Below are 72,089 nucleotides of genomic sequence, written 5' to 3' on the forward strand. Positions count from 1 at the left end.
ACCACATGACCAAAAGTATGTAGACACCTGAGTCGCTGCTGGATAGAGTTCAGGTTAGGACATCAAACTGTTTCCCAAAGTGAAAGGTTTTCAGCAGGAGGGTTGAACTCAGACACGACACTCCTGCTGGACGTCCTTGCGCCGCTCTTTGGCTCCATTACACATGCGTCTAATCTTATAGCTTAAGTTCTGCAAATAAACCCCTAAAGTCTGACGACCACATGCTAAAACTGTCCACACTCATGGCTAAGAAGGATCAAGCTTCTGCAGTCTGTCCACACAAATGTGTCACTTTTGCTGCACCTCGCGTCTACGTTTCTCCACCATCTCCAGAGATGGGCTCTGGAAATGCTGCTGAATCTTGGCACACACATCTCCACAGAATCCAGCCAAGGAGGTTCACCTGTCCAGAAGCTGTTGACCCGTTAAGAACTGCTGACCCATTAAGACCTGACATAGATACAATCCCAAACTATGTGCAAGTACAACAAAGACTGTCTTATGCAGTTTTAAAAACACATAACCAATAAAGAAACTCTAACCATTTAAAACAAATCTGAACTTTTAGATTTTCAAGAGCAGGGAGCTTTGATCTTTCATCAGCTGTGGGTAGCTTCCTCTGTAGATGTGATGAGGTGAGGAGCTCATAGTAGAACCCAGAGCTTCTCCACCTCAAGACGAGACAGCTGAGGTGCTTCACCAGGATTGGTCCAACGAAGAGGAGACCTCTTCGTTTGACACAGGACACCCTGGAAAGACTCTCAGCTGACCTGTGACCTCTCTGAGGAGCTGGAGGGGGAAGTGTGGGTGTCTGGGTCTGATTGGACCTCTTCCCTGTGGTCACATCTGGCTCCATTAACATTAAAACTACACAGTGGCCATAGTTTATATACAGTCTTTGCTTTCTCTTTATAACGTTATCACTCGCTATGACGTCAGTGCATGCTGCTGACGCCAAACCAGCTGAAAGCAGACTTGTTGTTGACAGAGTTATGTGCAGAAGTGTCTAACCTGATGGCCACACAGGTGTCCACACAGTTTTGGCCACGTCGCTGAGCGCGTGTGTTGTGATTTTGGTGAGCTGAGCCTTTATCGTAGAAAGTTCCAGGGTTGTTTGGGCTTTTGCAGTGAAGATGAGAAGAGTGAGGAGAGTGGGAGGTGAAGGGTGAGAAGGAGGGCAGGCTGGGGTGAGGTGGGCGATAAAAGAGGCAGAGGGGGAGGAGGGAGGACAGATGAAGCGCTTACAGAACGAAAGCGGTCGCGTTTAAACTCAACAGTTTCTCAGCACACAGCGAGCAGCGCCTCCTCCTCTTCTTTCCCCTCCTTCATCCTCCGTGCATCCATCCTCCTCCTCCTCCTCCTCCGTTCCTCCTCTCCATGCCGGCGGAGGTCTCCGCGGGGCTGCCATGGCGAAGATCCGGGTGTCGTACGAGTACTCCGAGGCCGAGGACAAGAGCATCCGGCTGGGCTTGTTCCTGATCGCCTGCGGGATCCTCAGCCTCTTCATCCTGGGCTTCTGCTGGCTCAGCCCGACCCTGCAGAGCCTCCAGAGCAAGCCGGCCAACTGCACGGTGAGCCCGGCTGCCAGCTCCGAGCTGCCACCGCCGCTGCTGCCGGAGCCGCCGCCGTACAAGGAGGTGTAGTAGATGTAGTAGTAGTAGTCAGGTTAGTGGTAGTATTAGTTAAAATACACACTGAACCCGACTTTTCTTGTCGTTTGTTGTCGGGGTTCACGCTGTGCTGGTTTTCAGAGGTGTGTTTATGTGGAAGTAGTTTTAGTGAGGACTGCTGCTACCACACTTACTGTAGTACTGCTACTGCACTCAGTACACGCTGCAGTTAAATACTTTTGATATCACACAATACATTTCTAGGGCAGGCTTTGACTGTCTATAGTACTTCACTTTAAAATATTATTTTAGCACACAGCCTATTAATAGTTCTTCTATAAAAAGAAAAAAAATAACTTGCAGCCTACTGCAGGATACTGAGAGCTGTTAAGGATTTCAGCATTTCGCAGGAACTGCTGACACAACCAGGACTTTAACTGATTAATTACACACATTAAAAGTACATCAATCACAAGTACTGAAAAATAGTAAACATATGTCTGCTGTAGTGTTGCTATAAGGCTACTAACACTCAGCGGCAGCAGGGTGGCTTTACCTGGAGCCTAAATTAGTGATGTGACTGTGTAAGTGTGTTATTATCAGCTGTGGTATTAGTGGTTGATAAAGAGAGGAGTGCTTCAGTGTTAGTAAAATAATAAGTGAAGTCAGGACCAAAATAAATGCAGTTTTTAACATAATACTGACATTATTTTCTTCATATGTGCACTCGTCTGCTTTCAGCTCAGTGTGGGAGTCTTTTTGCACTTATTTACAGTCTCCTTAGTTTCTCCTCACACACGGAGTGGAGTAGACACATTAAGCCAACTCACCACTGTACGTATGTCACCATGAGTTCAATAAAAGTGAGAAACACCTCCAGGCTGCCAACTCTCTGTTAGGTCTCCCGTTTCTGATGGTGGAGTAAACATTTCCATCGATACTCAATATCCAGATTTTGGAGTCAGGATCGGGACACGTCGGCATGATTGGAGATTTTATAAAGTATTAATGTTGATTCAGACAAAAAAAAGTATTTAAGGGAAAATAATGTTGATTCCTGTGGATCTGGGTCCAGTATTTGCATTTTTTCTGTTTTTAATCATGTGAACTTAATGAATTCACAGCTTTTTGAAATTCTATGCATTAACTGGACAAAGCTGCAGCTTTACTTATAGGTGAAAGGATCCACTTGCCTCTTTTGTTATGCTGCAGTTTTTAGGAAAGTCCAAATTGTTTACTAGAAAGTCACTGACATATTTACTCTAGTATATGTTGCACTGACACACTGACGAGAAGCACCATGTCGAAGAATTCCTGGTGTTGAGATCAATATTGAAGGATTTCTGTGAGTTTGACTCAGATTATCTGTGCTAATCTCCTTCAGCCACTCGAGAAGTGTCCAGTAATAACTGAGGGCAAACTCTAATGCACATCAGTTATCAGACTTTGATGGACAGTGAGGGGGATCCCGCCGGTCTGACCGAGGTGATCTGACACAAACTGTCAGTCGTCTGTCAGTGAACGCGGCCCTCGCTGTTGTTTCTAAATTAAAGTCATTCTGACAGCTGAGTCTAACATCTGTAGTCCAGATTCTATGTTAGTCTGAGGTTTTGCTAACTTTAACCTCACAGGTAACATGCTGTAGTTCTAGTTTAAGCCTCAAATTTGGAAAATGCTAACTGGATACCCAGCAGTCAGACATTTTTTATCCCCCAGAGGATTATTTTTAACTTTCGGTATTTTCTCTTCCATTTCCTGGAAACCATCCTCATAACTCTCTAAAACTACTTGGTATTAGTTGGTATTTAGCTATAAATTACAAGAAGATCACAGAGAAAGTCCTACACATGGGATATTGAGAAAGAATGACATTGTTATATTTGTGTTTTTTACAAAGAAAATACGTATTAATGCATTAGAAAAGCCAAATATTGCACTTAAACTGATCTTTCTTTCTTTTTTTCAAAGGTAACCTTCACAGCTGAAGTTTTACTCCTGCTTTATGCTTGGAAAGTTCCTAATTTGTAGTAGAAGGAGTTCTAGAAAAAACCCTAATATACCACTTGTAAAATCTGCAGTTTTCTCATGCAGTTCATGCAGTGTAGACACAGAAAGAAAAGCATAACTCAACCTTAGTTGAACTTCAATTTCAGTGACTGTCTCTGCAGAATTAGAACATTTTAAGGTGCAACCTACATTTCTAGTAATGTTATGTTGACCTTGTCATTGTGTTGTTTTGATGTCGATGTTTCTAGTGGATCCAACCAGTTACAAACAAAGTTCTGTAAGATTCTTTAATCCTTCCATTGTGGGAATCCATGTTTTTGGATGGACCTTGCAGTGATGATGGTTATTTTTCCTGCCAGATTGATGGACCACGGCCAAAATTAAAGCCTTGTTAAGCTTTTACTCAGAGAAAGAAGGCTGACCTTAACATTTCCCTAAGCTCATCGTCTTTTTCTTGCTGTTAACTATTCAGTTCAGTTCAATTCAATTCAATTTTATTTATATAATGCCAAATCACAAGCTTAAACGCTAGATTGACAAAAGCTTATATTAACAATCATTTAAGAATCTACTTTTATTTCTAGAGAGGAACTTCGTTCCATATGACGTTTCTTGAGATTGTTTATCTTCACCAAACCCATTTCTCAGGGAGTAAGACTTTCAGATGCAGAGGAACTTTTAGAATGGAACTACAGGTTAATCAAACAGATATTCAGTGATTTAAAATTCCGATGTTCTCAAATATTGTCCGGTATTGTTTTTTTCTTTATGACACACAAAACATAAACAGGCTTCTCTGATATTTGTTATGTGTACATATTTATTTAAGTTCCAACACGTGTTATTAGCAGGGAAGTTCCTAAGTGCCCTCTGGTGGACAAAGACAGCGATACGTATAATGTTTTTGAAGGGTGTTTTATTTTCCCTTTTTAAATTTCGGCTGGTAGCCAATAATATCGTCCTGCTTATAAATTGGCCGGGCTCAAGGTGGAACTTGGAGTGCTTTATGCTGTTTTACAGTATTTTGAGCTTCACAGAATATCTTTTGAAAGAAGGGCAAGTTCATATTCTTTTAAGCCTTTATCTAGAGGAAGACACCCAGTAGGAATTTGAAACGACAAGCTTGAATGAGTCAACATTTTGACAAGTTCGTCATCATTTTGTTGCTTTTCTGATGCTTCAACTGACTAATTTACCTGCAGCTGCATCTTGGTAACTTCTAAAGCTATTTTGCATTGTCTTGTTGCTGAATAGGAGGCCACCACTGTGCAATCAGAGGGATGATTGCTGTGAGAAGAAGGCAGTATAATTACTTTGTGAGATATTTTTACTGAAAGGGAGACAAACTTCCGTCTATTACCTTCAGTCTTAACAAACTCCACTGCCATCAGAAACATATTGAGAAAACACAAGCAGCCAATCAGTTTTTCTAGTTTCAGCTTTTTGTTCATGTAGCGAATCCATCTATTATTTTCAGGGGAATCTTTTTTGGTCACAGACGGTGTCTCTGAATCTCCTTCCAGACATCTCAGTTGTTTCATTTTTAAACTTTTTCTTCGATTCATATGCAGCAGGTCGGTCTGGTGTTCTGCTCACTGGCAGCTGTTTCCCCAGTTGGTAAAGCCAATCAGCATTCTCCTGCTTCGGAGCCAGAGAACCAGTGACAGAAAAATGGCAACAAGCCTGAATGAGATCAAGACAGCTGTGCAGGTTTTGTACGTTGAATTTCCCAAATAACAACTCGTAAATCTCAGTGTTTCTTCAGATATCCTGGTCACGGATTCTCCGTCTTTAAAATGGATAAATTAGATTGAATGAATCAATATTTCCATTTAGAGCTCCTGCTGCTCTCAGAATACAAAATTACCCTTTAAATAACTTCTCGTTGGGTTCAAACATTCCTCTTCTTGCTGTACATGGCAGAAGAAAAAAACATGACCATTAGTTTTGACAGAAACTAAAACATATTGTTTGAAATCACAGCTCAAGCAGCCTGAGGCCTTTAATGATTGAGTTAGTCATTTATTTAGATTTTTGTTGTCAGGACCAGTGTTGGTCAAGTTACTTGAAAAAAGTAATCAGTAACTAATTACTGATTACTTCCCCAAAAAAGTAATCCCGTTACTTTACTGATTACTTATTTTCAAAAGTAATTAATTACTTAGTTACTTAGTTACTTTTTAAAAACACGATTTACAACCTGAACAGGTGATAAATATAGATAGATCTTTCAGCCCAATTCTACTTTTTCTACATAATCCATCATACAAAATGTAATCAAATGGAAAAGTCTCTTTTTTTTTTAACTTGTTTTATCAGTTTTAATCTTTTAACTTTATGCATCAAGCAAAAATTTAATTATATGCACCATTCTCTGAGTTGAATAAATGAGTTTAACATTTAAACCTATTTTCTACTCAAAGTAAGGTCAGTACTTCCACGCTGCACGCTCATACTCTCTCCCACAATCGATATGTGATCCATTGTTGATCTGCACACAGCTGTTGTCACTAACGGCGCACTCGCTTACGTCACTGTCGTGAGACATTCTTAGTAACGCAGTAACGCAGCGTTCCTACGGGAAAGTAACGGTAATCTAATTACCGTTTTTGCAATAGTAATCCCTTACTTTACTCGTTACTCGAAAAAAGTAATCAGATTACAGTAACGCGTTACAAGTAACGCGTTACTGCCCATCTCTGGTCAGGACAAAGCGTCCACCTTTAGCTGTTTCGGTTCGCTCGTGCTGCATCACTTTCCGCTCTGGATCGTTAAAAGTGTTTGCACAGCGTTTTGAAGCCATTGGGACTTCTCGTGGTATAAATTACAGGCAGCCACAGCCTGCACTCCCAGCTGTTTACTGTGGATGATGAATTCATACCGGCCTGATTTATTTGGCTTTTAGCTTATTGCATCATTTTGGAATAATGTTCATGCATTATGGAGACTGGAAGTCCAAAGTCATGTGGCAGAGAGCACGTCTGCTCTGTCATTCACTGATCCATTGCTTAATAACACATCAATCACGATGGTTCGACATTATTGCAGCTTTGTGACCTCTTGAGTGATGAAGCGGTCTGACTTTTATCAGATCTGCAAAGACTGACTGATTATTTCTCATGGACATTGATATTTATTTTCATGCCTGAGGTCGTTGTTTGAGTCCAGTAATGAGCCGGTAGACAAGTTTCCGCCATCGCTCATCATTAACATCCAGACATATAAAAGATTTAGACTGTACTCTGTGTCCACACATTTTTAAAAGCTGCATGAACAAAAGTTCCCACAGATATAAGTGTTTACTAAAAACTGATGCTGACTGAGCCTCAAGAGAGCTGCTGCTCCCACTGCAAGGATGTGGACTCCGTCAGAGGCTGTGCAGAAAGCACAGTCTCCTCTCGAGCGTGGAGATGTAGTTGGACACGTTCAGCAGGACAGGACAGGACTTGGATTTGGGACAAGTTGAGCAATGTGGCACAAGTCCATCTCCGATGCTGGGCCAGTGAACCAGCTGGGAAAAACTGAAACATCACAAGCTCAACTGGAAGGATCTCTGGAAAATGGAAGGAAGCAGACTCAGCTTTATAATCAGAGTCACCTACAATATCCTCCCTACAGCCCAAAACGTCCATTAGTGAAGTGGAGACGACCATATGTATGCTCTCTGCCAAACTCCAGCAACTCTCAGGCAAAAAAAGCCTGTCCCAAGGCCACAACACCTAGAAATGTACAACTTCCACAACCAGGTCCTGCAACAAATGGTGATTATCTCATAAGGAAGGAAAACTGACGCCAATGCCCTCGCTCCTACAGTGGTCTGAATACCAAGCCTCATTCCCTTCATGAGAGCAGGAGAACTTCTTGTGAAGTCATCGGCAAGAGTAAGCATAACCCTGGAAGATGCAGGTCAACCCTGATCACACTGGTCTTTCTGATAGGAACAATAACTAATCTCAGGCCAGACCTCATGTTGCGATCAGCTTTGCAGAAGATATTAGACATTCTGGAACTAATGGTACTTTGGGAATCTGGAGTTGAAGAGCCATATGAATGGGAAAGCTTGTCATAATAGCAGCTCAGGCAGAATCTTGCTGTGGAGGTTGAGTGTAGAGGGCTTATTGTCAAGACCAAAACTCCTGAAGAGGATGGGAGTGCGAGGGCACTGAGCGAAGTAGTGACTGGTTGTGGATCAAGAAAAAGGACGCCAGGTGTCATGTTGAGTCCTCTGGAGGTATTGTGGAAATAAAATCAATGAAATACTGAGGATGGAAGATGCCCATCTGATGACCCTAATGAAGCAGTTACTGCTCACCCACTAAGGACCCCAGGCAGGAAGCAGTGCTGATTACTCAAAGGATTGCACCATCAAGTCCTATAAGCTCCACTGAGTCAGAGTTCCTGTATTTGTTTTTAAATCCTTAAATGGTATTTACCCCGAGCTCTCAGGTCATCTAACCAACTGCTGCTACATATACAGAAATCTAAGTGGAAACTCAGAGGGGACAGGATTCTCTATCGCTGCCCAAAGGTTATAGAATAAACTGTCTTTGCATGTTAAACAGTCACCTCAACAGTCCATTTTTAAAACTCATCCTAAACACATTTTTCCTCCCAGGCCTTCAAATCAGCATGATACATTCAAATCATGTTATTTTTACCTTAATCCAACCTTCGGTTAAAAACCCAAACAAAACATTCAAATTTACCTCACAGAAAATTGGACAATTAGCAAATATGTATATTTCAAATAAAATTACCAGTAAAAGATGTTATTTTTCAACGAATCAGCTATCAGAATCGACGCAGTCCACTAACATATCCATCACTAATCGTGTGCTCCCCCTCTTGCAGGTGGTGTCGGTGTTGCATCCGGAAGAGATGTTCGAGTGCGTGTTCACATGTGGAGCAGACTGTAAGGGAACGTCGCTCTACCCCTGCCTGCAGATCTTTGTCAACAACTCCGAGTCCAACTCTGTGGCTCTGCTGCACTTTGACGAGCAGCAGCTGGTCCTCAACCCAAAGGTAACGACACCTCGTTTTACCGTGTGACGTGAAGGCGTGAGCGGCATGTTTTTTATAATGTTTTTCTTTATCAGTTAGGCTCTGATGATGCTGAGCTGCTGTCCTGATAGTCCGAACTACTTTGTATCCGCTGTTTGGTCATTAAAACAGAGACGCTCATCGTGTTTCAGCGCTAAAGAGGATTTTATTGAACCTGTTTATTTCCTTCATTTACTTTTTAAATTAGCTCTCACATCAGATAAGCTGTATTCTCCAGTTTGAAGCATTTAATGTCAGCTAATTGATTCATTGATTAATCCTTTCAGCCCATATGACAGCTCATTCTGTGGATGAAATAGTTTATTAAAAAATCAGCTGTTCCAGCTCTTATATCAGACAAATCAACAGCCAGCCTTTTTGAACGTTTGTGATCAGATTGCCCACACGACCTTTAACATCATCTTCACCTTTGGAAGCATTGCTGCTACTTTCAGATCACTTCCTGTTCACTTACTGTGTGCACTTGGTTGAGGGCTATTGCTAATGTTTAGAACTGGGTCTTCTTCTACAGCCCAGAGACCAAACAGCAGGTTTCAGTCAAAAAGTTGTACAGTTTGCAGTCAGGACAGTTGTTCTTCGGTTTGTTTGTGTTTTTCAGGATTCGTTGGTTTGTCCAGATCTCCAGGCTCAAAGTCTCATATTTGACTGATGCCAGTGCTAGCTTTGTATTAAAGGCTGGCTTTTAAAGGCCAGTTTTACAGCCTTTAAATGAAACTAATAAGCTTTGCACTGTGAATCAGTGTTGCTATTACACATCTGAACTGGGGCAGACCTGAAAACCAAGGCTGTTGGATTCAAAATGTCTGAATGATTATGGACGATAATCATCGTGTCATGAAATAACACGTAAGCTCATACGAGTGCTTAAAATTTGATTTACCAGTCTCTCTTTTCACAGATCATTTATTTTAGTACAATACACCTCACCTCACCGACGGTGTGAGAGATTTCACTACAAGCTTAATTACTGACCCTTCATTTAGCATCACAATGAGTGAAGAGTGAAAAGCTTTAATTCCTGCTGCCAAATGTGGAGATTTACAGCAGCTCAAACTACAAAATATTAACAGTGAGGCTGCCAATTACTCAGAAATGAAGTACTCTGAGTACTCTACAGTGGTATTTGTACTGCACGAACACCCCTAAGTTGTAATATCTTGAGGCAAATGCAATAATCCGGGAAAGCTGATTGTGTTCACTGAGAACGCCGCCTCCGGATGAACACAAACAACTGTCTGAGTTTTAATGGCAGCAACAACATATCAGGCAATCACCATATTAGGGATATCTGCTCTTGGTGACATCATACAGACCCAAGACTGGAAATTTGATGTGAAACTTAACATTTAGCTAATGGGTATAACTGTAGCCACATTATTTAAATCTTTGGCCATGTTTCATATGAACGTCACCACTGAAACAGCAGATTTAGGGCAGATTTAAAGTAAGTAGTTTGAGTACCCTGATAAAAGGTGGTCTATGCCTCAGTGGGTCAGAGGTTAAATGGCTGAAATGAGGAAAAAATGGAAGTGTTGCAGTGATCTTGCCATATTTTGCTGTTTTAGTTCCATCTGAGTGTCAGGAGATTTTCAGTCTGATTGTTTTTGTATCGCAGCATCTAAAGTCAGAGGTGAACCTAAACAGATCCGCTCACTGTGTGAATGAAGGACTCAGAGCGCCATTAACAACCAGCTGATGGTAAACACTGCACAGCTGCGTGACTCCGGGTCTGAGGGCTGGCTGTTTACAGTTTGAACCCCTCCGGGTTTCCACTTTAGCTGTGTGGGTCATGAAAGAAAGCACATCCATGTAGTCAGGTTCAATATCTGGTGAAACCAAAACAGCTGAATCTTTCATAGCAATGATACGCTTGCATAATCTGGATGGGTCCACATAAATTTGGATAAATAGTGCAGAAAACCCCCCACGAGGGGCCAAAAGGACAATATGCAACAAAATAATCAAACAGTAACAGAGATAAACACAGAAGTCTGTGCTGCTGCTGCTTCTTCTTCTTTGGTGCATGCCTGGGTCGTCGCTACAGCAACAGAGTAAATATAGAGGGGAGAGACGGGGCGTCATCGATGCTGCTCAGTCGCCATGGCAACCCATGATGTGGAGATGGAGAAACGGAGAGAGTGCGAGAGAGAGAAGTCACGCTTCATTCAGAAATCCTTTAATGTCGAGAGAGAGAGGCTGAAAATTGGAAAAGGACGGATGTCGCACCGCTCGTCGGCTGGGTGACCTTTACATGTAACTGAAAAAAGGGTGGGCGAGGGTTGGAGGGGAGGGTTCCTCGCTTCAAATATAAAACCTTTATTGCTCCGTCTCCTTCAAGACCAAAACATCGTTAACATGTTGGCAAAAAGACAAAAATGAGCTTGTTGGCGGGTCCTCAGCCTGCCTCACAGCGTCATCAGCTCCTCACAGATTCCTCAATGTAAACATCCAGATTCATAACGGGAATAATAAGCGCGTGTGCATCACACACACACAGGTATACAGCGATCATAAACAGACAGGTGCACCGAATGAAATATGATTTCATTTGGTGCTCACGTCCTCCTCCACGGGTTTGTTTTCAGACTCTCTTACAGCAGCTTTGTATGATTCATAGTTAAAAATAAGCCATATCTTATCCTGGGCCTCAAGCAGCTCCTTCGTCTCAAATAAGCTATAAGACAGCACAGAAGGTGGGCAGGGCTTCTGTGCCCAAGATGACCATCTTAGGGTTATATCTTTGTGTGACATCAGAAAGATCCAAGAGGAAAAAAAAAACATGAAACTGAGTGTTCAGAGACGTGCTACACAGAGTGCTGTTTGAATATAATACCAGTGCTGGGTTCTGGTTGTACGGTCGCCATGTTTCACATGGCTTAACATGGGGCCGGTGATTGGAACAGTGGGGTGGTGGTTTGATCCCGGGCTCCTCCAGTGAACAAGTTTAAGTGTGTGAGTCTGAGTGCAGTAGTTAGAAAGCACTTAAAGAATACAGTGTTTTGTGATTAAAAACCTCTTTGAGTGCTGAGTTTGTGTGGAAAATTTGCAGTTAGACGGTTATGGTTGAAATTTGAATTTTACTCTATGTTCAGCAACAAGGAGAAACCAACAACAGCTCCGTATTTCTGTTCTTGGACTTTAAAACAGCAGCTTTGCTTGATCCACAGTTCAAAATAACCGTTCTTTATCATACACTGGTGCAGGCCCTCAGTCTGAAGTGAGCTGTAAATTTCCTCAGACTGGCTGTCCCTCATAAACAGGAGGCGTATGGAACTCCCATGACTAGATTATTAGAACTTCAAGGAGGTGTTATCAAGCTGTCTTTATGAACATTTTAACATGGTTAAAACCCTGAATGGAAGTTTGATAACATTTGAAGGATTTTTTTTAAGAACTGTAAAAATGTATAAAACGTAGAAATTACAAAATTACAAACATTCAAAAAATTGGAATTTTCACATTTCTAATTTTGTAAAAACACAAGAAAAACAAAAAAACAATCAACCAACACAAAAACACGTATTTAGTTTTTCAGTTCTGTGTCTGTAATTCATGCAGTCGATGGATAGATCCAGCTGACATCAGCTGATAACTTAGCACTCCAGCTTCTTGTTCAAATACGGTCACTTCTGGCTCTTTCTGGTGCTCAAAATGCTAAAGTTTAGGCTTCAAATGGCCAAATGTCCACAGCAGATGGGTGATCAGGGTGCTGGTGTGTCTTTTATATAGAGCATATGGTTTGGGGCAGTGCAGTAATAGATGGTTTGAACCACAGCTGTCTTAAGCAGCTTTCATGTGGTCTCAGACGACAAAGATTGTGAAACTTTGTCGTGATATTTTTCCTCTCTGAAGCTGTTTGGACTTCAGCTCATTGTAAAGGCAGATGAAACGATAAAAGGCTGTGTGCTGCTAGCTCTGCAGGGGTATAAAAAAAGACAGCGCTGGGATTTTAGCCAATCATGATTTTAATAAATGACATATCGGCAGAATGTGTCTTCAGGGCCACAGCAGATCTCAGACGAGCAGGCGAGACGCATCGATATGTCTGTTTGGTAACCTCTCAGAAGGTTATTGTAGACGACACGCACACACCGGCTGCAGATACACAAAGTGATGCACACCTGCTGAACCACTTCATGTTTATTGGGGTCAGGAGTTCATTTCATTTTTGTTGGAGGAGAAATGAACTGTGATGACACGAGCAGAGAAATGAGCTGCAAGAGATTTTATACTCAGCGTGTGTATTTAAGTGTACTCGCCCAGCTATTCTCATGAGGACTCGTGTCATTTTCAGACCTCGTAAGGACCGTGGGGTAAAAGAAAGGTCATTTTGGCCATTTGTGATTTTGGGTTGCTTCTGGTTATGACGTGGTTTGAGAATTGTCACAAAAGCAGAAGTGAAATATGTGTGTTGGGCATGTCTAGCTCTCAGCTTGTGTTTAACCACGAACTGATAAGCTGGTGTTTCTGATCAGATAACGACTCAGACCTGCAGCTTTAATTAAAACCTGACAATCTCTTACGTGTGTGCCTACATTACTGTGTGTGTGTTCGTGCATCACTGCGTAAATCCAAGCGCCGTGTTCACTTGATTCAGCAGGTGTGAAAACAAATATGTGGCTGGATATGCTCTCCGTTTCCTAATTTAAATCTCTGAAGGTGACATGAAAAGTGCAGCAGGAAGGTTGTTGGAGAGCTTGGAGAAGACTGTTGCATTTTAGTCCCATTACATTAAGAATACTGATAAGTACTGATACAGATCAATGGAGCCAGTATTGATAAAATCCTGATGATAGCTATCTGTAATCCTCAGATGTGCAGATATTGATTTGACTTCTGTTTACTGCATTATTCTTAAAGCACCTCAGTTTTCCTGCCTTTGCTTTACATGAACAAATTCAGTTGGCCTGTGCTGCTGTTGATCTTAATGTCATGTCAGTCATTTGGTCCACAGGTGGCTCCATTAAGTAATCCCCCCCCATAGACACAACACCAATTAACTCAGAGTGTCTGTCTTCTTCTTCTTCTTCTTCTATCTCTCTTCAGCTGTTTTACAGCCACAACATCCATTTTAGACACAACTGCAATTAAGGTTCCCAGTCTGTCATTGAAAGGTCATGAAGAAAATGAGCTGAACCAGAGGTGCTTTTAAAGATGGAATTTGTTTAGATGGGTTCCCTGTTGGTTCTGTCTGGATTATATCCAATGCCATGTCAAGTTTTTCGCCTAACTTTCTTTAATTTCTTACAGAAATTTGTGCTGCCAGTCAGATCTATAGCACAATAACATGAAAACCATCCAACGACCAATCAGCTTTCTGCAATCTAACTCTATATAATGTCATCTGCAGGGCAGAGTGTGTGGATATTGACTCTTCCTGTTTTTTCTGGTGATGGTGATACACTTTGGGGTCCACAAGTACTCAGTGGGTTAGCAGAATGTAAAGGTTTCCAATGTTCTACTGACTCAGTAACTGCAGATCTCCAAACCTCTTCTGTCATTATCATCATTACAGAAACTGTGCACTAGGAGCTTCATGGCGTGGGTTTCCATGGTTGAGCAGCTCCTGTGGGTGTAATGTGAGAGTAGCCCAGTACTTTTCTTCATGTAGCTTATGTCAAAGTCTTTCCAGAACAAGATGTCATAAATAGGCAGCCATCTTGAAATTCCTCCCAGTGCTAATTTTTATTTGAGTAGTCACCAGGAAATAAAACTAAATCTATAGAACCACCAGGGAAGTCTCATCTTAAAATACAAACACTTAAAAGGTTTGATCCAAATTAAATGTTTGAAAAACATTTTTCCCCTGGGAGTTTTACTTCGACCTGCATTTCCTAAATTTTTATTTCAGGAGTGCTATGTCTGTCTCTTATAACATCTCTGCTTATGTCCCATTTTCACTTCTTGGGCTTGCTGTAAGTTGTGAACACCAGTGGGATACCATACAAACAGGACAGAAATAACAAGAGGCTAAACAGAATGAACTCAAAGCAGGACATGAGGATGAGTATAAATAAACTCAAAAGCAAAAAGAACATTAGAATGAAAATTCAACAAAAGTCAACAAAGCAAAATCTCTGGGTCCAAAAATCCAGGACCAGGAGAACATTAACAAGCATATAAAGAAAAGTTGAAGGTGGGGAAGAAATGAGAAACCTCCAAACCTCAAACTGCTGACGCTTTGCTATTACATGCTGATATAAACACAGTTATGGGAGGAGCTACTGAAAGAAATCAAGCAATTATTAGCAGATTCTCACAGAAATGACCCCAGACGTCTGCCTGTAATGTTCAGACCTGTTTAAATGTGAGACGGATCTGGATTAAAGCCGCAGCAGGGACAAAGAGACATTCTTCAAGGTTGTTCAGTTACAGAGCCACTCCTGAATTTAGGGGAGTGTTTAATGCATAACATAAAAAAATGTTTCTGCCTGGTCTTTGTAAGTTTATCCAGCTGAAAGTTATGAAGTCATAATGGTGATGGATTGATGTGTTTGATTAATTTCTCTGTCCTGCTCTGTTTTATTCTTTGTGTGCACTTCATCAGTCCAAACTCACAGTGTCCCTCTGGCTTTCTGTCAAACACACACACTGTTCAGTTCAAATTTAATGGAGTTTGCCAATCCAAGCTAGGCTGGTTACATTAGTGAGTGTGTGTGTGTGTGTCCAGCCCATAAAGTATTTCATGAGTGCAGAAATCCGACTCTAAAGTCTTAGCAACAAACTAAAGCAGCTTTGGCTTCGCTGCAGCTCGGTAATATCTCAGCACAGCGCTCTGCAGATGTTGGTGTTATGGCAGGATTACTTCTCGGCACTGACTGGTCCTGCTGCAAATGTTTCCACTGATGTCCACATCTGTAACCAAACGTGTCGGGTCAGTTAGATGTTGCATCGTATGACGTATGATTTAGTGAAGAACGATCATAAATGTTTCAAAGATTTTTTTTTTTTTTTGGGGGGGGGGGGGGGGGGGGGGAATAAATCAAATATATGCACAGAGTCAGTGTTTACAGCAATGGCACTTCTTCGTGACTTCTTCGTCACTGTGACTCTCTGTGGTGTGCTGGATGCTGATTGATGGACATGTCTTCCTGTCTCATCAAGTGATTGGTTTGTGGGCTTTTTAAATAGATTCTGGATCAGACTGTGATCTGGGGAGTTTCATAGCCATGAATTTAAAGTGTAGTTTGATGATCTCCAAGGTTCTTGATAATCACTTGTGCCAAAGGTCACTCCATCGTGGTTGAAAAGACACAGATTGAGGACATTTTTCCATATAGTCAAGAATCAAGAAAACTTTAGTCAGCCCTTAAAAAGAGATTGTGTTGTCAATTTGTAGGCTGAAATCTCTCCGCTGTTTCACTGGACACTAAAAATACCAGAATCATTTCATCCTGAGTTCATTATCCAGGAAAGCCATCAGAAGTCTCTAAATACTCTGCCTTCTGTCCTAAAATTTATCACTAAAAGGCCTCACAACCTGCAGAGGCCTGAAACGTGCCAAGAAATTGATGGTGGTTTCTCTAAAGTGTGCCTATCGAGTGTGCCTATTTTACAGTTGTCTCAGTTTTTTGGGGGCCCACAGTTAGGAGTCAACTTAATTAGCATTACTGTAAGAAACAGATGAGATAACGCACAGCCCTGAATCACATGTTACACGGGACACGTGAGGTAAAGTTAGTTGCTCAGCGGAGAGAAAGGAAAGGCATGACTGATGAACCAGGTCAGTGTAAACTGAGTTTCAGTCAATACGTGTATGAAAGGTTTTTCTTTTTGGGATTAACATTTTATTGAATTTTCCAGAACACTACAGTCCACTTTAAATACAGATCACAACATGTAAAAATTGCCTCAGCATAACAGCAGAACAGTATTCTGTGATCTCTGACAGCGCTTGTCAGGACCCCAATGTCTGTCCCACTCTAAGTTTTAACCTAATCCTTTTATTCTGAACAGATACAGATCCCGCTTCAGGTGGAAGCTCTCCATTCTTCACTCCTTTAGTGGAGAATTGAAGAAAGTTAGAATCATGCAAAAGGCTTGAGTTTAGCCTCCATCTGGGAGACTTGAAGCGGCTACCAAATGAGGTCAGATGCTGGAGCACCGAGGCATGGTCAAATAAGTGTATACCTCCAATAGAACAAGACATTGCTCAGGGCATAATAAAATTTGACATAAGAAAATAATCAATCCTCGACGGAGCATTGTGGGGGGCAGAATAAAAGGTGTAATCTCTTGTGGATAGGTTGAATACTCTCCATGCATCTACTAAACCCAAGTTCCTACACATTTTAAGAGCAACTGAAGCTGATCTAGAGTGTCGCTGTGAGGGAGTGCTATGATCTAGTTATCATCCACTACCAAATTGAAGTCCCCTGCTATCAGGATTGGGTAATCACCCATATAGCTAATTATACATTCCAAATTACCAAAAAGGTAGGGTTGTCAACATTTGGTGCACAGATATTGATTAAAATCTTGAAATCTTGAATCTCAGCCAAGAGTAGCAATGTCCACCCATCTACATCCTTAACCATCCGGGTGCATTTAAACTGTAGCTGCTTATGAATCAAAATTGCTACACCCCTACTCTGACTCTGACATGAAAAAAATACCTGACCCAACTAATCACGGCAAAGTTTATCCAACTCCTGGGGGGACAAGTGAGTCTCTTGGAGAAAGGCAATGTGAGCTTTTTTTGATTTGATAAATGTAATGATTTTCTTTTTTTTAATTGGATGGTTAAGGCCCTTTACATTCCAGGTCAATAAGGTAAAGGGCCTTTGGTGCTTATTCGCCATCATGCATTTTGTATTGGACATATAACAGTGGGGTAACATATTATTAAAACCAGGAGTTCAACACCGAGTGGACAATATATGGATGGCTGGCTATAAATAAAATAGGCTATAAATAAAATATGGAAGTAAATAAAAATAACAACTGATAAACATTTAAGCAAATACGTCTGGGGTGACAGAGAACACTAGCTACCCTCAGGTGGGCCAGGAGCCCCCAAAAGCAAAACATAAACTTTATGGTCCGTGACTCTAACCAGTCAAACAGTAATAAACAGGACCCGTTGCCTGCAGCAGCAGCATACCAAGTCAATGCATTGTGAGCAGAGCAGTCATTTCAGGACTTAGCTCCCAGAACACACCTCTGTGCAGGTTGGTTAGAACTGTCCCTTGAAAGACAGTTTTTAATAGTCTTAGTGAGATTCTCTACCAAGCAGATTGCGTCGTATTCTCAAAACTAAAGTAAGTGAATAAATCAAATCAAAGCGTGAGACCCTATAATATTGAAACTTAAACAGTTAGGAGGTGCAAAATATATCAATAATTTTAAATACTATAACTGAGCACCAGCCAAGGCCTGTTATTCAATGGCATGTTAATTACGCTATGGCAAAAAGGGGCAGTTTTTAAATCCAAGCCCTTGACTGTAAATAATTCCCTTAAGGTAAAGACAGAATGTAGTCCTGGACTTTTTTTGGGTCGATAAACTCACGTCTGCCCTCCGTCATTTTCAGCACAAGCAACGCTGGGAACAGTAGGGAGAACTTGATCTTCCTTTCGTGTAACAGCCTTTTACAGGGATTAAATGCCGCTCTTTTGTGCGTCCATACCCTTGCAGCCCTCTGGAAAGCAATCAAAGCGCAGGTGGTTTCTCCGTCCTCTGTTTTCGAGGTGGTGTAATTCCTGTCGTAGAGCGTTCACTTCGTCACTAGTTGCAGGAGAATTTTCCTTTAGTGCTCTGCTGGCATCCTCAAGGAAATCCAGGCAAGACTCGGCATTGCTTAAGCGAGTAGCCAATATCCCCTAACTTAGCCTCCACTGCCCTCGTAGCAGTTTGAATTGCATTGGGTTTGCTCTCTTGTGTCTCGGAGGTTTCCTTAAGTGTGCGTAAATACTTGCAATGTCCTTGGCTATTTGTTCAGTTGTAGCAATTTGAGTAGTATTTGACTTTGAAGGTGAGGGTGGCTGCACATCATTAGCTTTCGCCGAGGCTTCCTTGCTAACACCTTCTTATGTACCTATCTTAAGTATGGGCCTCACAGCCCATTGTTCCTTCAGTGGGCTGGTTTCAGTCATTATGCAAATGTACTGTTTATAAGATTGGGGAAACCTGCAGTCAGCTGAGACTGAAGAAGTCACTTGGATGAGTGACGAAACGTTTCTCCCAGAAAACGCTACGTCCAGATGGACAGAATCAACTTTGGTGATTTACAAGTACAAAATATTTATGACCACATTTTGAGCCCATATCGAGCCTCTAGTGGACGTTAGAGGAACAGCAGCTCTTGGCTGTTGTCTTTATTTTTCACCCACAGAAGTTGAAGTTTCCATTTCAAATCAAGATGCCACTAAATTCACCCCGTTCTCCTTTAATACAAATGTTAATCCTGATGTAAATAGCTAACGCTCCATTTTTTGTATTGTTGGATTAAACTGTTAATCAGACTGAATTAAGGTGAGCTGCAGCTCTGGTCACATATGTTTACGCAGAAGGCTGCTGCACGCACCCACTGGAAACTGCAGGTTTTATTTAGCAGAATAAGTGTGTGCTGTGTTGGTGATTAAGGAGTCATTGAGCTGTTTACTGCACATCTACTCTGATTTTTCTCTGTGACAAGCAGCAGAAGAAACGTCTCACTCTCCCCTCCTGTTAGGCAGATTGATTTAACACTCCCTCTCTGCTCCGGTTTCTGTCATGTAGCGAACAAATCGGCTCTAAATCGTGTGTTTTGAGCAGTAAAATGAGGATTTGGCAGCTGAATAAAGCGATGACATGAACACAGTGTGACAGCAAAGAGAGGAAGGAAGCAAGGAGATGAAGGCAGGTGGGCGGTTTCACTCAGCTAATTACTCGCCGAGTAATTTCCTCGTCTGTGACTTAATTATGTCATAAATGTAAATGACAAGAGCTGCAGGTAACCAGAGGGCAGCTGCACACACATACATGCATGTTTTGTAATAATCTCCCCACCCAAAGTCCTACCTTTTGCATTATTTTAATATCAATAATGAACTTTGACCCCAAACTAATAATTTCTAAAGATAACCAGCAAAAAGGTTGCTCTGTAGACTTTGTGTTTTCTCATTTTTCTATCAGTATGAGGACATTTAACACAACGCCAAAGGAAACAGATTTTACCGGAATCTTTTAAAAGGTGTCTAAAACTTTTATTTTTTCTAATTATTTAATGTCAAAAATTTCTTTAAAATTATTTTTAATTATTGATGGTTGCCAGGGGTTCACCAACTGGTCTCTAGGCCTGTGTGAAGTCTAATGATTTGAACTAGACTCTACTTAAATATGGCAGATCAAATATGTCAAAATAATATAATTTAAAAACTCAAATATAAATAAATACAATAAGAAATAAATGACCCAGTTATAAAATGAATGCAATTAAATACTCAAAATATTACATTTCTTTTATCATGTTTCATTTAGTTTGGCATTGATTTACCTTTTTATGATATAATTTTTTTGTTTTTATCATTTATTTTGTATTAATTTATTCTTTTAAAATTTGGTGGTTCATCTTCTGTATATAAAAATTTATTTATTATATGGCCAGTTTTGGTCCTCCCTACATAAATGTACTGCGGTTACTCATAAACTTATAACACTGAAACACATATGATTCTTTTTTTTTTTTTTACCTTGTGCTTTTTGATCAGTCATGAGATATACAGATATAACTCAGCAGTCTGCTCTGTTTCATGGAAGGCATTACATCTATGCTGCTCGGGGCTTTAAAAGAGTGCAGGTGTTGTGTTTTAATACTGACCTTTTTATGCTTTAATCCCAAAGAAGTAGGCAGCAAACATTTTTCATTTTTCTGTTCATATGAGGACATTTGGAGCTTACAAATACAGCAAATCTCAGAGCAGCTGGAGAGGTCAACAGAAATAAGCCGAACTATTAATTTATGAAAGTATATTTGGTTCATGGAGACAGAAAAAAAACATTTAATATAATCACTGAAGAATGACGACAGCAATAATGACGTGTGTGTGTGTGTGTGTGTGTGTGTGTGTGTGTGTGTGTGTGTGTGTGTGTGTGTGTGTGTGTGTGTGTGTGTGTGTCATGCTAAGTTAAACTAATTAACTGTGATGAGGCAGCTTCTGGAGCTCCTGGACGCAGTGGAGGTGGGAGGCAGTTGTCAGTATCTTCCTGCCCAGCCAGGAGGCACTGCCCCTGCGGACAAACGCTACCTCTCTCCACCTCTCCTCTGCCTCAGAGGAAATGTTCAACTGAGGCCGTTCAGACATTTGTGTGCTAACAAGTGTGTTCGACCTCTACCTAAACTGTACTAGTTTATACTTTACTCAATTCCTGGACCTTAACTGATCTTTGACAAGTGGTAAATGGCCAGTTTTGTCTCTGGGTGCTTTAGAGAAATCTTAAGCGTGTCTCAAGTAATTTAATTTGAAGTTCTTGTGCAGGTGTCGAAGTTTCCAAAGAACCTGAATCAGGTTGAATGTTGATGATCAGTCAACATTAAAAAAAAAATGAGGTGCTTATTTTTATTTAATAGTGTTTTCATTAATTATTGAATCTGGATCCAGCGCAGAATTTAGTGCAAACTTTAACCGAACATTGTGATATTCTTTAAAATCACACATGAAGTGATTTTCAGCCACTGCTCCTACAAATAGGATTTCTTTGGTTTCCAGGTCAAAAGCAGGTACTTTATTTAACCACTACAGATGACAAGATGACAGACTGAAGTTAAACAGATGAATTATAAAAATATGGAAAGGGGGGGAGGGGGGGGGGGTTGTGGTTTATTCATTTTGCTCTGTGAGACTGTAGCTGGTCTGTTCAGTAATCCATGCTGAGAAGTATGAAGTCATCATCAAGTGGATCTATAAGCTGCTGCTGCGCTCTGATGGGCATGCAGAGAAATAATGCGCTCTCTAAATGTACTCGATGAATATTTAAAAGTGAGACGTCAACAAGACACTAATAAAAATTCAGCTGGATTTACGGCTGTCGTTGTATCAGCTGGCCGTCAGAGAGGCTGACCACCTTTCAAGTGAAGGATCTCCACATGTTCGTCTCCTCACTGAAAGCTTGAGTGGATGCTGCAGTGTTTGATCCAAGCATCTCTTCATCATTTACACACTGCCTGAGACTTGGCATAGAAAGTCAAATATATAAATTATTAAAGGCTCCATAGCGCTCCCTAAAGGTGTGTTTGTATTCCCATCAGTATAGATTTTAATAAAAACTGTGACTATGAGGAGCAGAACTGAAGGGGTTAAAGAGACTGCTGAGCCACTCATTCATCACCATACTGTTCATCCACATAGAGGCACACAGGTGGACAGACAGGTCGTCATGACCTCATGTTAATCTGTTTAGCCGAGTCAGACTGAGAGGCGACAGCAGGTCACAGAAGACCAAAAACCTCAGAGCTTCCGATTATCTGCTCCAATTCAGGACAGAAACGCCGCTGTGCTACCGTCCTGTCTGTTAATCCAACCGCTGCAGTTCCTCTAACGTCCAGCAGGGGCTCCGGCAGTGGCTTAGTCCCCACAGACTCCCATGTTAAAATGTTACATCAGAAACAAACATGTTTCCAGCCTTATACCAACACTGGTTTATCTCTATAGATAATTCCCAACTCCATGTTTTTAACTGTTTGCATCATTGGAGGCGTGGCCTCCCTGACAGGGAGCTGTCTACTAGCTGCCTAGTGGTTTTGCAGCTATTGTGATCACATGCTGGTGATCACATGTTGTTGTAGTCTCAAGGCTTTTGTGGTTGTTGGATTGATTTAAATTTCTTTGCAGTTCTTTGATTTTTTTTCCTCTCCAACAACAAATAATGACAGCCGCTCAGCAGTGAACAGAAAGCTCTGAACATGTGACCTCCTGAGAGCCCCCACGCGGCTGATCAATAAGAAATATAAAAATCAGTGAAGAGATCGATAACTCCCCGCAGCGTCAGCTAGAGCTGAGAATCCTGCTGAGAACCTTTGTCTTACAAGACACAACAACAAACACCTGAAAAAAAACCACCTGAGAGTAAAACATGAACCAGGCTTCCTAAAGTGAGAGCAAATTTACAGAAAAACCAAAGAGCAGTAATTCCACAGGTACAGCAGGTGACACTGTTGGTAAAGTTGGTGCTGTTAATCCATTACAGAAAAAAACTGAGCTTGTTTCATGTCTTAGTCATAGACTGAGATGGACATAGCAACTATGATATCATCCACTGGCCTCTTGGTGCTTTAGCATTTGCCATGAATGCGTGTCAAAGGCTAAGCTAGCCTGTATCACACGGACACAGATACCTGCTAATAGCTAACTGGAGCCTCCGGTGGACGCTGGAGGAACTGCGGGTCTTTGTGTTTCTTTAAATTTCTAGCAAGTTTCCAGGTTGATGTCCTATGTCAACATGAGGAAAATGACAGTTCCCTCATTCCCTCCTGGAAGCTTCAGTGCAGTTAGCTGATCTTTGCAGGACAAAGGTCACATGTTCATTACCGTCCAATCAAAAAACATTTCTCCTTGTCTGATCTAATCAAGACAGACGGTGTTTGTGCTGTCAGCCTGTCAGAACATGATTGATGTTCTTCAACTCACAGCTAATTGTGTGTTGTCATGTCCCAGTCGTTTCCTGGTTATTTGGGTCAAGTGTTTGTTCAAGCTGAGTTTGTACTGAAATTTAGACTGAATGAAAAAAAAACAACACATTTTGTACAAAACTGCGTCAAACTAGCTTTTTACCTGAGTATCTTTGTGACAGATCATTCACCGTCTCACTCTTTTAATGCTCCTAATGCAGCAGGACCTCACAAGTTCTTCTAACATGTGGTTGAAGCTGTGGAAAAAGTATCGCTTAAAACCGCATTTTCACCGCTTTTTCAGTGTTCATAGGTTGATGGCTCCGTGTCAGAGCACTGGCTACGAATCTCAGACAGATCAGGCCTTAACTTAACGAAAAAGTTATCAATCGTTCTTTTCATCTTTTCTTATTACCCACAGCTACATCCACTTCTGTTGGGCCTAGGCTACTCACTAGGGCTGGGTATCATCACTGATTTCTATAATCCATTAGATTCCGATTCACAAGGTCCCAATTCGATTCGATTCAATTTTGACTCAGACATTCAGAAAAATTATAATTCTGATCATTTATCAGTACTGACACTTGTGAGACTTCATCTGAGGTGTGAGCATCACAGCAGATGCCTTTGTGTCAAAGTAAATGAAGATAAAACACAGAAAAACATGTAGCAGATTTTCCTGGCCTGGCTTTTTATAGCAGATCAAAAACTGAAGAAAACCATGAATCAACATTTTAACATTACCTGATGCTGTTGAAGTGAAGGAGAGCAAAGTTACAGAGGGTTTTATTAGAAACACAGCTAACTCTTTTGCAATTTGCCATCATTTTAAAAAGTTTAAATTTCTTCACTATTAAACAGTAGAAATTAGGCTTTCTTGTCGGAGGTAATATTTGGGAGAACGAAAAAGAAAAACAGCGACCAACTGTGCAGTACATGACTTGTGCGTAATAAGCAAACAAATAATGCAGAAAACAGAGATTTGAGATGGGAAACTGTTCTAGAATTACACTGATAGAAAGAAAGAGCTGTGCAGGAAGTGGGAATTTAATTGTGGTGGAAGCAAAACAGCAAAAGAGGGAATTTATGACGATGTTTATCAAATGTGAAGTGTAGTTTGGTTGCTTTTGTTGCTGCTGGTTCAGTCAATTTTGGTTGGAGAGAGAAAAAGCCTGCAGCTTCAGAATCTGTGCAAAAAAGACGTAAACACAAAGTGCGGACCCGACGCATCAGAATCAGTGAGCTGTCGGCTTTAAGCCCTGACAGCTAACCAAGTATGTGCTGTCGGTTGAGAAAGCCGACATCTCGCTTATTCTGATGCGTCGTGCTCTGTGTTTACGTCTTTGTGCAGAATCTGTTTACCTGCTCTCATTTACTGTTTGGTTGTTGTTAAAATAGTTTTATGAGCTTTAACCTGAGATTCTGGCGTTTCTGGCAAAATATATTTATATTTAAAAGTCAATTCAGGATTTAATGAATCGATATCGCTACTCACCTCCCTCTATCCACCTGCGCTTTCAAACTTATATACACGTAGGCTGACAGGAATATCTGGACCAGGCCAATCAGAGAGGCCCCGCCCCTGACTATCTCTGATTGGTTTAGACCATGATATGGGCATAATGTGTGTCTGTTGTTGATCACACAGAGACTTTCAGAGTTGCAGAGATTTTTTTTTGTACTCGAACGGCTGGTCGAACCAGTGCGACCTAGGATTTTTTTTAGTCACACCACTGAGAAATTAAGTTGCATATGTGACCAATTTGGTCGCACTCTAGAGCCTTGCATAAGTTAGGCAAAGACCTGAAAAAGGTCATGCTAATGCCTGCAAGTCCACTAGAGGCTCCAGCAGTGAGTCAGTCCCCATAGACGCCCATGTTAAAATGTTTAAAGTGTTTACACAATGTCACATTCCTATTTATCAGGATGAACATGCATATTTCTCTTAGTGTTGTTAGCTTTAACAAGCTTGTTAGCTCTAACAACACTATTCCATATTCCAAGCCCTAGATTTTGTACATTTTTATTGATTTTAGTTTTTGATTTTAAAACTGTTTCACTGTTTCCAATGTCAGTGTGAATAATTAAGATGAATTTTGCTGTATATCGTCAAATAAATTAGATTTTTCCTGATTTTAAAAGGAAACAAACACAGACTGATGTTTGATTCTAAAGAAGTGCCGTTAAATGCCTGAACAAGTCCACGCTTGGACTGTGAGGAAGGGGAGATAACAGCAATCAGAGGCTGGAGTGAAGCGAGCTTGTGCGTGGAGCAAACCTGCTGCGTGTTCAGAGCGCTGCTGCTCGCTGATCGCCGCGTGATGGTTCATCCTGTCAGCAGCAGGCCGCTGCTGCTTCAAACCCAAACTCCTCTCATTCAGGGCGCTTATCACACACTACAACACACACACACACGTAATTATAACCTCAGCCTGTTGGCATGGCAACCGCAATCATCTGGCAGGGAGCCTCACTTATGATGTCATCAGGCGAGCCGAGTGTGATTGGACGGGTGATGAATGGCTGCTGAGCTGAGAGGGCTGATGAGCGGGCGTTTACCTGAAACACAGAGACAGAGCGATGGTCTCACTGACTGCACGACAGGCAGAAACTAACCCCCGACGGTCTGACGTCTCTGCACTCTCAGTAACTGTCCAACATACCACAGGCAGACCACTTCACACCCAAGCAAATGAGAGCTGAGGAGCTCAGATTTTAAGTGTAAGTTTTTAGATAAAAGACAAAGGTCTCCAAAAAATACCACCTGTGGTTAGAAAGTGAGCAGTGGGCACTTTCAGACACGAAGTCCACTCATTCAGATAATCTAAGATCAAATCTAGTTAACTATTTCTCCTGTATTTGGACTGGATATCCATAATAGCCTTCTGCAGCAGCCCATTCATTTTGCAGCAGTTGATGTGGGTCCAGGCTGTCAGGGCAGCAGTGATGTTCAGGTCTCACTCTCCTCAGACGTCACCTGCAGCTCTTCTCTGGGGACATAAAAGCATTTCCAGGCCAGGATTAAAGTGTAATTCAGGTTAAGCAAAGGGTCCCAAGGTCCCTCAAATGTGTCCATCTGCGTAAAAGTTAGCATTTGCTAGATGTGGATTGGTTGACAAGTGAGGAAAAAATAGGGAACGAGGGAACCACAAAAAACTTAGAACATCTGTCTTTTCCTTCTGGCGGACCAACAGCAGCACAAGCAGGAGTAGCCCCCAGACCGCTCACTCCACCTCCAACTCTGCAGGCAGACAGTGAATGCACCACCCAGGAGTCCAGGAGCCATCATAATCACATGCTGAACCACCTCAGCTGCTTCTTTGCCAAGTGGAGGAATGGTGGCTCAGCTCTGAGTGCCTAAGGCCGAGCCATCCTCCAGAGGAAGCTCATCTCTGCCACTTAAATCCACAGTCTCATTCTTTCAGTTACCCAGAGCCCATGGTTGTAGCTGAATGTTTAAACACCAACTACCTGGTTTCATGCTCACTCGTTTGAGACAAGCTTTCTGTTCATCCCACTGTGAGCAGCACCTCGTCCCTGTCCTGGAGTGGGTGTGTTCAGTTATCATCTTACAACCACGGCCTCAGACTTGGAGGTGCTAATTCCCAGCCACTCTGCTGCAAACCACCCAGTATGAGCTAACGGTCATCATAAAACAAAGCCAGCAGAGCCACATCAGCTGCGAAAAGCAGAGAGGTGATCCTGACACCACCTGAACCATCTCCCTTCTCCTCTTACCTGCACTTACAATTCTGTCTATGAAAATTATGCACAGTGAAAAACCGCAGCTCTCATCATCATCCTAACAACATATCGAGGCTTGTAGATCAATAAAATCACTGCTCGCATTCAGCAGAGAGAAAGTTGCTCCTGACATCAAACATGAGAAACTGTATATCTAAAAGAACTCTACTGCCATCAGGGCTTTTGCAGGAATGATGACATAATTTTCCAGGGAGCTGATTGGTTAGTAGGTGTTGGTTATGTACATGTTGAGTTGTTATGTCACATAAGTGAAACACCTGCTTCATAACACATGAGGTTACCTCACTAAGCCAGTAATCTTGCAAGACTCTCAAAGCAACTCAGAGAAATTAGAAAATAATCCTCCCCATCACTCCTAAAACTGATGCCATATCAAACTGTTTTGATTTGAAAGGTGTGAAAACAACCATAAAAATATTTCTGAATGAAAGTGGTTCGATGAGGGAAGACCCACATTCAGAGGCCAGCCTGAAAAAGCCTGAATAAGAGCAGTTCAGTGAGTCACACAAGCTCAGCGCTCACAGAAGAATAAACCTTAAAAGAAAACAACAGCATCCCTGCTGAGAAACATGGACGAGGCTCAGGTGTGTTATTGGGCTGCTTGGCTGTGTTGAACCTGCGCTGGACTCATAATCAGAAGATTATCAGTAAAACCTGGAGGGAAACAAACCACCTGGTGTCAGAGAGAGTCTGACTTGGTCGCAGCTCAGCAATCCTGCTACAGGATAATATGCATGTAAAAAGCATGGAGTGTGCTGAGAAGGGCCTTACTTCCTGATCTTAATTAAAGTGAACAGCTGTGGAAAAATCTGAAAGTCCTCAGAACACTGGCAGGATTTCTCAGTGGGAGGCCCACGGGAAATCAGAAAACTGCCCCAGAAATTAATTAATACCAAACGAGATGAAAATTCATCAAGTTCTCAGGATTTTAACTGTAGACAGACCTACCCCACTAAACATGCACTTGGAGTCATGGCCACAGTGAAGCGATGACCCCAGGGTCTGAAAAATAAATCCATTGTAGTGAAATCAAAACCTGCAGTTCCTCTAAAATCCAGCAGAGGCTCCCTCAGTAAGTCAGTCCCCACAGACTCCCACATTAAAAAAACTCTCGATAGATAATAAGGGACACCCCCATAAGCCCCTCCGGTGAATCAAAGCTGCAAAAAAAGAGCTTAATTTCTAGCACCGTTCAAAGGTCTACTGTATTTCTCGCACCATAAGGCACACCGGATTATAAGGCACGTTAAGCGAAACAAAACAGTCAGATAAGTCAAACTTTACTCAAGCCACTCTTCTTGCTTCCTCCACTTCTGTACCATTGATTCATTCTCTTGCAGCTGCTTTATTCCCATGTTTCAGTATATTAATGACTAACCTCCTATTGTGGATGGATTATCTCAGTTGTTCTCCTGACTGAAGTTTGGTCCGTTTACAGCATCCTGCTATGTGATTGCATTTGTCTCTAACCATCTGGAATGCTCCCATTAAATTTTATGGAGTGGAAAAAAGTTAGCATTCATCCTCCAGCTTCCCTGTGTTTGTTATGCTTACATAGCTGTGTAGCTAGCAATCACGTAGCACATCATTATATACCAGCTAGCCCAACTTCAGTAACCCTACAAAAATCACTGCTGTTTAGTTTTCTGTCCTCATTTATGTTGAAAGTGATAGCAGAGCTGTATGTTTTAATTTTTTCAGACTATTTTTTCTATGACATTTGTACGGAAGAAGATTAGGGTCACTGGAAGAAAAAAAAGTGTGAACGTCTTCTTCTTTTTTCTTCTTTTCCAGAATTCTGAGAAAAAAGTCAGAATTCTGACTTTAATTTCAGAATTCTGGAAAAGAAGAAAAAAAAAGACGTGCCCACTTTTTTTTTTCTTCCAGTGACCCTAATCCTCGTTCGTAGATTTGCATTAGTTTTGGTTTTTAGGTGATTTTTTTGCTCTACTAAAGAATAAATGTAACGTATTTCGGCAGTAACACATCTGGGGCCACAGCTGTGCACACTGGTACCTCATCTGGAGAAGAGTGGTTGATTATTCTTGAGCTTTGTTGGGAATAAATGTGCATTAATTAGCTCAAAGAGATTTTTTTCTGCTTTCATACGGTGACTACACATACTCAGGGAGGGACTGAAGCCAATCCAAGCAGCTGCTGTTGCCCCTCCAGAGGAATCATTTAGCTGGCTGTCATCTTTAATTTAGTTCCACCTACTGTCCACAAACTCAGGTGTGGCTCCATGCTGGCGAGAGATGCTCCGTTCTGCTTTTGACCTTTGAGCTTCTGATTCGGTTAAAAACATCCACCACAGTTCCACAGAGTCCACAGCTTCCATGACTGATGGAGACGACCCCCTGCCCCTTCTCTGCACCAATCAAGTCATCATCATGGCAACCAGTCGATTCACAGGAACCAGCCAGACACCAATCAACCTCCTGCTACATGAATCTGAGTGTGTGTGTGTGTGTGTGTCACAGAGGTTATTTTTGTTCGCTGAAAATAAAACTGAAGAAAAACAACGCGATGCTGACCCCCCTTTAAACTTTTCAGATTATTGTGACCTCATTAGAGCACCTCCTGCCGAGTAATCACTGTCATTTATTTATTCATTTAAGAGCTGCCACAAAATCAATGTGATGAAACACTGAAACACTCTGTCAAACCCTTTAAGTTTTGTCTGCACAGTTTATATGTTGTATATTTTGAATCTTGTTTTCACCTGTTTGCATCACAAACTGTATATTCAATTTAATTCAATTCAGTTTTTTTTTTTATATATAGAGCACCAAATCACAACAACAGTCACCTCAAGTCACTTTATACTGTAAGGTAGAGACCCTACAATAATACAGAGAAACCCAACAATCAGAAGACCCACCATGAGCAAGCTCCATGATAGTAAGAAGGAAAAACTCCCTTTTAAGAGGAAGAAACCTCCAGCAGAACCAGGCTCAGCTTTTTGAACCCCATTGTGGTTTTCACCATCTTTTTTCTAAAACCAGAAGTGTTATATTTGGATACGTTATTAGCCAGTCCTAGCTAGCAGTGTTGGCAAACTACAGGAAGTAGTTTGTTTAGATGCTGTTAGTACAGTTACCTCACAGCAGCCATAATATTGGTCACATCATGTCATTAAAATGCTCCAAAAGGCTTCAGCAGCACAAACATGGTCCAGAGATCCACTTCAGTTAGTTGAGGTGTAACCTAGCAGGCAGCTATCAGCTACAGCTGGCTGTGTCGTGTTGTGGAAATTTTAATTACCAAATCCTGCAGACACGATGAGTTGTAACAACACCTTTATTTCAGCTATCTTATGCATAAGGAGGGACGTCAGTCAGGGGGCACTGAAAGTCGTCTCTCACAATGAACAGTTCAGGTTCCTTTTATACACAGTCGCAGAACAAAAGGCTTTTACAGTTGCAGTTCACACCTTGGCTCTAAACAGAAAGACTCTCTATCACCTGTGTGAATCTCCCCCCCTCTGGGGTCAAGTCTTCCTGTGTGAGGTTCCGTCTCCTGGTTTTCGTCTCCTGGAAGACATTCACCAGTTTCTCACCGTCTGTTTTCCGGCATGAATGAGGTGTGAACCAGATGTACTAAACTAAGTAACATGAAAGCATTTCATCAAGACAATACATTAAAGGACAATACATTAAAGATAAATCCCACAACAGTCGCCATTCACCTGTCAGTCAAAGAAGCCACGCCCCTAATAATGCAAACTTTAAACAGGTGTGTTATTAAATACAGGCGTTAGGAAAAGAGAACAGTTTCTGTATCCGGCTGTAAACATGTCTAAGTGTGCTGATGATGTTTATATGATGTAAAACTTCATGTAAATTAAATTGAATATTTGTGCTGAATTTTTTGTCGCAGTGTTCGTTTGTGCCTCCGTGTGAGAGGGACAACCAGAAGAACAGAGACAGCGTTCTGTGGTGGGAGGATTACTTCACCAAAGAGGTCAACAGCCAGTCGTTCATCTGCTTCTTCAACCAGCAGCGGCGGTGAGGCTCACGCACACGTTTACAGCTCAGTCTATTTGGAGGTGCGATTCAGATAAATTGGAAATCAAAGAAAGTGTGATCCTGTCACATCATTGTTACCACAGAAGACGAATGACCGGACTTTCTGACAGACACACTTTCCACTTTCAAATTTGCTGTTCCTGACCTTTGACCCTCAAGAAGTGACCTCTGACTTCACTTTAATAGTCTTTCCACTTCAACTTATAATTAAAGTCATTTTTTTGTCAGTGCCCTAGAAGGATTCAAACTTCATGCTTATACTTAAAATTTTAATATAAATTCAAATTTTTATTTCTTTTATGCCATGTTTTACCTACTGTCTAATAATACCATCATATTATTCATTTAAAGGTTTATCTTACTATAGTTTTATTGTAATATTCATCTTTTCTTCTGGTTTCATTAGTGCTCTGTGTGCATTATACATGATTTCTATTTACATTTTGCTTTCAGGGTGAATTTATGTTGCAGGTTTAGATGAGAAGTGGTATCTTAGCTCTTTAACTTTGATGCATTTTTAAGAAATGTTCATTCATGCTTATTTGAATATTTAAATACATAAAAAATATACATATAAAACATGATGAAAAACAAAGTGATTATACTGCATTTTCAAACAAAATCCTGTCAAATGCCAAAAATCCTTAAACCGTTGGTCTTTCAATCGTTGGACCAAAAATTGTTTAAATGAATAAAAAATAACCTTTAATTAAAATCCCAGAGCCACTTCATTCATTCAGATTTTAAATGCCTTATACATTATTGTTATTTTAATTAAAAAATGTGAAACATCAATTCAGGCTCCAGCCTGAATTCTCAAAATATATCTTGTAACCAGTGAATAATTTCAGTCTATAGAACATGGAACAAGTACAAAATTAAACCTAAAAAAATCAGTCGTGTACCGTCAGCAGTGACGTTGTCAGGAATTCGAGTAGATGATGCTTCAAACTAGATTATCACACTAATCAGAATGATTTTTTCTTCCAGAGTGAAAATAAGACTGCAGAGTCAAATAGAGACCAGCAGAAAAAAATGACTTTGCTGTTCATCTAAAATAAGATATTTTGACTTTCTGAATTTCCTTTATCACACTACCGATGACATAAAGGTGAAAATGTAGGTCAACAGTATGATGAAGGTGGATTATCAGAGGTGAGCAGGAGATACTGAGCAGAACAGCAGAAGGATGCTGAGGTTACAACCTGAAAATAAATACTGCAGTGAAACATAATAAGAGCAGGAGGAGAGATGTTTGAAGAAGCTCTTCTTTCCCCTCTTTTTATTCAGGCTCTGTCCAAAAAACTGATGAGACAAAGAAAAGCCAGAGATCTGCTTTAGCGTGTCAGCTTAATCCTCCGATAATTCACCGTCAGTGCTTACCTGTGACCTTGGTTAGTTTTATTTTTATCTCTGCACCAGAAAGATCCGAATGAGGAAATGCTGGTTCATAAATGAGGCCCCAGTGGGAGCTCATTGATGCTACACATCAGCTCTTCTTTGGTGTTTTAGAGAACAAACTGGAACACGCAAAGTTTCTTTTTTCATTAAGTTTAGAAAAGCATGTAGTCTCTAGATGTCTGGCTTATTTCAGAGGTGGCATGAAGGTTATATCCCAAAACTTTTTGGTGGTGTCAGTCAGAGTATGAGAGCTTAAATTAGACTGTGCACAGCTGGAGGAGATCTTTCTTCTGGTCACTTCCAACTCCCTAATTTTTATTTTGGGATTCCACTAGAGCATCGGCATGATTCACAGTTCACAAAATCCTTACTGATCTCATAATGGCCCAGAATTTAGATGCTCACTTCAGCATGAACTTTACTGAACACTTTTTAACCCTCATCCTCCATTTTCCCTCCGCTAATGTGTTTGTATTAGCCTAACCACAGCTCTATAGCTAGCCACCAGTTATCACACCACTATTTGTCAACTAGTAAGACTTCACCAGCCGCCCAAACATTGCTGATATTTAATTTTCTGTCTTCATTTACAAGTAACAGCAGTGCTGTACATTTTAACTTTTTTGGACCCTGAAATGATTAAAGATGCTCCACAGCTAACTGTGGAGATGAATGTGTGCTCAGTTAGACTGCAGATAGCTTAACTCTATTTTTGGGAAATTTGCTGTTAGTTTTTGTTGTTACATAGAAGCAGCTTTGCCTTTCTTTGTTAAATTGTTAGGTGTACAATTCATTTTAATCATGTGAAGATTGAGATTCAGAAATGAGACAATGCCACTTTTCAAAAGGAGAGATAGATTTTGTTTATCTTTAGTAAGATGTCTATTTGAGTATGCCGATGTTGGATTGCAGTTAACGATATCCAGCTAATGTAACATTAGCTATACTACCTAAATGAATAACAACATAAACACTTGTTGAGTTAAGCAAGCTAGTCATTAAATATACTCCGAGTGAGGCCCATAGACCTTAACTGCATTCTTTCTAATGACCAGCAGGGGGCAATTCCTCTTATAGAAAAAAATCATTGTCATTACTGTGGAAAAATTACTCTACTGCTCACCTGATTCGGCACTTTCAAACAAAGCTTTCCTGATGGGATGTGATTAAGGGGGTGCTTGCTTCTATCTTGCTTTCATTGTCTGTAACATGAAATATTAGTAGGAAGCCTTTAATTTTAGTGACAGGAGATGGTTTGGTATGAAAAAGGAGTAAAAGTAGAAGGACCTGCAGGAGGTCAGTGAATTAACAGTCAATCCCAAGAGTAGTGTTTTAACACCATGTTAAATTCGTGCTTTTACTTTTTCTTCTTTTTATTTCAGGCCTGATGACGTGTTGTGGCGCCGTTCCCATGACACCAGTGTCCTGTTACACTGTGTTCTTTGGCCAATGGTTTCCCTCCTTCTGGGCACACTCATTGTGCTCCTGACGGTATGTGCTCGCTCCCTGGCTGTTCGAGCCGAGGCCCTCCAGAAGAGGAAGTGCTCCTATGAGGTCTGCCAAGACCTGTCTGCCATGCCACCTGACCGCTGCGGCAGCAAGGCCAGAGACCCACTCACGACAAACTCTGACCCCGAGCTGTCATCGCCCTCAAGGACCCTGCCGCTGTTTGCGGTCCCAGTGCGGCGCAGAGATCGGGAACATTAGAGCGAGCAGAAAGATGTTTCTTCAGCATGAAATCACTAAGAATGCCAATGAGCCGGTGGGCGAAGTCGACTTAATGGCTAAAGACGCCACCAACAACCCATTGCTGTCCGGACTGGTTGGTATGATCAGAATGTTTGAATGAGGTGAAGATGAGGGGACATCCACTGTTGCCTATAGATTTCAGCAGGAAGACTATACAAAACTTCAGACTTTTTCCTGATTTTAGCTTAAAGTGGATCAGTGGAAATCTTCTGACTAGCAATGAAAGGCTGTTTAAATGAGGGTAGTTGGTGTTGGGTACTGATAGCTGATTCTACTTTGGGTCTGGTTTCTAGTCATCAAGAAACCCAGACTTATTAAGTTCTGGTGTTTTAAGGGTCTCTTATCAAGTATCTTTATCTGTTATACTTGTTCAGTCATTTCAGCTTACTTGTGAGCTCCAATATTTGGATTATATAATTTGTTATAGACCAGCTATATAAATAAGTTTGTTCCAACTATTAAATGGGAAAAATCTGTATTCATCAGAGATCTTTCAGTGATCATCCATCAGTTTCTGGCTTCGTCCAGCAGCAACTAATCACATATAGAACAATATATGTTCAAGATATTCTGGGAATGGGCTAAAAGTTATTTAAATTTAACCATCTCCAGTTCAGATTATTGAACTGGAAGTCCCATTATGACCTACTTTTGCCTCAGCGATGAGAGCTGGATCTCCTCCAATCTCAAAACGATAAACACTGATCTTAATTTCAATTTTAGAAAAGTGGACAAAGTTGGATTGAGGTGAGTCTGGCAAATACACTGTCGCAAGAAAATGATTGAGATCAGCCAAATTTGAATCAGGTAGGGTTTTTGATTCTTAGAAATTTTGACACCTTGTGCTGATCTTTGACTTGTGTTTTTAAGTTGTTATACAAAGCATGAAAGCTGAGATTCTATCAGAGATTTAGATTTAATAGGATGCTATCAAAGCCCAACCCAAACCCTCGCGCTGTGATTGATGATGCAGTCAGGACAAGACAAGCATAAGGACTGACTCTTGGGAAGTAACTGCTCTTCTGTAGCTCTCTTATTAATGTAGTTTCCCTTCAAGTCCCAGTAGCCATGAATGTTTCTTAACAGAGGTGCAAAGTCCTGATGTTACCTTCAGGATTGTCTCTGCTGTTCTAGCTTGTGCAACTCAAGGCAGTCTTTTGCTGAGAATTTCTTTCATCAGTCTTCTAACAAATGAGACATATTACATATGTGAAGATAAATAGTTGTCTACTACAGCACTTTTATAGTACAATTTGAACCCTATAGGAGCTTAGCAATGATTTTGTTTTGATGAAAAAAGTTTTTACCAGCACACAGTCACAACTGTTGTTTTCTCTTTGATTTGTATCAACGGTCATAGAGAATATCTGGATTGTTTAGTCGTCTCTTGTGCTCTTGGTTGTTTACTGGGGGGGGGGGGGGGGGGGGGGTGTGCAAGATGTTTTTAACCTCGTAACATCTGCCAGATCACTAGTTTAGGTTCACATCAACTTTTCCTTGTAATTTTCACCTGTTTTGCATACACAAATGGACATAACTGAAGAACTGTAAGACTGTGAGACTGACATTTAACTCTCATTTAACAACTCTAGTTTTTGAAGCCCATATAACCCTAAAGTAGGGGTCCCCAACTCCAGGCCTTGAGGGCCGGTGTCCTGCAGGTTTTAGATCTCACCCTGGGTCTATACACCTGAATCAAATGATTAGTTCATTTCCAGGCCTCTGGAGAACTTCAAGACATGAGGAGGTAATTTAGCCATTTGAATCAGCTGTGTTGGATCACGGACACATCTAAAAACTGCAGGACACCGGCCCTTGAGGTCTCGAGTTGGGGACCCCTGCCCTAAAGTTTACACTAAAAGGTTTGCCAGGTACCTGGTGGATATTAGAAGGTTAAATCCAGTTGGTTAAAACAGTCTTGGAATATTCTGGAAATACTTTCAGAGTCAGAGTTTCCAAAGACCTTTTTGAAAGGTCGACTGGTGTGGGTTTTTTACTAACATTTTGGCTGCTCAGCTCTGTGACTGGATTTTAAGGTAAAAAGTGAAGAGGTGAAAAATATAAAGAGCCAGTAAAAGGCAAATAGACGTGTATTTTTAAATCAATATTTGGAATTCAATTTAAATAATTAAACCTGCACTATTAATTTATGTATTCAAATACACTGGTGACTCATCAGAGTGCCCATTAGTGGATCCTATTGCTTCATGGACTCGAATCCTCTATAGGGTTGACGATGCAAGAGCTCTTTGAACCGTGAAGGTGTTGGCAGACAGCAGGGAGCTCAGCAGAAACAACCACAGCTAATGTTACTGACAACGTTACCCTTCAAGTCGCACCCAAAGAAATACAAAGTTCATGTATTCAGCTCAGTAAAATCAGCTGCACCACAGTTTCCCTTCAAAGTAGAGTGTAAAAGAGACCAGGCGCCTGCAAGTCAGTTATAACTTTTTTACTTTAAGATATAAAGCATCCTGAAGCAACTGACAGATTACTTTTGTCTGATACTATATAATTAAAAGTGAATGTTGGAGGTAGAACATTCTGTGGTCTAAATTTGGCAATTTATTATTTCCTCTAACTGGGCTGAAACTGCCCTAATTATGTCAAAAGAAAGATGTTAAACGTGCTGTCCCATTTCACTAAGCCAGGTTTCCATCCAGTTGAAACCAAACCTAAAGCAAATCATGAATGAATCATGAGTTGGTTCATCAAAATGCACGTGGCTTTAACTTACCGGTCAGTACCATTAAAATAATAAGACACAAGGCAAAAGCTCAAAAGGTGGAAATGTAAAGTACACTTTTGCTATTATTATTATTATTATTATTATTATTATTATTATTATTATCATTATTATTATTATTATTATTGTTGTTGTTGTTGTTGTTGTTAAGGTTTTCAATCCTTCTATGGACATTGAAGTGGTATTTCAAGTACATCATAAGTCTCTTTAATTGAAACATCACCAATTTTGTCATATTTTGGTGATTATGGATTAGACTACTAGTTCTTAATGTTTTTTAGTCTTCAATCCTTCTATGGACATTAAAGCTAAACACCATAACTAAATATTACTCTATGAAAAATATCCATAAATGGATAACTTTAGATCCCAATGTTATCTACAGGACTGCAGTTGTCAGTATAGGGGTTCTGGCCCATTAAAACTGCATTTTAAAGTATTTAGAAGTAGAATTCTACTTTAATTTGTGCCACATTGTTCACTTTTCAACGCTTCAAAACAAAGCAAAGCGTCAGTAAGTCTAATTAGGAGGACAATAACAAGGTTGTGGTAGGATGTTAAACAGACACGTTGTTGCTTGGTATCACTCCAAGGTAAAAAAAAAACGACACATGCCCATGGCCCGGGGTTCCCTCCACATGCTGCCTTCAGAAGTAATGAGGACAGAATCTAGACCATGTGAGTAAAGTGTGCGGGTGCTCGGGGGATTCTCTGTGCTGCAGATGGTTTCGCTCGGCTTCAACCCTGATTGTACAGGCAGGAAAAACCTCTGAGCTGACAGCTAAGGGACAGGAGGCTTATAGCTTGTACGTTATACAGGTACCCACAGAGGCAGTATGTACTGCTTCCACAGAAATGTCTCACAAAATCTTCTTATTGGTTCCCAGTCATAATCAGCTTGTGAAAATTTAGAAATATTCAAATGTACCAAGGAGCACTACAATAAATTCCAGCTCAAATTATTTCTTTTTTTGATTTCCTGGACGATGAACGTTCATCCTGCTATCCATTCTCTTCCGCTTATCCAGCTCAGGGTCAGAGACTAGTGTGCAGCTCGGTGCCCTAACAGAGATACATTACACAAAAAAAGGCACCGGGCAAACGTTCAAACATTGTTTTATCTTAAATAACAGTTTTACAAATTGGCGAAACAAGAGTTAGAGGCTTTTTCAGTGAAAGTTTTAATCCTCCTTAACAGTCCATAACAGTTAGGATCTAAATTAAATAAAAATATTTAAGTTATTATGTATCATATTATTATGTGTCATACACATGCTAATACTGGATCATAAGGAAGGATTTATTTGTGTGTATAAAATTTTAATTTTGCACTTGGTATGATTTATGTTAATTTGAAGGGCCACCTGAGTATAGCAAAGTATGTAAGTTAATTAAGTGTTATTCTTTTATCTTTTATTTCTCGAGTCAACAAAAGAATCAGAAGTTTAAAAATTTTGGGAGCAGTAAACGTCTTAGCCTCATATGCCACAGGAGATTTTGAGACTTGAAAGTTGGCCTTTGAACTTGCAAGTCTGGAAATGGCTGATCTATATTAATACAGCATCATATTTAAGTAGAATTATGTTTCAAATTTTGCTAAATAAGAAATCACAAACACTTGTTTTGAAGGCATCAGCAATTCCTCTTTTGATTCGTGATGACGTTCCTCCATGGCAGCAGTTGGCACCCCACGTCACGTCCTGTGGAAAAGGCAGCCATGTTTGGTGGTGCTGAAGCCTCTCTGCTTTTCTCATTAAACGGTCTGCAAACTGTAACGATGCTGAGCAGCAGACAGCAGGTGGTGGAGAAGCTGTAGGGAGTTTTAATTTGAATATCTTCACAGCTCCCACATGTTGGCGAAGACATTGAAGTAGCTTCTCAATCTGGATCTGTTCAAGAACGATCAATGTGAAACATGTTTCAGGAAGTCTGCAGAGCTGCTGGGACATGTGATGTTTGGTTTGCACAGCTGTGTTTGCCTGGTGTTGCTGGTATTCGTGACAGTTGCTGAGGGAAGAGTTTAGACAAAAAATTAAGTGCTTTAAACATATTTAAGCTCATCTCCAGAAACGCTCTGGGTAAAATTACTTAATTTTCTGCCAAGTAGCAGAGTTAACAATAGACCTGCAATCACGAAGTGTGATTCATCTTGTATCAGGGGGAGTTTTTAATCATCAACTGTTGTTTCCAAATGTCTACCACCGCCTTTCAAACATGCCCAGCAGTCTAAATTCGACCCTGCTTTAAGCAATATTTTTGCCAAGCTGTTCTCTGAGCGAGGAGCTGTTATTGTCCTGTCATCTCCTCCTCGGGTTCAGCTAGGAGACTGCCATCATGTTTCGTTGTAAACTTGAATTTTGCTGCTGTAACACATTTTATTCACATCACTTTTCATGAGAACGTCCATCCTGTCTTAGATTTGTGTTGACTGTTGGACACCTTTTAACCATTCCTTAAAAAAGCCTGAGAGCATGAATGTATTGTTTGTTTAATACGTCAGATTCATATCTGATTGTTCTTTGTCTTCATCAGTGATCTTTGTGCAAAATTCAAATTTATTCACAAGTGGCGTTCCTCTAATGTCCACTTGAGGCTCCAAAAATGAGCGTCTGTCTCACTTGCAGCACAATGACCCAAATATGTGTGTATGATGACGGGAGGCTTTAATTTCTGATCTTAAGGAAACTGAACAGCTGTGGAAAAAGCTGAAAGTCCACAAACCTGAGAACATTGGTGGGACTTCTCAGTCTGCTGACCCATGAGAAATCAGAAGGTTACCCCTGAAATTAATTAATACCAAGCAAGAATTCAGTTTATTCTCTGTATTTTAATTGTAGAAAGACCTTTTCTCTCAACAAAAATTCATTGGAAGTCATCGCTTAAGGGACAACACATGGGTCTGAAAAGTAAACCCAACATGGAAGTACCAAAAGCTGCAGTTCCTTTAACGTCCAGCAGGGGCGCCAGCAGTTGGTCAGTACCCATAGACTCCCATATTAACACTTTACAACAGAAATAAACATGTTTACAGCCTGATACAATCACTGAATTGGCCTTTATACTGTATTCACCCTTTAGTTTGTAACTCATCTTTTTAAATTGTATTAAGGTTTAAAGTTTGCATTGCTGGGGTGAGGCCTCTTTGACTGACAGGTGGATAGTGACACAGGTGGCTATAGCTGCTAGCTGTTTGCTAGGCTTCGCTTCCGCTAACTGGTCTCCCTGAACTGGACCTCTGTTTGTACTGTTGGAGCCGTTTGGAGCCTTTTAATGATGTTATCCGACCAATAACATGGCTGCTGTGTGATTACTGTACTAACAGACTGTCTAAAGAAGCTACTTAATGTAGTCTGCCAACAAAGCCAGCTCACGTTGGCTAATAACATATCCAAAGATGGTACTTCTGGTTCTAGAAACAAGATTATACATATAGCACCTTAGTGTGCCACCACATTTCAAAATTGAGTTGAACCATCTGATGCATACTGTCTGTCTGATGCTCTTCAGAAACCTGTGAAGAAAAACAAGCTTTCGTCTTCTGGTGTCCTGTGTGAGACACCCGTGACCCTAACACACTTTCTTTCTAGCACAGGATGTCTGGTTCCCACGGGCACTTCTCTGGAGTGCTTCCTCATGGAGAGTGGTCCATCCTAATCCCCTAATTAAGATAAAAAGTCTGAGCTTGGCTGGGCTAATGTTCTCCAGACCGTTTAGGGAAACATAAACACCAGTTTACAAAGATATTGTGTCAGTCATTTAAACATGTAGGGGGAATAACCACAGATCCAGTCACAGTGAGAATGAACAGTTTGACTCCATGAATGTAGAGAGGCAGAAACATGACTGAGTGATGTAGCGTCATTAAAACATAATCAGTGCCTGAAGGAGTCAATCAAAAGTCATCAATTCTTTACCTTTTCTGCTTCTTGGACCCTTTCTTCTATTTGTACAGCTGCTCCTTTTAATACTTGTCCTTGCTTGCTTGCTTGCCTTGTTTTTGCCACTTTTATCATTTTAATTCTTCTGATTCTCTCATCTACTTTCTTTCTGCCCTTTTCTCCAACATTTTCTCTTTCCATTATGCTGTTGGATAAAAACTTTCTAAAAACAAAACAAAAACTAAGGGATGTTTATCTGAAAGAAAATTTGTGCACACTTTGAATCTGTTTCTACCGTTAGCTCCTGTTTTTCTTCTTTAACACCATTAAAACTTCCTTATAATCCAGGATCCAGCTGTTTAAAAGCCATCATGCCGTCAATGAATTTCATTTGTCCTCTCCAAAGAAAATGTAGCTTTTGTAGCATTTATGTGTATTTTCGTGAGACTTGATGAGGTTTTATTGTCTCTGTTTGAGGTCTCCATGTTAGATTTTCTATCTAAAGCCATATGCTAAGCTGTGACCTGCAGTAGCAACTAAACGCTGTATTTAGCTTCTTAACACAAGCAAACGTTTCATTTCATTCTGACAGATGTTTCGGTTTTAATCCACAATGTAACAGTCAGTGACTGAAAGGTGGATGATGGTTAAATGTTTTAGTTCTTCATTGACTGTTTCTCCATAATTATTCTCGGTGTTATTCTAATGACTGTCAAATCATTTCTGTTTTTTGTGTTTGGATCATGCCTCTGTACTAAGAACTGTGTTGTCTGCAGGTATCTTGTCGTCTCTCCATCTTTTTTGAACCTCAGCACTGTATCATGTGACCCAGGTAGCCGCTTCGCCCGTGTTTTCACGATAAAAATGATAACTATTGTGCCTCATAGAAATCTTTAAATAAAAACAAACTTTTTGTCTTCAAAGCCTCGCCATAGAAGATTCTTTTTTCATTTTCAGATCTTCGTGACTTTAATTTATTGATATTAGCTTCACAGAAGCAACTGTGGCTAATCAAATTAAATGTGTATATGAGAATATCAGTTATCTATCAATACCAGATATAGGCGTTTACTTGCTAATGATAGCTCTGTTTATGTTACAAAACACACCGTTCCTAACTGATCTCAGAGTTGGCAGCCGCTTATATAGCATGCTAGTCCAGAGATTTATGCACAATATGCAATTAATCAGAAATGGCTGCTGGTCTTTCAGCTTAACAAGCTCAAGCTCAGAATACAAACTCTAGTGGCTCACAGTCAAGCAGAATTACAAGGTGACAGTAATGTAAAGGATGGTACTAACAGAATGAGAGTTCACTTTCACTTTGACATATTTTAAATGACGTCTATTTTTAGATTTCACAAGATAAACACTTGCTTTTCTTGACCTGGTGGTATGTTGCTGGTGTTTGCATGAATTGGCTAAACGTATCTACTCAAGATAGTATTTTACAATAGCCTTGAGATTAGTGTTTCCATTGTTGGTTTAAAAAAAAACATATGATGAGAAGGGGCAAGTCTGACTATGAAACCAATTGGCCATTGGTTAATCACAAATCAATAGCCAATGAACATACCATGGATAATCCTTCATTTTGAAACAGAGTTTAGAGTGACTGAGCCCATAATCTCTGTAGGACTAAACTAAGTGAACTAAACAACAGAAGCGTAAAACCCTGTGTTGCGCGGGAGTTGATGATTTGAAGACTTAATTTCTAAGCTAATGTTACCTGGTGTTTTTTTTTTTCTTTTTCCGCATTAGGACTATCAATGAGAGGCACTGACTCAAAAAACCTGTTGTGGGAAACAGAAACGACTCCTCGGGCCTTTAGACTCAAAGGGGACAACTCAGACAGAGCTTATTTTTTTCTTCTATAGGAAGTTCTGTTCACACACTGGCAATAAAAATGGCTTCATGCATTTAAAAAAAAAAAGCAAGCCCAGGCTATACCAGAAGCAACCAGATGCAATCTTCATCAGCAGTCTTCAGGCAAGGTTCAGTTTCTAGGCCCAGTCACCAGACTACAACCAGGCTCCACCATCAGCCACCAGGAAAGTCAACCAAGGCTAGGATCAGGCTCCAATGGCCCAGGACCAGACATCCTTATTAGCCTCCAGGCAATACAACCGACTGAAATTTCAGTTGTAGCTTAGGCATTTAGCCTTTGTACAGAAGAGGTAAGACTGTTTGCATTATGCAACCAAGAAAAAGTGTAGTCAATGAAGAAGCAAGCAAGCAATTTAATCATATAGCACTTTCAGAGCAACTCCCAGCTGAACACAAAGTGCTGTACACTTGACATGCCAGAAATGATACATTGAATAAGTGAAAAAATAAATAAAAATAAAATTTAAAAAAATAAGATGATAATTAAAATGATCTTAAAAATAATAAAATTACCACAAATAGCAAAAAATAAAATAGTAAAAAATGATAACTAGAATTACATTTAAAACAATAAAATCAGCACATTAGATTAAAACAATAAAATCAGGGTCATATTGTGTCATATGCCAAGGAGTAAAAATGGGTATTAATAAGACATGTTTTAAAAGTGGACAGTGAAGGGGCCTCTCTAATGTGCTGGGGCAGATTGTTCCAGAGATTAGGAGCAGCGATAGAGAAGGCTCTGTCCTCTGAGCTTTCTCTATATATCTTCCAGTTATTCTGGAAGATATATAGAGGTCAGTTAACTTCATGTCTGAAGAAATGACAAAAATCTCAAAACAGCCAAAAAGTGATTCTGGACTTAATGGGAGAGATAAAAGACCTTAAAAAGCAAAACGAGGAGAGGGTTAAAAGGATTGCTCTCTCGAGTTTGTGAGCTGGAACAATACTCCAGAATGAATGGCCTGATAGTGAATGGGCTGGAAACCATGCACAGATCATGTGCAAATGTTACTGCAGGAGAAAATAGGCAACCTTCAGAGAAAGAACAACTCTCCTTAGAACAACAGGTATTTGCCTTTTTTGAAACAAGGGTATAAATTTAGAAAGCAAGGACACTGACGTATATCACTTTCTTCCAAGAAAAAACTTTTGAGAAAAGTTGAGAAACCTCTCATCATAATTCATGTTATTAACAGAAAACAAAAGAAACAGTTCCTTAAACAGGGACAAAAACTGATAAAACTATGTTAATGAACACCTAACAAAGAAAAATGCTGACACTTGAGAAAGCAACTAAAAGTAGTACTAGTGGAGAAGTACTAGTCAGTAAAAAAGTAAATGTTACAGCTATTATAGAGAGGATGTCCTGTGAATGATGTTGACAGTTATATATTGCAACTAACACAATATACATGTTAGAAATTGAAAATGAGATTGATCCAGACAACAATTTACTAAATAAAATGGAGACTAACTGTTGCTATTACAATGAACAACAGTTTAATGACACAATTCAGCATGTGCAAGGAATATCACTTATTCATTTCAACATCAGAAGTTTATATGCACATTTCCAGAACATAAAAGAATACTTGGCACAGTTTAAAAAACATTCATTATAATTGCAATCTCTGAAACATGGCTTATGGCAGATAAGGTAACCGATATTGAGCTGGATGGATATGAATTAAATTGCATGAGGAGGTGTGGCTCCATATGTTGGAAAGAGCCTCGTGTATAAGATTGTTGACAGCATGACAGTGTCTATAGACAATATATTGGAATATGAATGGAAAAAAAACGAGAGATATAGTTGTCAGTTGTGTATAAAGAACACCTGTCACGGTCTGGCTGGCAGACCGTGGGGGTATGGGGAAAAGGAGGACCCAGGCACGGAGCTCTATGTGTAGACAGTGCGTTTATTTACAGTGAGGTAACAGATGCACAATAAATCCCGTTTGCTCCCTAGACTCCCATGTGTGTCTTCCCCTCCGACGTCCATGCTCGTGCTTCCGGCAGTTGTGTTTCTGCACACCCTGTGCGTGCTGCCCTTCTGGTCCCTCGTTCCACCTGCAGGACAATAACAGAAGCAGCCGTTAAACACTGAACCCGTGCGCACACACAATCCGCACTTCCTAATACTACGCACACACACACACACACACACACTGACTTGGAGTCTTAACTTAATGATCCCGCGCCAGTGGGAGCTCCAACACTCTCCCAAGTAGCTCCCCCGACGAGCCCTGATCACGAACAGGTGTGTGGCAGGCAGTGTTGGGAAGGTTACTTTTAAAATGTATTCCACTACAGATTACAGAATACATGCCCCAACATGTATTCTGTAACATATTCCGTTACGTTACCCAATGAGAGTAACGTATTCTGAATACTTTGGATTACTTAATATATTATCATGCTTTTTACAGCTACATGAATGTACCACTGCTGTGTGATTTATTACTGTTACTGAAGGTCCGCGGCTCCGAACCGTAGTAAAGGGACCTTAGTAAAGGTCTAATTCCGTGTCGGCTCGTAGCCGAAAAATAGCTTTACTTTGTTGTGTGGCTCAACTTTGCTTACAAGAGACGCGAGAGACAGAGAGAGGCGTTGAAAGGCTGCTCCAACAGAACTTATTGTTTTGGAGGAAAACACGAACACACTGTACAGTCGAGTCTTAATAGCTACTTATAACTGGGCTCGTCAGGCACTCTTCTTGGCTGCAGTGGTTATTATTATATTTACATGCTTCCAGCTCCCGTTTTTGCTCGATTACAACTCGTACTTTTCCACTCACTTTTTTCTCCCTCCTCACGCTCACAGACACATAATGTGTATGGCAGTCCATTCTCCCTGCAGCATGGACTACACTGCCCATGAGGCTACATTCTTTAGGCCAGGGGTCGGCAAACTGCGGCTCTTTAGTCCTTTTAGTGCGGCTCTGCGTGGTTTGGGAAAATAAATTAGAAGTATTTAGCTGAAGTGTATTTTATTTATGTTAGTTCTTTTTTAACTTGTAGTTCTAAATTGGAAGATTATTGTGATATTAAAATATAAAAATAAAATTATATTCTATTATTTTTTCATCGCTCAAAATAAGCGTCATACTCGCGGAAGCTGGTGTACACGCTGAAACGCCGTGCATTTATCGAGACTTTCAACCCGAGGTAGGCCAATTATGGATCTTCGGATCCACATTATGTCAGCAACTATTCTCCACCGTGAACTATGTTAAAAACAAACACCGCTCACGCCTCACAGATGACAGCTTACAGTCCTGCGTAAAGATGAAAGTGACTTCGTACAGCCCCGATTTGCACATTCACCAAAATGTGTTAATTACATAAATAAAATGTAATTTTCTCTGTAGCACTTCATGGATTTCATAAGCAACACACCTTAGTTGTTCACACAAAGCATAAAGGCAAAAAACAATATATACAGTGTTATCTTCATTTTAGACGTCAAAAAGTATTTGCGGCTCCCAGTGTTTTCTTTAGGCGTGGAAACCGGGTCCAATTGTGGTGAGCTCAGACAAGGAGGAGACAGAGGTGTCGTTTGGTCTTGCTTCCCCGAGTTTCCAGGGAGCACAGCCGTATATTTTCCAAAAGAAACACACTGCCGCTAACCAAACTGCTCGGCATAGCTTAGCACAACAACAACATCAAAAAGGCGCTCTCTCAGCCAGGAAACACACAGTCGCAGAGAGAGAGAGCGTGTCACCCTGTACCTATGGCAACTGTAATGATGCCGCCTGGAACGACAGAACATCGCTGTCAAACAAAACCCAAATGGTCCTGACCCGCCAAAATATGAAACAGGAAAGTACCGCAGTGTAATCCATTTATTTCAACAAAGTAACTGTATTCTGAATACCACCTTTTTAAACGGTAACTGTAACGGAATACAGTTACTCATATTTTGTATTTTAAATACGTAACGGCGGTACATGTATTCCGTTACTCCCCAACACTGGTGGCAGGAACTTCAGGCGTGGCCAGTCCTCCTGCAGGGCCACACCCATCAGGCCTGCATGTGGCTGTCCTCCAGCCACACATGTACACACCCACACCCTGACTATACATATAAGTGGAACACAGAAGCATAGTGCAGAAAAACACACATCCCCAAATAATAATAATAATAATCATAATAATAATAATAATCCCTACTGCTCACAGAGACCTCCCGAGCCGGGTCCATGACCCACCAGGATCAAACATACAGTGGGGCAAAAAAGTATTTAGTCAGCCACCGATTGTGCAAGTTCCCCCACCTAAAATGATGACAGAGGTCAGTAATTTGCACCAGAGGTACACTTCAACTGTGAGAGACAGAATGTGAAAAAAAATCCATGAATCCACATGGTAGGATTTGTAAAGAATTTATTCGTAAATCAGGGTGGAAAATAAGTATTTGGTCAATAACAAAAATACAACTCAATACTTTGTAACATAACCTTTGTTGGCAATAACAGAGGTCAAACGTTTACTATAGGTCTTTACCAGGTTTGCACACACAGTAGCTGGTATTTTGGCCCATTCCTCCATGCAGATCTTCTCGAGAGCAGTGATGTTTTGGGGCTGTCGCCGAGCAACACGGACTTTCAACTCCCGCCACAGATTTTCTATGGGGTTGAGGTCTGGAGACTGGCTAGGCCACTCCAGGACTTTCAAATGCTTCTTACGGAGCCACTCCTTTGTTGCCCGGGCGGTGTGTTTTGGATCATTGTCATGTTCATCTTCAAAGTTCTCACTGATGGAAGGAGGTTTTGGCTCAAAATCTCACGATACATGGCCCCATTCATTCTGTACTTAACACGGATCAGTCGTCCTGTCCCCTTGGCAGAAAAACAGCCCCATAGCATGATGTTTCCACCCCCATGCTTCACAGTAGGTATGGTGTTCTTGGGATGCAACTCAGTATTCTTCTTCCTCCAAACACGACGAGTTGAGTTTATACCAAAAAGTTCTACTTTGGTTTCATCTGACCACATGACATTCTCCCAATCCTCTGCTGTATCATCCATGTGCTCTCTGGCAAACTTCAGACGGGCCTGGACATGCACTGGCTTCAGCAGCGGAACACGTCTGGCACTGCGGGATTTGATTCCCTGCCGTTGTAGTGTGTTACTGATGGTGACCTTTGTTACTTTGGTCCCAGCTCTCTGCAGGTCATTCACCAGGTCCCCCTGTGTGGTTCTGGGATCTTTGCTCACCGTTCTCATGATCATTTTGACCCCACGGGATGAGATTTTGCGTGGAGCCCCAGATCGAGGGAGATTATCAGTGGTCTTGTATGTCTTCCATTTTCTGATGATTGCTCCCACAGTTGATTTTTTCACACCAAGCTGCTTGCCTATTGTAGATTCACTCTTCCCAGTCTGGTGCAGGTCTACAATACTTTTCCTGGTGTCCTTCGAAAGCTCTTTGGTCTTGGCCATGGCAGAGTTTGGAGTCTGACTGTTTGAGACTGTGGACAGGTGTCTTTTATACAGATGATGAGTTCAAACAGGTGCCATTCATACAGGTAACGAGTGGGGGACAGAAAAGCTTCTTACAGAAGAAGTTACAGGTCTGTGAGAGCCAGAGATTTTCCTTGTTTGAGGTGACCAAATACTTATTTTCCACCCTAATTTCCAGATAAATTCTTTACAAATCCTACCATGTGAATTCATGGATTTTTTTTTCACATTCTGTCTCTCACAGTTGAAGTGTACCTCTGGTGCAAATTACTGACCTCTGTCATCGTTTTAAGTGGGGGAACTTGCACAATCGGTGGCTGACTAAATACTTTTTTGCCCCACTGTAAAATGTTTAACAACATTATGGAAGAACTGTTCACAAAAACAACTCCAAAGACCAATTTCATCCGTGAGGATTTCAATATAGATTTGTTGAATCCAAACATAAAAAGACTGATGATTTTATTGAGCTAATGTACAGAATGAGTTTTTTTTCCAACAATTACAAAACCAAGCAGACCATCACCAACCATCTTATAGTGCCACTCTGCCACTATTTCAATTTACCTACAGGGAGAAGACAGGGCATAATGAAGTGGAGTATAGGAGAGTGAGAACAGAGTCTATATATGCTCTTAGAATGGATTTACTAAACCATAACTGGAAGAGTGTATATGAACAAACTAATGTAAATAAAGTATATCATTTGTTCTTGCACACATTTAAAACCTTGGATGGCAAACACTGTCCCATAAAACAATACCGCTTTAAAAGTAAGTATTCAGTCGCTGGATGTCCAATGGTTTACAAAATGCTTGTAAAAAAAACAATAATCTGTATCAAAAATGTAGAAATTGCAGAACGAAACTGACAGAAGTATAAAAAATATAAAAATGTATAAAAATGCATTAACTAGAATTAGAAGAGAATGTAAGAACGATTATTATAACAAAACGCTAGAGGATAATAAGAATAACACTAAAGGTAAATTGAATATATTAAAAGTATTTTTAGAAATAAACAAACCAAAGCTAATTACCCAGACTATTTCAAAAAACATGGTTATTACAAATAGGAATAAGGTGATTAACAGATTTAATGAGTTCTCTGTCAGTGTGGTCCAAATCTAGCCAAGGAAATAAAAAATACACTGCCTAAGGAGAACAACGTACGTGAGGACTACGCTAGTTCTTTCTAGAAGAAATAGTTAATAAATGTAAAACTACATTTTCAACACTGATTGATGACATTGATATGACTATAGTAAAGAAAGTAATTGATGGAATTCTATCACTACCAATATATATATATGTAATTTATCATTCAGAACAGGTACTTTCCCAGAGAAAATGAAAATTGCCAAAGTTATCCCATTACATAAAGTTGGTGATAAGCATAATTTTACTAATTACGGGCCATTTTCCTTATTTTCACAATTCTCTAAGATAATTAAACATCTATTTGTTGCAAGACTTAACAACTTCATTGAGAATTGTAATATTTTAATGGGGAGTCTGTATGGCTTTATATCAACTGGATTAACATCTATGGCAATATGGAGTTAATGGAAAATATAACTGAATATATAGATAACAGAAAACATACAGTGGGGATATTTATTGACTTGAATAAAGGCTTTGATACATTTAACCACAAAATATTGTTACAAAAACTGGAAAGATATAAATACCACACATAAATTGCACAACTCTCACGAGCAGAGATGGGCAGTAACACGTTACTGTAATCCGATTACTTTTTTCAAGTAACGATTAAAGTAAGGGATTACTATTGCAAAAACAGTAATTAGATTCCCGTTACTTTCCCGTAGAAACGCTGCGTTACTGCGTTACTAAAACCGTGATTTTTTTGCGAGAATGTCTCATGACAGCCACGTTCGTGACAACAGCTGTGTGCAGATCAACAATGGATAATATATCGAGTGCGGAGAGAGTATGAGCGTGCAGCGTTTAAAGCGTGGAAGTACTGACCTTACTTTGAGTTTGATTCCATAAAAAGTGACAAAAACATTAGCGTCCGTTGTGCGTGGGAAGAAAACTTCTTTTTACAGCTAAAAAACCCCTAAACTTCCAAGCAAGCACCGAGTGCGCAACGACGTAATGGGAAACTCACAGAGAAACTCACAGAGAAACTCGCGGATTCTTCCACTGACCGCCGCGGCACACCTGCCGCCTACCCAACTCCTGCTTTACAGGTGAAAATAGAGCAAAAGGAGCGCTAGTCTTTGATCTTATTTATTTTCTGCTGTGTTTTACTTGCATCTATTTGAAAGAGTGAGTGTAAACACACACACAAAAAATTATGTGCTGGAATGTGCAGAAAATAGGTTTAAATATTAAACTAATTTCTTCCAGTCAGAGAATGTTGCATATAATTAAATTTTTGCTTGATGCATAAAGTTAAAAGATCAAAACTAATAAAACAAGTTTTTAAAAGGGACCTTTCCTTTTGATTACATTTTGTATGATGGATTATGTAGAAAAAGTAGAATTGGGCTGAAAGAGCTATCCTTTATCAACTATTCAGGTTGTAAATCGTGTTTTTAAAAAGTAACTAAGTAACTAAGTAATTAATTACTTTTGAAAATCAGTAATCAGTAAAGTAACGGGATTACTTTTTTGGGGAAGTAATCAGTAATTAGTTACTGATTAAGCAAGTAATAATATGCTTCCAAGTAATGTTCAAAATGTATTTAAGAATAGAGAAGTACGACCTGAGAGGAAAATGCAATTTAAAGCAGCTATGCGTTCGCAGCACTTGTTAAAGCATGTGCACATCAGCTTTTGGAATAACTACAGGCAATACATATTTGATGAGTATACAAATAAAGAGATTAGGTCCATCATGTATAGTTTTTATTCTGGTTTTTTATGTTTTCCATTTCCTGATTGTTTTGTTGACATTTTAATCGTTTGAAATGAAATAAAGAAAGAACGTTGCATAAAGAACATTTATCTTCGCAAATTTTTCTTTGTTTCAGGATTGACCATGATGTTTCAAATCCTTCTGAGCCTAATTTAAGACTGAGTAAATAAGTAGGATAGAAAAGATAATGGTATGTTTCAGAGGTGTGGACTCGAGTCACATGACTTGGACTCGAGTCAGACTCGAGTCATTAATTTTATGACTTTAGACTTGACTTGAAAAAATGTTCTAAGACTTGTGACTTGACTTGGACTTTTACACCAATGACTTGGGACTTGAATTGGACTTGAACCGGTTTACTTGAAAAGACTTGATATTTTACCCCAAATATAAAATTTAACATGCATATTATATAGAGATTGAAAATGTGACGTCATTCACGGGTAGAACCGCAAAGGATTCTGGGAACTCGTGGCAAGCGGTACTAGCGCACGCAGGCTTTCAATTGAAATCAGTCACACAGCGATAAAAAGAAACACAAAAATGTCAAGAAGCCGTTGTATTATTAACTGCAATAGCCGGTCGCATGACAGCCACGGGAAGCCGACGGGTAAAGAGATCGGTTGTTATCGGATTACGTCGTTGAAGAGAAATTGTTCGAGCCATGTTTCCAAAGTAACAAAGAGGCGACTGGATTGCAGCCATTCAAAGACCAAATATAACGTCCCAGAACACTCCAGCTCACAGGTTAGTCTGCTCCAAGCATTTACACGAAGGTCAGTGTTTTTTAGTAGTTAATACGTCATTTTCATAACATAACTGGTGATATAGGTTACAAGCAAGTCTGGCGCTGAACAGAAATTGTCGCGCTATGCTCCTTTATTTATTGTGCATAAATAGTGAATTGTCCTGACACAATATTGCGTTTCGCTTCTGTTATTATGGTACATTGACAAAAACATATACTTTTATTCACAGGATAAAACAGGTTTGTATCACTAATTGCCCAGTACGATTACAGCATACAGTATTATTGTCACTGCTACATTTCTGTAATGAACCAGAAATTATTTCTACTACTAATTAATTACCGTTGAGCTCAAAGGTCCTATTAATAAACGGTTAAGGAATGTGTATTTATGACGACGATTTGTGAGACTGGTAAACTTATGATACGTACGATGGTCTTTCGTTCTACACGGTGCATTTCAAGGTCCTGCACCCATCCGTCGGTAAACTGTACCTGGGCTTGTTGCAGTGACCTGAAGTTACTAAACTTCATGAGTGTATGCACTCACTCCAAGAGCCGTATGATTATAAATATGCATATAAATATGCTACGATGAGATAGCTGACTTCATCTAACTAGCAAATGTTGTCCAGGCTACGTTGGTGATACAGTTTTTTTAAATGTGTATGATATTTTTGTCATGCGATTTTAAAGCCGGTCCTACAAGCGCATCCAAGAACAACATGCAGCTTATCTCAGAACTGTCGGTGAAAATTATTCTTGGAGCTAGGTTTAATTGAGCTGCATTTTAAAGAGGTGCAATTTCACAATTTGTGTATATTTTCTAAGTTCACTATTTTGTCATGTGTTGAGAAAAACACAGATTTTAAAATTACATGGTCTAATATTTACATTTAGCATAACTGCAACATTATTTTTTCGTTTTGTTTTTTTTAAAGACTCGAAAGGACTTGAAATTCAAAGTTTCAGACTTGTGACTTGACTCGGACTTTTACACCAGTGACTTGAGACTCGACTCTGACTTGCCTGACATTACTTGAGACTTGACTTGAGACTTGAGGATAAAGACTTGAGACTTACTTGAGACTTGCAAAACAATGACTTGGTCCCACCTCTGGTATGTTTTGTGGGAAGTGGAGATGATGAGAAAAAAATGGTGATGAAACGAAAGTAGTTGGTAAATGAGCATTGATGCTGTGGGCAGCGTTGACCGTGTAATCACAATGTTCCTGTTTGATTACCAGTCAAGGATGTTTGTTGGATTTAATTTTCACCCTCTTTCCCCTCACTTCCTGCCACCTCACAACTACCCTCCATCAAATAAACCTAATTAGTAATATTAGACATATTTAGTGACAACAACAATCATACTGTGAGCATGAAAAGTCTTCCCTTGGAAGAGATGGAAGATTTTAATGCTTCTACCACAGGTTTGGAAAGTGGAAAATGTTTTTTGTGTTGTAATAAACTAAAATGATTTTAGCTCTTATTATTCTACACGTTAGTCAAAGTGAAATCAGTGCTCTTAGACTTGTCTTTAATTTGTAATTGGACAAAAAGAGGAGCTGATTTATTTATTTTGTGTGCCCATCAAATGAAAACTCAGTCATTGCTTGCTGTGAGTCAAAAAGGGTTAACAAGCCATTTCGCACAGTTTTTTTCTTCTCTTGGATTTGTATGATGTCACGGTGGGTTGACAGCCTTATACGGGCATCAGAATCAGAACACTTTATTAATCACTGAGGAAATGATGTGGTCACAGTTGCTTCCACACAGTAAGAACAATAACTAACTAGAAGCAATCAAATAAATCAAATAATACAATAAATTACAAAGTATAACCAAATTACTCTAAGCATCGTCCTTACAACACCACCTTACGGCAGTCCAGCTCCATCCCCACAACATTGCTGGCCTTAGGATGTGTTTATTGAGTCTGTTGGCATCTGCGACCCTCAACCTGCTGCCCCAGCATGCAACAGCATAGAGGATGGCACTGGCCACAACAGACCTATAGAAAATCCTGAGCAATGTCCGACAGATGTTAAAAAATCTCAGCTGCCTCAGAAAATAGAGACGACTCTGGCCCTTCCTGTAGAGTGATGTTTTTACCCAGTCCAGTTAATTATCCATCTGTACCTGCCCCAAACAATAGTCTTTATCAAACCAGATTTTACAGTTTAATTAATTTAAAACAGTCTCTTTCAGAGAGTAACAACCTCATACTCCTCCTTAAAAATTAGATGCTGTAAATTGTAATCCTTTTGCCCTCCCTTTCTCCGGACTAAACTAGCACTGTTTACACATATTGCATATTATATGTACATAAGAAGAGCAGAAAACATCTCCAGGGTTACAAACCGACTGTTCAACTAAGGAAAATATATCTAATTGCAAAGTTTTAATATTAGATATCAGGCAGTGAAGAAGGTCCAGCAGTGCGCTTTGATGTAAATAGAAATATTTCTGCAAGTTATTCAGTGTGCGGGAGTCTCCCACCCCTACTCAAAATTATACTATTGTTTACACAGAGCATTGTTATGTAATATGAAATATTCCAAATACCCACGCAGTGATGAAACCCTGGCAACACCTCCAGAATAAAGCCAAACTTTTCACTGGGGGAAACCACACAAATTGTATAAAACAAAGCCTGAATTAGAACAACACACTGAAAATGTGAAAAAAATATGTTTCTGTAATGCTAAAGTGCAACAGAAAGCTTTGTTTTGCCTTTCTTCCGCACTGCTGCTGCCTAGTGCTCAGAGCAGTTCAGTGGATTTGTGTAGCACTGCAGGGCCTTTCCCTTACAGTGTGAAACAGCCACAGACGCTCCTTACAGATAACAATGCACTGAATTAAAATGAGCTTGAGTGCGTGTGTCCTCCCTTTCATTCGATGTCCTCCATTTATGCGCTTTCATTCATAAACCCCAGCCAAACGAAGGGAGACGAATGGCTTCCTATCGGACAAGAGGAGCGCACACACACGCACACACACACACACACTTGTACTGCATGAGTCAGTGCACTCGCTCTTTGTAATCAATGAATATTCAATGACTCGCTTACAAACACATATTGACCCTCGCTCACCTTGCTCAGCACTGTTAATGCCAAACCACTTACCTCGAGGCTCTGCTGTGATGAGACACACACTCTCCATATTACCATGTCACGCTTTGTCATCACTGTTAACTCAACACATCTGATCATTAAAGCGAGTCCTTCAACCTAAACGACCACATGAGTGGTTTGATAAAACCCCTCCTTATGAAACGTGAGAATGCTACGGTAAAGGTTCAGCTATGTTTAGTCACCAGATGAGCTCAGGTGGGTTTAAGGGTGACCTGTTCTTCTCACTTCCAGCTTCATATGTTTATTTTTGGACTCTTCTACAGTATCTTTGTACGTTTCACAGCACAATAATAATTCTTCTTTATCTTATTCTAACCCTCAGTTCATCCTCACTCCTCAGATTACAGCCTTCTGATTGGTTATTGATGCACATCAATAGTGTAGCAGGAGATATGTGACTGAAGATAAGGGCAAGCAGGTGCAGAAGACCCTTTTTAAAGAGTGCCATCATGAATACAAATAACAGACTGAAGTTCACTCTGTTGGAAACCCATCCATCCACCCCAACCTCCTCACTATGCTGACATTGTTGCCTTATAACTTGAACAGCTCACAGCCTGCAAACCAGTAAACACTCAGGATAAAGCAGCTTTTTTTGTTTATGTGACTGCCACCATGACTTTGTAACTGATGTATTTCATTGGGAAGTATATTTCCCACTTGCAGAATGTACGCATCTGTGTGAAAGTGTTTATCGATGGGCAAGGCAGCCCAGAAATTTTAGTTTTTCTAAACATAAGTGCCCCAACCTAACCAGTATGTTATATTAGAATTCTAACAAAGCCATGGGCTTCCACTTTTGTTCCCATCATAATTACTACAACCACTAGGAGGTGCTACTGGGGTACAGGGAAATAATGCTTAAACACCAGGCTGGTGGACGTAGAGTCTAGCTGTGAAAACTGTAGTTAGAGTTGAAGTGTTTTAAACCTGCAGTTTTTCTAGCATCAGAAGGGGGCGACCCCTCAAATACGATAAAAAAATAAGCAGCGAGGTTTAAGGTCAGGTTTACCTCACTTCAGTATGAATGTGCAGTCTCTAATTCACATCCACCCCTCATTCATCACATCTAGTTTCTACCAGGGCAACCCTCAACTTAAGGATCACTAATGTCAGCTACAGCCATGTTTTAAATACAGTCTATGGTTGGAATATACTCCAGTACGAACCGCCTGCTTGTTTTGGGGGGGGGGTTGTTCCTCCTGAGGATGACAGACATTTTCAAATGTCATTGCGCTATTTTGAAGTCAAGCTCAGGATTACATACTCTGTTTGAGGTCAGTGAATGTACCATTGTCAGTCTGTGATATTTCAGCCAGAACACACAGCTGTAGATTCACACTGTGTCACTTACATGCACTGACAACTGACTCGCGCAGCAGCGCGAGTCAGTCATTATTAGTATTGTTCTGCACTTTTATAAGAACTCCTAATTTCATTGTCAAATCAGTTAAGTTTGGTATTAAAGACATGAAGTTGTCACTTTATGTTTTACTGAAGCTTACCTTTGTGATGCAGTAGCATTTCTTACTCCTTAATACTCTTTTATATGACCTTCCATATGGAACAACACACCAAGAAGTCATGTGGTAAAGTACCTAAGATCATCTTTTTGCAGCCCATCTTCAGGAATTTGTAGTTTCATAACATCAGATCCATGCCTGACCCTGGGTCTCACATCTGCCAGAACATTATCAAACACTCCAGAGTCCTTTTTTCCTGAGTCCTTCTAAATTGGGTAGGAGCTCATTTTGGGGCCATGAACTGGCCAGCAACCAGCACAGCTGAACTGGGATATTATCAGCCCACTTCAGGTTTAAGTTCAAGTTTAAGAAGAATTATCTGAACAGCTTTGTGTATGAACATTTCTAATTTGGACTCTGCTGTATGACTGGGATGCTATTCAGTTAGAAGCTGAATGCTAATGGAGGACAACTTTTCATGTAACTCCACGTCAGCAGAGCTCTGACAGCTGCCATCACTGAAGGGAACGATGCTGGTCTCCATCTTCACTCAGTGTGAGTAAAATTGTATTATGTATTGTATTGTATTGTATTGTATTGTATTGTATTGTATTGTGTGTTTCAGTGAGCAGACACAGAGGCTGTTTTAATGTGCTGTGTTTCATCTGTTTCCAGTTAGGTCAGATTCAGTCTGCAGTACTGGTTGTTTAATTTCTGCATCCTTGCTGGTGTTCAAAGCTAAAAACCAAGTAAGCAGTTTTGTTGAGAAACTGCAGTGTAAACATGAGTTTGTTTTACAGGATATTTAAAGGTGGTTTTAATAAGATGTCCTGCAAAACTTTGTCAGCAGATTAAAACTGATTTTTCGTGCCGCTTTAGACATTTGACTTTAGACATCTTGTCTGATCTTTCTTTACACCTAATGAACTCCTTTAGTGGTGGTGGAGCAAGGGAGTGTAAGACTTTATATATTAAACACACTCTTTTAAGTTTCACTAACTTATTGAAGTTCAGTAATTTATGTTTTTTTTAAACACATGACAGTGGTGGTGGGAAGTCGGTTTTTTGTCAAGTTGTTTTAAACTTCTTTTATAAATGTTTTCAATAGTTTTAAGTGTTGTTGGACAAGCAAGTGACCAGGACGTCAAACAATAGTCTATATGAGAGATGATCATTGAGTAAAAATACGTTTTTGCAACATTCATATTTAAATTACTACGTATATGATTAATTCAAGCTCTACTCCATCCAGGAATATGTTTGATTGCTTCAAGTTTAAGGGGTGTTTTGAAAAATGCATGCAGACAGTTTTTGAGGTGTTCAACATTAGGCATGAGTCCTCCAGCCAGCTATGCAATAATGCTAAAGCAGCTGTAAGATCTTTTGCCACCTGCTTGACACTTTTGGCTTACGTATATATAACTGCATCATCCGCATACATTTGAGCAAATATATTTGGACAGACTTCAGGTAAGTTATTGATAAAAAGAGAGAACAATAAGAGTCCAAGAACGGATCCTTGAGGAACCCCTGTATCACAGTCTAAATATGGAGATTTAACCCCATCTAACACCACACACTGTTTTCTGTGTGAGAGATATGAGGCAAACCACTGAAGAGCCTGACTGGAGATATTAAACTGAGTCAATATGGACAACAATATCTGATAGTTTACAGAGTCGGAAGCCTTCTTCAAATCTAAAAATACAGCTCCAACACAGGGACTCTTGTCCAGCAAGCTCTTCAAGTTCTCCACTAACATACACAGGGCAGTATCTGTGGAGTGATGGGCCCGAAAGCCAAACTGCAATGGATGTAATGAGGGTTGGGTGTTTTCTAGGTGAGCAGTGAGGAGTTTAACCACCCACTTCTCAGCTATTTTAGATATGACTGGGAGTATGCTTATGGGGCGATAATTAGCCATGTCAGTTTTCACACCTGCTTTGAAAATTGCAATTTTCCAATCTGTTGGAACAATGGAGTGTTCGAATGACATATTCAAAACATGAGTTTTTGGACCTACAAGCAAATCCATGTTCCTTTAGGAAATTTGTGTTAATACCATATACATCAAGTGCTTTTGATTTTTTTAACCCTGTAATTAGTTTAGCAACTTCAGTGTCTGAAATATGAGTGATGGTGAACAAATTTTGACCAGCATCATTCACATTATCAGAGCATACGACTGAGTCAAAGCTCTGACTGATCTCCTTAACCCTTTAAGACCTACCATAGAACCAAGTCCGCCAGAGCTTATATTATATTTTTACATGCTGTGGAGCCATTTTTGGGAGCATTTCAAGTTGCTATACATCAATACAACCACTACAGCCTAAATTTTAATAATATGTATGCATTAAGTGCATAGTACTGACATAAATTGCAAAAAGTGCAATAAACTACAAAAAAATTGAAAATCGTTTTTGTTTTTTTAACATGTATTTCTAATTAGAGAAATTTAAAAGGCTTATCCCTCAAAACTGTAAATACAAAAAAGTTGCACAAACTAGTTTCCCACCACAGGAAACTTATTTTGAGTGTCTTCATAGTTTTATTTTTGAAATACACCGATTTTCATATACTGCAGGAAAAACGAAAATAAATATTATAATGCAAATTTGCAAAATAACAGCATATGCATCACAATAAACTATTTCCAGCAGTGCAGTATGAGTCCTAAGCATCCCAGAAACGACACAGAAAGTCATAAAGTCAAACATAACTTTTAAAAACACCAGTATAGGCTCATGAGGCCTTGACGGTAAAAAACTACATTTCCGCAAAATGACGTCACTTCCGGTTTTGGCCAGGTCATGGCGGACATGCGACAGTTCACGCTGATGGACGTAGGAAGTGTTAGGAACAGCTGATCGGATCGGCAAAGCGTGTTTCTGGAATATTATGTTTTTGTTGCTGCAAGTGCTTTTAATGCAATTTTTGCAAAGCTATATGTGGAAGGAAACTGTGACCTAGGACAAGCTGATGGCATAAGATGGAAGTACAACTTCTCGCGAGTTAATTAATAAATTTTTTTTTCATATGCAAAAAAATTATTGCGCTAGCTTACGTGGTTGCAGTGCTACCGGGATTTTAAAATAGTTACACAAAATGGAGCGTGTCCGCTCCGACCGGCTTTAAAGGGTTAACAGATGAAATAAAGAAAGTGTTTAAGTTACTGGCAATAGATAGAGGCTCTCTAACAATAGAGTTATTTACATAAAGTTCAATTGTATTTTTGTTTTTGTTTGAATGACAGCCAAGTAATTTATTTAGGTGTTGCCAGATAATTTTATCATTACCTTTGGCTCTTTCAATTATATTTATAAAAAAATTTGTTGTGGCCTTTCTCAAACTTCTTGTTACTTTGTTCCGCATTGAAGTAAATCTCTGTCTATCCAGAGTTAGTCCTGTTTTCAGGAACTGTTTTAGTAATTGATCTCTTGTTTTCATTAGATTCTTGTACTCTTTGTTCAACCAAGGCAGATTAGATGTTGTCTTTATTTTTTGTCGACCTCTAAAGGAGTATGTTGATATAACACCTTGACAATGCCAGTGAAGTGACTGCTACAGAATTGTGGATCATCACTACACAATAAAGGCTCCCAGTTAACTGATGCTAATGCTTCTGCTACATTTTGTCGCTGACTTCTTGGTATAAATTCATAAAAGGATCTCCTATTAGATGAACTATAAAAATGATTCTTAAGCCGTGATTTTACAAGTTTTCTAGAAAATAATATATGGTAAATGGCCTGTATTTGTATAGTGCTTTTACTAGTCCCCCCTAGGGACCCCAAAGCACTTTACACACCTGGTCATCCACCCATTCACACACTGGTGGAGGCAAGCTACGGTTGTAGCCACAGCTGCCCTGGGGCAGACTGACAGAAGCGAGGCTGCCATATCGCACCATCGGCCCTTCTGGCCAACAGGTAGGTAAGTGAAGTGTCTTGCCCAAGGACACAACGACCGAGACTGTCCGAGCCGGGGCTCAAACCGGCAACCTTCCGATTACAAGGCGAACTCCCAACTCTTGAGCCACGATCGCCCACAATATAAAATTGTGGTCTGAAATACCAGTGATAAAATTATAAGATTTAATAATTCGCTTGGGCTTATTGGGTTCTAGAGAGTTTCGTTATTCTTGTGGGTTGTTCAATGTGTTGAGTATAGTTTAAAGTCTCCATTAAATCCTTGAGTGTTTTTCTGTCCTTTTCACAGTCCCAGGTGACATTAAAATCTCCCATTACAATTATTTCATTAGACTTATTATTTATAGTATGATATTTAAGTAATATCTGTAGTTGTTCATAAAAAATATTCTTTGCGGAAGGAGAGCGATATAATCAGATCAACGTAAATGACATTTCTGGGGAAAGAGTGATTTTAACAGAAATATGTTCTATTTCAACATCTATTGGTGAACTAAGTAAGCAGCAATCCAGGTGTTTTTTTTACATACACAAGTATTCGTCCTCCTCTTGTTCCAATTCTATCCCTTCTGAATACTGTGTACTCTGGAAAGACAACCGCAGACTCAGGAGAAGAACTTGTGAGCCAAGATTCAGAGATACCCAAAATACAAATATTGGAATTGCTTAGAATATGTTCCAGTTGCTCATGCTTTGGTCACATACTGCAAATGTTAATGTGTCCACATAGAAGCCCCTTTGGTTTATTTTTAGTGTCCCAGATTACTTTAGCCTGATTAAATGTCTTGCAGATCTTTGTTCCTCTGTAACTTTTAATAGCAGGATTTCTTGTCCTTTTGTTGACAATGCTATGAGCGTTTAATGATGAGAAACCCTTTACCGGAGACTGTAGTTGAGGTACAGCAGGTGGGGGCACAGGCAGCCGAGGTGGAGGCCCAAACAGCAGAAGCGGAGGCCCGGAAAACAGGGGCGTAAACACTATTAGTTGCAGTTGTAGCCTTACTAACTGAGACGGTGGTTGGAGCACAGTTAGTTGAGGTGGAAAGCAATGCAGAGATAGCTGTGCCCATAGGCTAACTAGGCTAATTAGTTGTAGCCAGTCCAAATCACTGATGTTTGAAATAGGTCCAGGATTTAGTTCTATATCACCAGCCAAAAGTAGCATCAGAACAAGTTTCAGAATCTCCAGGGACAATTGTGGTGTATTTAATTGTTCATGTTTACCTGTGGGTGGTCTAGCATGACCAAAATCCAAGAATGTTGTGAACAAAAGATGTTGACTCCATTTGGCTGGGAAAATGGTATAGTTATCCATCTTTCTTGGACATGTCGAACTCCACAGAAGATAAAAATGTATAAAAACAAAAAGACAAGTTGATGTCAAGATTCAGGGGTTTTTAGATTGTTTTTTAGGTGTTTTTTTTTTTTTGCAAAAGCACAGGACCTGCCAAGCTGTGTGTCTGCACCCATTCCAGCTTCTCAGATGTGATTACTATCAAATATGAACTCAAGTTTGGAACAAAACTAAACATTTTAATTCTCCACATAATGAATGAGAACTTTTTCTCATTGTTGACAAAAATAAATATAATTGATTTCAGTCTTAGAAAGTGTGCTGTTGCTTTTTCTCCAATAAACCGCCAGCGTGTCCCAGCACTGTCACAGCACTGTCACAGTACTTTTTGGATTACTTTTGATGAGTAATGATGAAGGAAAATGTTCTGTTCTGCTTATGTTGGACCTTTTGAAACAGTTGACCACCACATTCTCCTTGAAAGGCAAATGTGTGTGGAGGCCTTTTTTGGTTCGGTGCCAGTACAGCGGGGGGAAGTGATGGGTTGGTGTATCTCCAACTGCCTTAGAGTGGTTCTCCTCATATTTACATCATCAATGTTTTTCTGTGGAGGTCTCTTATTTCAGACCATCCTCTACCTCCCTTACTTAGAGTGTCCCTCAAGGTTAAGTTTCGGTGCCTTTAATGTTTTTATCTTCTTCCCCTCCAACATATAATGAGCCCCTTCAAGGATATTTTCTATCACTGTTATGCTGATGCCATTCAGTTATACATTTATTTCAAGCCCAGAGATTTATCTGCGCTCCAGCTTGTGAATGATTGCTTAGATTCAATCAAACGTTGGATAGCTGTTAACTTCCTACAACTTAATGAGGGGAAAACTGAAGTCCTTGTATGCGCTCCTGACAGATTTTTTCTTCAGATAATGAAAGCCCTTGGTCCTCTTTCGGTTTATGTTAAATCCTCTATCAGGAATTTAGGTGTCACTTTTGACTGGACTCTCACATTGGACGGTCATGTCAAATCTCTGGTTCGGCCTTGCTTTTATCATTTAAGAAATGTTGTTAAGTTAAGCCCTATTGTGTCTCACTCTGAACATTTATATCTGCACACTTGGACTACTGCAACTCATTGTTTATGTGTCTAAGCAAAGGCTCCCTGGAACGTCTGCAAGTTGTGCAAAATGCTGCAGCTAGGCTTCTGACCAAATTCTCTAAATATTCACATGCTATTCACATTGCTATTTCAGTTATACTGGCTTTGAATTCAGAGTCCATTTTAAAATCCTAGTTTTGAATTTTAGAGCTTTGCATGGACTGGCGCCAGCTTACATCTCTGATCTTCTACAGCCTTATGTCCCTAGCCAACACGTTCTCACTCCCAACTCGTCAAACGTGTGACGCATGGTCAGGCTCCCTCTGCTGCACTTATGGACGCGCAGGGTACCCCTCTCGCGTCGGGAATTGACGTGAAGGGTCCTCCGATTGAAGAGATTGCCGGGAAGTGCCTGTTGTCGGTATATTTAGACATTTTCCAAATCACATTGTAGTGACGTATACAGAACACAATAAATTATATAATGTAAACAACTACCTGAAAAACAGGTAGAACGATACTTTTGTATGGTTTATTGCATTTACGGAGGGAGTGATGTATGCTGGGTAATGGCACAGCTAGCGACTGGGTGACTTTATTCACCCGCTTCGGCTGTTATCAGTCCATACATTAGCGTTATTAGCACAAACCAGTCCCATAGATATGGGCCATCTCCTGCTAGATTGTTCAGAAGGTTGTTCTCATCCATCCAGATGGAGGATCACTAACAGGAGCGTGGGAAGACTCCAGAATCCACTCTGGCTGGAATCCGGTGGATATGCAGTGTGTACAGGTAAGACCATTTAAACGGACAGCATTTATAGAATGACTATTAAAAGTCAGCGAGTGTCAGTAATGTTAATGTGGTTATGTTAGTAATACACCGAGTGCTAATATAACAGCTTTAAGATGCATTTGTAGATGTTATTACGTGTTTTACCGTCTTTATGGTGCTAGCTTAAAGTTACGGTGTAAACGTTAGCTTATATTGGAGGAAAGCTGTTACTGGTTAAACGATGTTAGCACAGAAATATTAGCTTCTGTCATGACTGATGAAGTTACTAGTTAATAAAGTTTTCAGTAAAGTGTTTAATCGCAGCCACAGATTGACAGCAAATATCTCGGTTAGCTTCAGTGCATCTATAATAAATATGTGCAAGTTTCAGTGCTTCGTTTAAACTGTATGATACTTATACTGACCCAGGGTCAGTGTAAAATACAATCCTAGCTGTGTGAACAAAGCCTGGCTCCTTTAATCCTGCATGACAAACCTCAGGATGCAGGTTATTATTACTCTTTCCTGCTGGCACACCTGTCACACCTGAGAGTCAGCTAGAAACTTACAGTGACGTGGACATCATGCAAAGACTGCCAGACTCTGTAATACTGCAAATGATCAGTGACTCAGGTTAACACTAAACTTTAAACGGCACCTCTGTGTCTCTGTGTGCTGAACATCTAGGATTGAGTCAGGCTGCATCAGCTGAAGCTGTTATTTGTATATATCAGTATTTTTTATTCAGGTGTGGGGAAAATACGTAAGACTGCAGTGAAGCGATGCACCAGATTAATCCCTGGCCAAAGGTATCGTACTCAAATCAGACTACTGATCCAGCCACATCAGCCTTTTGTGAGGTCTGTTTAAAGTTGACTAAAAATGAACTGCAGGTTCCTGAGAGGTGGACTGTGAGCACAGAAACACATGTTCATACATACAGCTGCAGCAAACTTACATTAATTTTAAATAGATTTGTTACTCTGATGTCTGTCTCTGTGTTAGTCCTCTGACAGACTGGTGACCTGTCCAGGTGTGCTCTACCTGTGACTACTGGGACAGGCTCTAGCCTCTGTAATAGAAATTTTCTGTTATTCTCATTTTAAGTATTTAAGTGCTTATGCATATGCTTAGTTGTGACACTGTTATAGACTGTTCAGTGAAAGTTTCTAAAACTAGATGAACTTACTTCAGCGTCAGCAGTTTGAGAAAACAACTCCCTTTACAGGTGCTGATAAGGCCAAGGGCACAAAACAGCTTAACCATTGATCCGTTGAAGTGTGGTAGGATCAGTTTGTAACTTCCTCCCTCTTCCTTGGAATGCATAAAGGAGGAGGAGCACAACTTCTGTGGCAGCGCTGACATGACTGAACTGTGATGTTTGATGTGTGTTGGCGCAGTAATAAATAGCTTGATCACAGCTCTTTCTGTGTTGCAGACTTTATTTCAAAAATTCCACGACCCCCCCCCCCCCTCCCACTGTGAACCTGAATTGAATATTCAGAAGACATTTGTTTAAATAGTTCTACAAATCTGAGCTGTCGGTGTGTCCTTGGATTGTGTGGTAATAATATTAGAGCCTGCAATCTTTCTTACTGAATCTCTACTATGAGTCATGTTACCTGAGATTAATTCTATGTTTACCTGTCAGCCTGGACGAATGTGCTGTGTGAAGGAAATTAAATTAAATCAGATCTGAACTGCGTACATTTGAGGAACCTGGTCATATTTAATTGAAATATGAACCAGTGATTTTTTTGATTGCTGATTCCAAGATAGTCTTTGTGGAAATCCTGTTTGGCTTTTTGTCATTTTAATTCTCTTCTCTGTTTTCCAGAACAGTTCTCCACAGTCGCTGTCCACATGGGTCAGTGGGACCAAGAAGCGCTCTGCTAATGTGGGACTCTGACCAGCAACATCCAGCAAGACCCAGACAGCGTTTTCTATCTCCCAGCTGGAGTTTTTTGTTTGTCTGTGACTGGAGAGTCAGATTTTTGTTGAGCTTCACACTTGCAGAGGTAAGTCAGTTTGCAGAGATCCCTCCCACCCTGGCTTTTATGTGCTAGATTTCTTATCTGAAACGGTAATATTTCAGTGACTGCTGCTTCTACACTCTACTGATCCCTGATGGGAGAATCATCAATTTTGGCAACAAAGAAGCCTGGTGGATGTTTGTTTACAGTCTGACGATGGGACATCATGCTCTGCATCTTCAAAGTTTGCCTCCTCATTATTATTCATACCCAGTAATGTGAAGTATGCTCATATCTACTATAACTGAACCAACCTGGTGCTCTTCATTTATGGAGGCTGTTGAGTCTGAATGTTGGATGTTGTGTATCTCGTGTTCTCTGGGCTTTGTTGTCCTCAGTCTTTTTGCAGGATCAGAAAACAAAACCAGGAGGCGCGTAAATGTTTCTTTTCCATGATGTTTCTTCAAATGTTTCTTCTGGATGATGATAAGACTGTGACACAGGATGCCACCTTTGGTCTTGTGATGAAGCAAAGCTCAGGAAGAAGTGTGATTAAATGGTACCCACATGTGTGCTGCTGAGAAGGATGTACAGGGGCACCTGCAGCCAAATCCAAGCTTCAGGTTAGTTGTAGTTGCAGAACGCTATAGACTGAGACAGCTGAGGCATCAAATGTTTGATTAAACGGATGAAAAAGAGAAGTTTCTTCCCTATAATTATCACTTCTTAAAATCTGTAGCAACTTCAAGTCTGTCAGCGTGCTGAGCATGCTCAGAATGTGACAATATATTTTTGTTCAATATTTAATTTCTTTCAGTTGCAATTGTTAAATGAAAAAAAAATAAAAATATATTCTTATAATTTAGCAAACTAATTTATCAAAAGAAATATACATATATCTGTATTAGTTTTAATAAATTAATTTGACAGCTGTATTGAAAATACCATATTGTATTCATACAGAATCAGTTTGGTATCATTGTTTGTCTTTTCACTGATTGTTGAAACTAAGAGTTGCTTTGATCTGTTTAGATCTAAAGTATCCAAAGTTGAGCTCTGATGTTTCTTCACCCTTGTGTGTGTGATATGTGATTCCTACATGCTGGCAGAGCAGCAGTTTGTGCTCACAGATGGTGACGGTGTGGAGAGACGGTGGTGTTTCCTCAGAAGAACCAGCAGAGTCACTCGCTGACTGATGCTCGTCTGCACTGCACAGAGGAAATCAACTGACCGAGGTTTGTCCAGTGACGTGTTATGAATGTATATTTGTTTTATGCTTACAGTTATGTTTTTCTTGACAGAGGCTCTGCAGAGGTTAGACAAAGCAGAGAAAACATGTGCTTTACATTTTACTGTGATTTATTGAGATATTTGTTGCCTGATGTTCAGCAGGAATGGAGAAATGGAATCAAAGGGAGATGTTTTTGCTGTTTTTGTAATGATGTAAGTAAATCTTCAATATTATTTATTTGCTTGGTTATATTAGGAGTGTTTCTGAGTGAGGGGGGAGGAGTCATTATCCAGGTAAAGTGACGTGGATCAGTGGATACACTTGTCTCCCCTTTAAAGGAGACACTCTTAGAGAGAGACGATTAGAGTCATCCTTAAATGTTAGTGCTTTCAAATACACAAACATTTTTAAAGGACAAAAATGAACATCCAACTTTGACTGTAATACAAAATAAATCTTTGCATGTGTGTTTTCAAACTCTCAGATGGGCAGCATATCAGTCTTGGACTGTCTAACCTGCCGGAGCAGCACTGAATGACCACCACACATGAGCATGTTCCTGCAACATTCAGCATCTGATCCTTCATCTGTGTGCTGCTGCTTTTGGTAAGTAGAGTTACCCAACTACAGTAACTCTAAACACATGCCATCCATTTCTAACGGCCTGGTTACTTCCTGTCAGTTACTTTAGAAACCAAGTGGTCACCTGACCTAACACTGTTTCTTCTTCTTCCCCTTAATGTTCAAGTGTCACATGTCAAACAGCTGGAGAGGAAACTACACCAGTGTACTGGGATGTTTCACCAACACGTGCCAGATGCTGTTCCTTCATGGTGACATCACCAGAGACAGCCCCACCCACCTCAGGACCTCGCCATTGATCATGATGATTATAATGATGACAGCGAGCGGAACTAAGACTGTAAAAATCCACGACCAGAATTTTTCTTTCTAATTATTAATGAATACTGAGAGCCTCTTTCTGTGTTTTGTCTGTTTTGTTTTTTTTTACCTCATTTGTTACTAACAAAGTTCACAAACTCACACAGTTTACATTCTGTATGTTTCCATCTTTACCAGCCACACTCTAACTGCATTTAAGAAAATGATCCTTAGAAATCGTCCTTTTTCTCTTTTGTAATTGATGATAATTCAGTGAATATACTGCGCTGCTTCCTTCTATTGCGTCACACATTGCTTTATGTTTTTCAGTGTCCAGTTATTTTTTACTGCTGTTTGAATTCTCTGTATGTTTGACCCTGTAGACTGTTTGATGGACTGCTTGTCTTCCTGTTTGTAACCGCCGCCTGTTTTTTAATAAAGATTTGGATTTCTGACTTCAACACAGCCTCTGCATGTCCTCCCTTTGTGTCCTCTTCCTCTGTGAATGTGTTGCATGTGTCACAGATTCCTTTTATTAACAGCTTTCCCACAGTGAGTTGCATCAGCATTCATTCACAGCACATTTCAGAAGGATTCAGATTAATACAGTGATCTTACAGTCAGAATGATCCTGACAGAGTGCCACTGTAAATGATCTTTCATCAGGTAAATTTTAAAGTTCAGTATTTCAAAGCAGGAGTTATGAAGAATCATGCTGGCATTAGGACTAATAATATGTACTTAAAGTCAAAGTTTTTTAATTATGCTAGAATATTGGAAGACAATCAACTTTTAGTGTTTTCCGCATATTAATTATTCTGAAATAGAGACGGTGACCCTAACTGTACAGAAGCACTAAACAACTGACAATCTAACAGACATCATTGGCCTGAGCCGTCATGCACAGTGAGTCTGATCCTTTGCTGTGAGAGTCTGACAAGCATGTTTCTGGTCAGTTTGGAAGAAATAATATCACAATGTTGATCTTTTTTCCAATATTCCTTCTCTTTTACAACAAACTGTGATCAAAGCTACTTATGTTCACAGCATGTAATAATACTGACAGTCCAGGGCACTGTGGTCTGTTGAGCTAGGGTTAGGGTTAGCAATTCAGACATATGTAATCAATATTAAACGTCTCTGACGTGGGCCACTGTCTGCAGTGTTGGGAAATCCATACCAGGCTGGAACGAGTCAAGGTAGGTGAGCATCCACGAGAAGACACAGCAGATGCATCCTACTAATACTGACAGGACCAGGAGACTCCAGAAACCGAGCATGTTCTCTTCAGTGCCATCCTCGCCTGTCACCCTCTCTGCCCGCAGCTCTTTGAGTATGGGGTAGATAAGGGCGCAGAGAAACCCTTATTACTAATTCGTATTATAATTCAATTTTCATGAAATATTCATATTCAGTATCGGTCCTTTTATATTATAACCACGTATCCACCCAGGCTCATGGTGGGGCAGGGCTCTGTCCTGGGATGCTTGAGTACAAGGTAATGTACACCTGACCAGGTATCCAGTCTGTCAGAATTGTTTTCAATATTTGGTTCAAAAACACGAGTGACAACAAAAATCCAACTAGGATTCTTGCATATGATGAATGAAGTCTGTCTTTGACTGTATTGTCCAGCTGATCCATCAAACCCCCAGCAGGTGAACCTTATTCATGACATAACACGGCAACAATGTAAAAAATGAAACAGCAACAGTCTAAATGTAAAGTGCATTCTAAAGTCCTCTTCAATAAATCATATGCAAAGAGTCATTCAGGACTGTAAAACGTGAACTACAGAACCCAGAGTCTTCATCATTAAATCTCTGGTTGCTTCATTTTTCTATCCTATATCAGATACTTTAAGGTTAGGTTAGGTAAAGTTGCATTCTCATGGTGAGGCAAAGTGCTTTATGTGTGTGTGTGCGTGTCATGAACGGCTATAAAAGGCCTATAATTAAAGAACAAAGCGGGGTTTGAGTTCGAGTTGCGGCAGACTGTCACTACTTGTAAATGGAACGCAGCCTTCCTGCGGCGGACAGCTAATAACAGGAATCGGACGCGGTCCAGCCAAGTCCACAGCAACCACCACAGCAACCGCCTAGCATGACCTTAAAAACATATTCTGTCTTCATAACTATCAAAAACATGAAATGATTTGCAAAGTGTTTAAGTGTTACAGCTGCAGAGAGCTATGGTGGTATCTTTGGAAGCTGTTTGCATAGCTAATAATATACGATGTAACCATGGAGACAGTCAGTCATGTGAGCTAGCGGTGCACGTTTACTACAGTGAATAAGGTGATTGTGTGCACAGCGTCCACACGCTGCAGAGGGTAAAGACATTACTTCAATATTGTTTTATATTTGCCTTCTGTTGACCATCACCTCAGGTTCACCATTACAGTTTCAGCAGACAGATGCACACTGTCTAAATATGAACACAATCAAAAACTCATGTCTCAGAAATAAGCACAGCTGTTCATGTTTGTCATTAGAGTTTTATTTGTAAGAAAACTATGAACTTCATATTGTGCATCAAACAAAAGAACATTTCACAACTCTGAGTCAACAGAAATGTCTCTAATGTAGACGTGTACAGTGTAGTGTAAGCATTAAAAGATCATAAAGGAAACACTAACATTCATGTGAAACTAATTGTAATAAAAAAATGAACAGGTGCTTTATAGATTTAAAAGAAAGAATCTGAAAACAACACTTTTTTGGTCTAAGTGATCAAAGTAGAAAACAGAACTGATGTTCAAAAACAAACCGTAGCTGCACTAATATTGCACATCTCCATTGTTGTGGTGAACAGACATGTTGCTTTTAAAACCACATGCAGTGTGTGACCGTGACTGTTCACTGAGACCATGAACGCCACTTCGCTGAAGCCTTCGCCTTCTTCTTCTTCTTCTTCTAAATTGGAAGCAGAAGCAGCACGAGCTGCTTTGATCTACTGAAAGGAAAAAGCAGAACATCTGAGCTGAAACCAGTCAGCTGAAATCATTAAGACAGGAACAAATTCAATGCAGTGTCTCAGGTGGCTTAGCCTGTTACAACTGTTGATACAAGCTAAATACGGTTAACACACAGTGTCAGGGAGCTCCAGTGTGGGAACTAGTGGCTTTAGGTTTGTAGTCATTTAACTTTCATCCATTCATTCATTTAATTCAGGAGGAAGAAATGTCAGGTTGATGCAGGCTGGTTACATGCATTTGGTCCCATGCTGTCTTTAACTAAATGACTTGGTTCACTTTATGGCTGGGCTGTATGTGGGGTTATATCATGTTATTTGGGCAGGAGTACCTGTCCCCTGTTAGACTTAGAAAGTTTCTCCATAAGTAGAGTTTCTAACTCTTCTAGCACATCTGTGGCTGACAGCTTTTTGGTGGCTCTTTTTACCCCACACTGGTTGTGAGTGTGTAAATAGCCCCACTAGTTCTTTTGGGTTGCAGTTAACTTGGGAGGAAGAGGTAGGTCTGCCATGACTAGATGTATAACAATTATCTGGGATACATAAATTTCATAATGCATGCATATATCTCTATAAACCTGCCTGAGGGCTGCCATTTTTTTACATTCAGTTATTTCTTTGTTGAATCTAAATAATGAATGTGTTACAGTTAAACTGACACTGATCAGTGTGAATGGCTCATTGGGACACAGAAACCTTTAAATTAAACCCATCACCTGATATCGAGTGTCAAACAATATCAAAGCTGTAAAAGCTCTTTACAGTCAGAATTTATAAAACTATGATTGTAAATTAATTCAAACAAGTGAGCTTTTCTCTTTGTGCTGAATATCAACACTGTGGTTTCTTAGACTGTAAGCTTTACTTTAGCACAACCACTTGTAGAAGCTGCCACTCCAAATGTCTTTTGATAACAAGAAAAAAATACCTTTTCAGTACACGGCCTGAAGTTCTTCTCCGACATCTTCTGCCATCAGCTTTGTCTGCTGGTTTGAAGACAATAAACCACAAAAAAGATGATTTAGTCACTTTGTCTGCGTCATGCAGCTCGAATGTGTCGTGTAACGATGTTGAATAGCCGTCGTTATCCCTCTGCTGTGTCAGCAGGATTGTACTGTACAGCATCTCATTGATATGTGAGGAATGCTAATGTAAACAGACTTACATCATTAAAACATAAAGGACAGGAGATATTTAGATATTTTTATATTTATATTACATTTTATAGCTGACGGATATTACTAAATAGATAGAATTTACTAAATAGCTGGATGAACATGAAAAATATGTCTATAATCACAAATGACCATGAGAGCCAGTAGAATTAATTCAACTGGACACTCGAAAGACGTCCTTAAATGCTCTTTAAGTGGCAGAACAAACGAACAAACACTTAATTGCTTACTTGAGATGAAATCTGCTCAGCTACTTTGAAAACAGCTTCTAACTGGTTCCTCCTGTAACAGGATGACTGCTCAGGGGTAAGGCCATCATGCAATCCAGCAACC

The 72,089-nt window shown here is 40.1% G+C and overlaps 1 protein-coding gene and 2 long non-coding RNA genes across 17 annotated transcripts in view; 2 read left to right on the forward strand and 1 right to left on the reverse strand.

Annotated features, from left to right (window-relative positions):
• Positions 1–1,248: 1,248 nt before the first annotated feature.
• LOC101473284 (calcium-activated potassium channel subunit beta-4) lies at positions 1,249–41,758 on the forward strand. Of its 2 annotated transcripts, none has more exons than XM_004564850.3 (4): positions 1,249–1,637; positions 8,469–8,639; positions 30,913–31,040; positions 33,845–41,758. In XM_004564850.3, exons 1-4 carry the CDS (start codon positions 1,407–1,409, stop codon positions 34,167–34,169), a joined length of 855 nt encoding a protein of 284 aa, XP_004564907.2. In that variant the 5' UTR covers positions 1,249–1,406; the 3' UTR covers positions 34,170–41,758. The 2 variants fall into 2 exon arrangements, with proteins under 2 accessions (XP_004564907.2, XP_004564908.2); XM_004564851.3 differs by having other exon boundaries at positions 1,254–1,571.
• A 20,437-nt stretch (positions 41,759–62,195) lies between these two features.
• LOC112431022 (uncharacterized) lies at positions 62,196–68,069 on the forward strand. 13 transcript variants are annotated; one of them, XR_013093982.1, is made up of 8 exons: positions 62,196–63,168; positions 63,461–63,540; positions 64,271–64,331; positions 65,360–66,118; positions 66,605–66,730; positions 66,888–66,938; positions 67,211–67,332; positions 67,475–68,069. It is a non-coding gene; the product is annotated as an uncharacterized LOC112431022 (long non-coding RNA). The 13 variants fall into 13 exon arrangements; XR_013093983.1 differs by lacking the exon at positions 64,271–64,331 and having other exon boundaries at positions 62,608–63,168; positions 65,365–66,118; XR_013093981.1 differs by lacking the exon at positions 64,271–64,331 and having other exon boundaries at positions 62,609–63,168.
• Positions 68,070–71,509: 3,440 nt separating this feature from the next.
• LOC112431016 (uncharacterized) overlaps positions 71,510–72,089 on the reverse strand; it is a 1,993-nt gene continuing 1,413 nt past the window's right edge. Inside the window, exons 2-3 of one of the 2 annotated variants that reach the window (XR_003022293.2) lie at positions 71,987–72,089; positions 71,510–71,567 (exon numbers count right to left, since the gene is read on the reverse strand). The exon at positions 71,987–72,089 is cut by the window's right edge and continues 55 nt beyond it. This is a non-coding gene — a long non-coding RNA (uncharacterized LOC112431016). The remainder of the gene's footprint in view (positions 71,568–71,986) is intronic. The other variant, XR_003022294.2, reaches the window with a different exon arrangement.

The sequence above is a fragment of the Maylandia zebra genome, linkage group LG17, assembly GCF_041146795.1.
Source record: "Maylandia zebra isolate NMK-2024a linkage group LG17, Mzebra_GT3a, whole genome shotgun sequence".
Taxonomy (NCBI): Eukaryota; Metazoa; Chordata; class Actinopteri; order Cichliformes; family Cichlidae; genus Maylandia; species Maylandia zebra.

What these genes read in the sequence shown, in the direction of transcription:
- LOC101473284 (XM_004564850.3), top strand. Translation starts at nt 1,407, where the DNA reads ATGGCGAAGATCCGGGTGTCGTACGAGTACTCCGAGGCCGAGGACAAG. An exon ending in AGCCGCCGCCGTACAAGGAG is followed by an intron (nt 1,638 to 8,468) that starts GTGTAGTAGATG and finishes CCCCTCTTGCAG; the next exon opens with GTGGTGTCGGTGTTGCATCC. An exon ending in TTCTTCAACCAGCAGCGGCG is followed by an intron (nt 31,041 to 33,844) that starts GTGAGGCTCACG and finishes TTTTTATTTCAG; the next exon opens with GCCTGATGACGTGTTGTGGC.